The sequence below is a fragment of the Magnolia sinica genome, chromosome 16 (assembly GCF_029962835.1).
Source record: "Magnolia sinica isolate HGM2019 chromosome 16, MsV1, whole genome shotgun sequence".
Classification (NCBI taxonomy): domain Eukaryota; kingdom Viridiplantae; phylum Streptophyta; class Magnoliopsida; order Magnoliales; family Magnoliaceae; genus Magnolia; species Magnolia sinica.
The window spans coordinates 72825130-72897218 of NC_080588.1; the positions used below are offsets into that span (position 1 = coordinate 72825130).

The 72089-nt window shown below is 41.4% G+C and overlaps 3 protein-coding genes across 7 annotated transcripts in view; all 3 read left to right on the forward strand.

The window, feature by feature from the left end:
* Positions 1-12315: 12315 nt before the first annotated feature.
* LOC131229752 (SWI/SNF complex subunit SWI3D) lies at positions 12316-41081 on the forward strand. 4 transcript variants are annotated; one of them, XM_058225763.1, is made up of 8 exons: positions 12317-13133; positions 13241-13767; positions 25933-26595; positions 26688-26866; positions 26939-27417; positions 39207-39406; positions 39840-40385; positions 40737-41081. In XM_058225763.1, the coding sequence occupies exons 1-7, from the start codon at positions 12416-12418 to the stop codon at positions 40287-40289; spliced, it is 3216 nt and encodes a 1071-aa protein (XP_058081746.1). In that variant the 5' UTR covers positions 12317-12415; the 3' UTR covers positions 40290-40385; positions 40737-41081. The 4 variants fall into 4 exon arrangements, with proteins under 4 accessions (XP_058081749.1, XP_058081746.1, XP_058081747.1 ...); XM_058225764.1 differs by having other exon boundaries at positions 40755-41081; XM_058225765.1 differs by having other exon boundaries at positions 12318-13133; positions 26688-26854.
* A 2268-nt stretch (positions 41082-43349) lies between these two features.
* LOC131229036 (proline-rich receptor-like protein kinase PERK4) lies at positions 43350-57733 on the forward strand. 2 transcript variants are annotated; one of them, XM_058224893.1, is made up of 9 exons: positions 43350-43669; positions 51102-51810; positions 52282-52815; positions 53247-53333; positions 53633-53703; positions 53865-53941; positions 54144-54291; positions 54901-55062; positions 57103-57733. In XM_058224893.1, exons 2-9 carry the CDS (start codon positions 51174-51176, stop codon positions 57370-57372), a joined length of 1986 nt encoding a protein of 661 aa, XP_058080876.1. In that variant the 5' UTR covers positions 43350-43669; positions 51102-51173; the 3' UTR covers positions 57373-57733. The 2 variants fall into 2 exon arrangements, with proteins under 2 accessions (XP_058080876.1, XP_058080877.1); XM_058224894.1 differs by lacking the exon at positions 43350-43669 and having other exon boundaries at positions 51074-51810.
* Positions 57734-62290: 4557 nt separating this feature from the next.
* Positions 62291-72089, forward strand: part of LOC131229587 (U1 small nuclear ribonucleoprotein 70 kDa) — an 11302-nt gene continuing 1503 nt past the window's right edge. The window contains exons 1-8 of the mRNA XM_058225588.1: positions 62291-62502; positions 65883-65997; positions 66138-66217; positions 67616-67691; positions 67796-67860; positions 67966-68028; positions 69598-69679; positions 70003-70165. Coding sequence (XP_058081571.1) covers positions 62404-62502; positions 65883-65997; positions 66138-66217; positions 67616-67691; positions 67796-67860; positions 67966-68028; positions 69598-69679; positions 70003-70165 — 743 coding nt within the window. The 5' untranslated portion in view covers positions 62291-62403. The remainder of the gene's footprint in view (positions 62503-65882; positions 65998-66137; positions 66218-67615; positions 67692-67795; positions 67861-67965; positions 68029-69597; positions 69680-70002; positions 70166-72089) is intronic.

Here is a 72089-nt window from a genome sequence, read left to right on the forward strand (position 1 = left end):
CTTCCTCGACACGATGAACATGGCCACACACATGCATTACAATGCCTTCAGAAGGCCTGTAAGGTGAACTGTTGCCCTGGGATGTCATCATACCTGATCATTGATCAAGGATGGCTTTAATCATGAACGTTGTGATGTCGATAACCAAATATATTTGTAACTGTTATGAAAAAACATATGTCATATTCCAAATATTATGCTACTTGTACATTTTTCATTCCTTGTGTGGCTCATCATATGACTCGAAAGATTGACATCTATAACCACTGAATCAATTTACATATATGTCGCAATCCTCTCAATTGTCATATATCCTCGGAACTTTTCCCATGAAGACCACGTAAAACTTTCTCATTAGTATCTGAAACTGAAATTTGAAGATTATATTATAGATTACCCTGTGAAAAAAAAGTACCATTGGTTCATGTAGGTGTAAGATTTGCTGATAAATAATCAAAATTTAACAGAGAAAAGAAATACAATTACGTTGTCGCGGTACAATTTGACAGGTTATAAGCAATTCAGTTTAAAACAATTTCTCCATTTATGATTAAGTTATATTGATCGTTAACCTTCATAAGAATTTTACATTTACCAGGAAGTTTCATAAAATGAAATGAGACAAGAGATCAACCCCGTCCTGAAACAATCCTTTGTACATTACACCTCTAATGAGCAATAAAACTTTATTGTTCTCGTGAATATAAAGCAAAAGTATAATACAAAACATGATCTACTCATCACCATGCAATATATCATGACTACATGCTCAAAATATTATAAGCAAGATATATCAAAAATCATACTCTAGTTCGATTAGGATGACAATTCATTGTCACACACGCATAAAATGTAAACCAACGCACATAAAAAAGAAATTCAAATGAAGTTCGACTATCATTTTTCAAAGTCCACATGCTCCTTTCAGACAGTCATACTTATCTTGCACCTGTATGCAAACATATCACAACAACTACATTCTATACCCTAACACCAACAAAATAAAAAAAACATTTCAGTTTTTAATGGTATAACCATCAACCCAAAAGAACATGTATCATCAGCATCTTGTAAGGTGCACATGAAGCACACCAAGTTTCGATCCCTACAACCATATAAATCTAAAAAGAGAAAGTATAATCAGCATCCAGTGAGGAACCAAAAAGGCACTCTAGGTTCAATTGGGACCACTCTGTTCAAGGACATGTTTCTATATTCAATCCTTTCTCCTCTCGTGGCCCATGTTTTAAATTTTATTTTTAAAAAAAAAAACTGCACTAACTAGATCACTCTATAAAACCATCACTGTCCGAAGTTGGTATTCACGGCTAAGTCCTTCAACCTCTTAGAGAATCTCCAACAAACATTAATTGCACAAAACTCAGATTTTCCCCTATGACATTGTAATAGTCAGGGACTTCACCGCTTCGACCATATCACCATCTTGTCACAAACACGATTACTTGGCTTACCCTTCCTCTATTGGATCATGTCACTCGCTGTCGAGTGAATATTTGTAGACCTAAGAGGACTCTTGTTATATTGCTTTGACCGATGATTAAAGCCTTCACCCCATTGAATCCGATAACCACTTTACTCATCATCATCATCATCATCTGATAATGACCAAACAGTTTCATATCCCCATTCTTCTGAGTCCTTAGCCGAATTCAGTTCATGTCATGGGCGTCATCTTCCCGAGATGAATGATGTGAGGCCTGTATCCTAGACCGTACCGTTAGGTAGGATTCCGCAATCTTTCCGATCGAATTTCGGCAACTCGTGACTTATAATCGGCATTTGCGCGTATCCTTGAGTCGTACCCTATCAATCTAAGTCGACTCAACCCGAGACTTGTATCCTTACAACCGCACCGTCGTCGCGGTTTCGATGCCATATCTCACATGCGAATGTGATACTTAGGCTAGGAGATGTGGGCCCGCGTTCAGTTCGAGAAAAAATGACATGCAATTTCAAATCCCAAGAGAATATCCCATCAATCAATCACCTCACAAGTCAAGTACAAGCAACCCCAAAGTCAACTCTCTCTCTCTCTCGCTACCATCTCTTTTCAAGTACACTCATCACTCATTCACCCATCACTCACTCATCCCCCTCTCTCTCATTTTCCTCCTAAGCAACCATGAGAGACAATCCAAGTTCCATGAGAGAGCCTACTGTGGCCCACTTCCTACCCAAGATCCCCACCATTCAACTGTCCAATCTCCATCATCCTCCATCAAACTTGTAGATTTGGAGCTAGGGAGTCCAAGGAGCTAAAGAAGAAAAGTAATAGGTGGGTGATTTAATGACTTCCACCGTTGCTTTTATTGTGATTTGAGGTCCCACATATGGTGGGACCCATCTTGATGTATCCATTGTAAAGGGAGGGCCCATAGTGGCAAGGTCCCTCCCCTTCTCTCTCTCTCTCTTGATGTCGTGTGGCCCACCTGATGCATGTTTTAATCCATGTTATCCATCACGGTAGAACCCACTTTGGTGTATGTGAGGAATCCACACCGTCCAGCTATCTGGATGGTGAGACCCACCCCATGTACGTGTTTTATCCAGGATGTCCTTCCTAGATAGACCCTGGATGAAGGGAGAAAACAAATATCAACTTCTTCCAAGCTGGTGGGTCCCACACGTGTGGACCCACCTGCCACATGGGACCCCTCTGTGATGTATGTGCCATCTGCACCATCCATTTGCCGGTGCTGTGCAGACCACCGTAATGTAGGTGATTTGCACCGTCCATCTGGACGATGCTGTGAGGGACACCATGATGTATGTTTTCATCCCACACCGTCCATCTGGACGGGAGGTGTGGGACCACTTGATGTATGTATTTTATCCAGCCATCCATCACTGGACGCTGGACACTACTGACCTACAGAACACAAACAAAAATAATAATAATAATAATATAAATAAAATAATATATATATATATATGTATATCATGGGTGGGCCACACCATGTGGACCCACCTTGAAATATGCATTTCATCCTAGCCGTCCATCGGCTTTCAGGACGGTGGAACCATTGCACTGACGTCAGCACTGGGGTCTAATCGTCCAGACCGTCCATCTTATGGACCCCACTGTAATATGTGTATTATACATGTCGTCCATCTATTTAAGAGGGTGGATCCACCCCACACATATGACAAATGTGTGCAGGTGGGACCCACCTTGATTTATGTATTATATATCCACACCGTCCCTGACGAGGGACGTGGATACCCACCACGATGTATGTGATTTAAACACGCCATCGATCTGTTTGTGTTGTGGGCCCACCCCACACGTGTGACATGTGTGGGTAGGTGGGACCCACCCTGATTTATATGTTTTATCCACACCATCAGTCTGGACGCGTGGTGTGTAGCCGCACCTCGATGTATGTGTTTCCAGCCACGCCATCCACCCCGTTTGCTGGGCGGGTGTGGCCCACCATGATGTATGCGTTGTATTCTCACCATCCTGATGGTAGGACCCGCCTTGATGTACTTTGCAGCCACGCCGTTCACCTGTTTTGGCTGCCAACGTGAGGCCCACCTTAAGTATGTATTGTATATCTATGTCGTCCGCTTGTGTGGCCCATCGCGATGTATGTTGTACCCCCCATCTTAATGTACATAATACCCAAGTAGTGCGTCCCACTTGTTGTATAGGAGGTCCATGGGTTGAGGCCCATTGAGATGTATTTGGGGCCCATGGGTAGAGGCCCATTGCAATATAATTGAGGCCCATGGATGTGGCCCATTGTGATGTACTTGAGGCCCGGGTGTGAGGCCCATTATGATGTATTTGGCCCATTGAGATTGTATGTGGCCATTGTGATGTGCATTAGGCCCATGTAATGTGGCTCATTGTGAGGCCCATTATGTTGTATATGTGGCCCTTGTTTGAAGCCATGGGCCCATTATATGCCTGGCCCTATAAGGGCCACTCTTTGGGAGTAATGTTAGTTAAATGTCCATATTGATGAGCGGTGATGGTTAGATATCCACATTGTGACCTTCCCTTAGGCCCTTTGTTAGGCCGATTGTCGAGGCCGATTCTGATTATCGAGGTCGATTCCGATTGTTGAGGTTGATTCCGATTATCGAGGCCGATTCCGATTGTTGAGGCTGATTCCGATTATCGAGGGTGATTCCGATTGTCGAGGCCGATTATATAAGCCGATTATCGATACTGATTATGAGTATGTGACAGCATAACATCATGATACATGCTCATACACATCATCTGTACGTTTGTTATGAGATGTGGTTGACCATTGCATATGTCATTGGGCAAGTTGTTATGAGACTCCGTGATAGGTGGAAATTATCTCACATGAGCGCAAGGTATGCATAGGATTGATGAATGACTGGATTGTATGACTCATGCATCTTGCATTGTGTGTTATGATTACGTACGCCCTAGCGACATCAAGGTCGTAACCTCCATAGGCATGTCCTGGATGGCCAGATGGGACACCGAAAATCTGTTACTAGCATCAGGCCATCATAAATGTCTCTAAGTAAAAATTCCTAGACCTCTATGGCCAGGAGAGACTCCAACGTCTAGACTGAGTAGATGCATGAGTGCCCGAGTGTCGAATACCAGTAGGTCGGTCTCCCACTATGTCGTGGTCGGTTGGGAAGGAGTTGTAGCCTTACCCGCCCGAGGGTAGTGGACATAGCTAAGCTGAGTTTGACCAGCTCATAATTGGGTCCGCTATCGACGTGTCGGGTAGATATGGGCTGACTATTGGCCAGGCAGATAGTGAAGTCTCTTCCAGTTGCATGTTTACGTGTCCAGTGGGCGGCAATTGTATGTAGAGTATACTAGACCTCGGTGATGATCTCAGAGATGTACGGTACTGATATGTGGACTTATTGAGCAGTAGGTGCATACTCATTCATTCATTATCCACTCGGGCTGGTGGTGCGTAACTAACTGTTATGTGTATCTTCGCAATGGCAAAGATTTTGGTTGGGGCGCGCGACCAACTTGATGTCAGGAGTTTACCATATTGAGTCTATCTATCCAAATTTAGATATGAGACTAGTTTGGATGGAAGTCTCTTGTGATGGACCCCGTAGCCTGCGATATTACGTACTATCATGCCGACTTCACACTCCAGCTTGGTCATTTCATTCGCACCGCATATTGCATTACATCCGCGGTATATGGTATTCTGAATTGCTACATTTCTGCATTTATATGGCCTAGATGAGGTTGACGACATTCGTGGACTCGTCGGGATTTATATATTGTATTACATTATCAATATATGATATTGGCTTATTATGTTTTTGTATCACATAACCTGGATAAGGCTGATGATATTCACAGACTTGTCAGTACTTCTGCTTACTCTGATATTGTATACTTGACACTTACATTGTGCACACACTTACACTACCCTTTAAGCTTTCTTTAAGCTTATGCACGATAGATGCGTGCAGGTGGCGTTAGGTCGTAATAACGTTGAGCTTGGAGCGTGTAGCTGTCTTCTAGAGCTTTGATTTTTTATATATGTATTTTCCTTTCAGCACTGTATCCAAATGTTTATATTAGTGGATATGTGATGATGATGTTGCCTTTGTGATTTGGGTAAACTTGTGGTTATGCTTGTTATAAAACAAGTGTACGTTGAAAATCCTCCATGTAGGATCCCAGGATCGGAATCCAGCATATGGGCATCGGGAGCTGAAAATGAGGTACTACGGAGGCTGTCAGTACTAAACTCGGCGATCGAAAATTTTGTGAGCCCAATTTTTGAGTTTGGGGCGTGACAAACGATGAGTACACCATATTAGCAAATGAACCATGAGCATATTCATTGCCAATAATGAAAGTCAGGTCATCATATTTTTTAATGTACTTCTTGCGAGATCTCTCAACGTAAGGGTGAGATTGTAAAGATGGAGAAAACGTGAACCTTTTCAACATTACTAATTTCAAACCAAAATAACATAGCAAAATACTTGTAAGTCTGGGAATAAAATTTTTAAAATTTTCTTACTACAATGTAACCATCCCAAACTTGATCCAAAGTAATGACCATTTTCTCATAAGGGTCTCATCCAAAACCACTCACATTCAGTATATTTTTTATTGTCTAGCATAAGCTCTTTAAAAGTGCATAAATAGTTGGAAATGTTGCGATTTTTCAATAGTATTCCACACCTATCGTAAATCTCCATGACTGTCGCCTTATAAGATTCTAGTTTAAAACCAGCATCACTCTTGTGACCAAGGGTTGAACCAAGCCGTTTGAGAGTAAACCACACTTCAAGGGGCATGTACATGAATGAAAGATGGGAGGTGGGCACATCATACATCTCTCTCTCTCTCTCTCTCTCTCTCTCTCTCTCTTTCTCTCTCTCTGCTGTGTGGACATCCAAGACGTCTAAGAATCTCATCTTCCATCATCTCGTTCCTAAATATGATTTATATACAAGTTAGTATTTCAAGAAGCATACCATAATATGGTGCATCGCCACCCTGCAGGTTTTTGTGTATCCTACTATAAAATAAATATGTCTACTTTCTTAATCCATACGCTATAATTGTATAAAATTCTCTGCTACCCATTATCACCATCCTTAAGCAATATCTCATACCATCTAAAGATTGGATTAACAAATCTCAGTTACTATATGTTCATCAAGTGAGATTTAAAATAAATCAACAATCAAAACTCAAAGTCAACGGTTGAAAACCTATTGTTAACTAATAAAAATGCATGAAAGTGATTGCTAGCATTTTAAAACACTTGACGAATGATCTAAACCTCGAGATTAGCCCATATACTAGTGTCTCAAGCAGATCAAGTGGATCCCATGTCGAATCATGTGGACTTTGACGATCATGGTGAAATTGTCCAACCACGTACAGTTTAACTGGTCATGCAGTAGCCATGTAAAGTTAGTCAAAGCAATATCAATCAAGACATCTCAATCTACACCTCGAGCTAAGGGATTTGATGGAGTTAGTGCAACCACACTTATCTTATAGTCTGGGCATGAAGAGCCTTTTAAATTAGCTACTAACACGTGATCTTGCTAATGTAAGTTATTAAATGCTTAATCCAGGAAACCATCCATGACACACCCACACACTTATTTGAGTAGGTTGAAGGCACATTGACTGAAGTTTATCCATTTTGACATTAAGTTAGTTCTCTCACACAAGATAAACATTTTGAATGTCACAGGTGTGTCCAAGGACTTATATGGTCATAACAAGGGCACTAAAATCCATGGATCACAGCTCTCCCTTGGGCACTGATTGTTTTGTTCAATCTTAAGGTGTCTTAGGAGTGTAATCCATAAGAATACAAATGTTTTACACATATTAACTACATCAATGAATGAAAAACAAATCCAAGCATAAAATAGCTTAAGGAGTAACTAAACGTTGATTTTCTAATCATATCTCTTAACAATAAGCATATTAGGGAAGTGACTAGATCAAGATTGAGCCATGGAGATGGGATAGAGGAAATTCGTAATTGATTATATAATGGTAACGAGGCACGAGTGATTTATTTAAGGTGCTTGATCAAGCTGATGGTTGGATTTTATTGAGAATTATTTTTAAAAAATATTATTGTATCAATATTTTCAGCAAACTTTATTCAATCAAGTTCGAGAAGATAAAATCAGTTCAATTTCAAAGATAGATGTGTATCATGACCACAATATTAGGATTTATGTACATGCATATATGGAACCAAACATGCCGTATTGAGTATGATCACATCAATGACCAACAACAAGTGGTTGGAGATTAGGAAGGATTGTTTTGGGTCCACTTGTAGATTTAGTATACGAGGATTATAATTTCAGAGTGTTATACCTGTATTGCGGAATTGACGGATCGTCTATGCATCAATAATGGAGATTTAAGACCATAACCTAAAAGCGTACCTAATTGGAAAGACGTTCTACAACAAAAACCTTGATCTTCCGCACCTTACACCTCTAAGAGAACCTTCAATGGAATTAGGATTTTATCAGTTGTGTTGGTGAGGAGACCATGACCTCTATTTATAGGAAGGAGGACTAGAAGCTTATCCATCACACTTCTCCCTCTTAGGGTCTTCACACTGTAGGTTTCCATATCCGGCTTAATAACCCTGTATAGGAACCGCGGTTCAAGCGTCTCACCCTAAACCTATATATTATGATCACAACTATAGTGGGGCCCACTGAATCGTTCAATCTGAATAATCCAACGGTCAAATTTTATGATCATGTGTGACCTACCTGATAGGAGTCTTACACAAAGGTTTCACACTAAATCTATCTAATTAGAGAGTGTAGATTGAGTTACCTAATCAAGAGGGAGCTGGTAATTTTATATACCTCATTATAACTATAATTTACAAGATATTGGATATCTAATTAGGATTTATTTATAATGGAAGTCCATATATATAATTGTAAGACTTTGGTTTAAAACACTTCTATCTCTTTTCTAACCTTAGTATTAGAGAATTCTCTTCCATTTTAGGAACCTTGGTCCATTGAACATAGAGATCCCATGATTTATAGAGGATTGTATTCACTTGTAATTGAGAGTTTACATTTCTTATAACTTTCCTTTGTCTTTATGTGTATTTTTGTGTAGTAGAAAGACAACTATAAATATACATTTAAGATAATTTCATTCGAATAAATTTAAGCTTAGCACATTTTCAACGTGTTTTTTTTTTTTTTTTTTTTTTTTTTTAAATATATAAAAACCAGCTCCAACTAGTTAGTTGGTAATATTTAAACAATGAGGGTATGGAGTAGGATTGAGCTCATCTTAGTCAAGTTCATAATCCTTAATTGTGGAATGTGCATGTAGTCCATCCATATTGACTATCTATTTATTAGTGATTGATTAGAAGGTGGGAGTGACTTGAATATAGTGATTTTTGAGAAGATGGTCCCATATTGGGACTCAAATATCCAATGGCCCTAATCATGCTAATGTGATGAGACCCAACTTCCAGGGATTTCCACCAAAGCATCTGTAATAGGTTTTTCTATCATCCCAAAATAAGTGTTTTTAGTTATAATTGGCCCCACTCAAGCAATATCAGCACGATCCGTTCAATTTATTTGCCAAGCCTCACCATGATTGGTCGGCTAGATGAAAGGTTATTATAATCGGACAATCTCAACAAACATATTGGTAGTATGTAATTGTAAAAAAGCAAACAAAGAAAAGGAGAAGAAAAGGAAAAAAAAAAAAAACATAGCAGCATTCACTTCAACCACCATTAAAAGTCATCCGCTAAACAGTTAGGATCATCACGTGGAAAGCATTTCGTACTTAACGTACAGTTAGGATCATCATGTGGAAAGCATTTCATCCTTTTTCCAACCCCTCGCGGGGCATGTGACGAATGGTTTGGATCATGAAGAAATTAAGTAGTGGAGGCCAATTCACAATGCTTGTAGTTATGCATTTAAGATTTTATATTTACTATTATAAATGTTGGTAAAAAAATAATCATTTACTATATGAAATATAGCCGGTCACCCTGCAAGTTGACATTTGATAAGCTTGCCACTAATATTGAGGATAAAATTTTAAAACTTATGGGCCAAGTATGATGTATGATATGATCCATGCCATCCATCTGTTTTAACAACTCATTTCAGGCCATGAATGCACCATTGAGGTAGCTCCGAATCACAAGTGAACCATACCACGAGAAATGGGAGAGTTAATTGCCCACCATTAAAAACTTCTTGCGGGGCACAAACGTTTTGGAACAAGTTGATATTTGTGTTTTCCCTTCATCCATGCTTGTGTGACCATATGAATAGGTTGGATCATAACATCACTATTGGACCATGGATGGTTTCATCTTTTAATGGTAGAAGTCTTGATCTCCTGTTTGTAATGGTGTGGTTCACTTAAGCTTATAATCTGCATTATTTTTAGGCCCATACCATACTATAAAATGGGCTAGTAAAATTGATGGGTTGAACAGTGGGACCTACAAATTTCACTTATTCATGCTCATCCAATTTTCAAAAAGACTCTTTAAAATGGAGGTGAAAATATAAAAACTATTTAGTCTTTTTCGAATAGTAACAAATGTTACGATTCCAAATGGTGGTAAATATAAAAACAAACACTAGAGCTGTACATGAACCGGGTTAGCTTGGTTAACTCGCTTGACTTGACTCGAAAAAGCTCGATTCGTCTCGGTTCGAAACTGAGTTTGAGCTGATTTTTGAAGTCAGAAAAAATTTCGAGCCGAGTTAGAGCTTGACCAAGCTCAAATCGACTTGGATCGAACTTCAACTCGAATCGAACTAGTTTGGTGACTTGGTTATTTTGATATTGATGTTGCTCACCAAGTGTTTAATGAAATGACTTAACGAAGTGTTGTTTCGGATAGATACATTGTCTGTAGGATCGGTCAATGGTGAGTAGGATGTGGATATGAAATAAATCACTACAAAAAAAAAAACCAAACATTACAAGATAAAACTAACCTTGGATCTTAATTTTGATGCTGCCTATTGCGCGTTTGATAAAATACCTATAAATTGCTGCTATTATTTTGTAAACTATGAGAAATTAAAGGTGCACTTCATGTGTTTGAGAAAATGCCGCACAGGCGCAAACTCAGCTCGAACTAGCCCGAATTGCTGACTGAATTGAGCCGAGCTGACCAGTCAAGCTCAAGGACCAAGTCGAGCCGAGTTCGAGCTAGGGTCAACTAGTGGCCAAGCCGTGCCAAGCTCAACTCATGTACAGCTCTAACAAATACAACATAAGGAATTGTTTAGTCAATGTGATTAAATGGCATGAAATTACATTAAATAAGATTAACACTATTATTTCAAAATGATTTTATGTATAGAAATACTATATTATTTTGGCCATTCAATCTCCATATTTGGGATAAAAGTCTTATTACAGGAAAGACACTGGATTAAGCAAAACCTATTTGATGGATCATGAAATTGTAATTAGCAAACCAAATTCACAATGGTTGTCGGTCAGTTTTACATATATGTGGATGGACAACATGAATAAAATACATTCAACAATGTGGGGACATGTGCAGTGGATAACATAATCCATCGAAAATCTCACATGAGACCGAATGCAATTCCATCTCATGTCATCTCAGCCCTTCTTATCCGTCCGATACACCTAATGTAATTTGACCAAATACAATTCCATCCCACCTAATCCCATCTAAGCCCACATATCAAATAGGCCTTAAAATAATTTCATTGAAAAAGGTTTGAACTTGGCACAAATTTAATATTTTTGCTTACACTTGCTCAAATGACAAAATAAGATAATTAGTTGGATTGGATTTATATAATGACAATATGGCATAGGATTGGGTATGCAGGTGGAGGTGTGCACCCTCTATATTATTTATCTGTCGGTGATTGATTAAACGGTGGAAGCGATCCGAGTATGGTAATTTTTGAGCATAGATGATCTTACCGCAGGACTCAAATATTAAATGGTCCAAATCGTGTTGATGTGATGAGCCCCAACTAATAAGGGATTCACCATAGTATTTGTAATAGGTTTCTCCATCGTCCCAACATAAAAGTGTTTTTAACTGTGATTAGCTCCAAATATGCAATTCCATTATGATCAACCGGCAAGATCGATGGAAGGTTACTGTGATGGGTCTATCCAACAGATAATTTGATTCCTAACTGTTTAAAAAAAAATCGAAAATGAAAAATACAAAAAATGAAGAAAGAAGAGAGGTGGTGACTCATCCACAGCCAGAAATTTTACACTGAATGGTTAGGATCATTTTGTGGAAAGCATTTCATCCCGTGCCAATCCATCATGGCCCACATGACGAATGGTTCAGATCATGCGAAAATTAAACAGTGGGGGCCAAATCACAATGCCCTCACCCGCTGGATCACTGTCTTCGTCATGCCTCTCGAGGAATGATCACATGCACAGCCCGTAGCATGCCTTTCCTTCCCGCCAACCTGTTAAAGGAGCAGGACATCTTATCCGTTTGAAATGTGGGACCCACCATGAAAATCACGCGCTCGAAAGATCAACGCGAGCTTACTAATCAAGTGGGCCATACAGTCAAAATCAATGGACGGTCAACGTTCTGAACATAGATATGGTCTGCTTGATGTATGAAGCAGGGTTATTTCGCGCCAGGTAATTTCAAAGCATGGTCCACCTTTTCCGCACGGATCGGATTTCCTGCACGTGTTACGAATTGGCGGGAGAAAAAGGTGTAGAGGATACTAGCTCAGCATGCTACGGGATGTATATGATCATTCCTCTTTATATATGACTTCAGATCCTCTCTCACATCTCTCTCTCTCTCTCTCTCTCTAAACAAAACACTGTATCCATTTCTCTCCTCTCTCTCATCTGAGGCAGTTTCAGTGAAATCAGATGAAGACGAAATCATCTAAAGAGAAATCATCTAAAGAGCGCAGGGCGAAGGAAAGAGAGAAGGCGAAAGAGAGAGAAATCGAGAGACAAAATAATCTCCAGCGACGAGACATTTCTACAAACACCACCACTGCAACCGAGGCAACTGCAGTGGCCCAAGCTCCAGCCCCCGTCCCGGCCCCAGCCCCTGAAACGACGGAGTCGAAGCCTTCTGTAGCAGCGGCTTCTATAGAGGCAGCAGACACACAGGCAGCAGCTGCAGAGGCAGTACCAGCAGAGCCCGTTGAAGCTCCAAGACGCCGATCTGGCTCCCATAAAAGAAAAGCAGCAGCCAATAGCGGCAGCAGCGGTGTCTCTCCCTTGCCCCCACCTTCCAAGCGCCACGCGAAAGAGAAGTCCCATACTGCTTCCCTTCCTCTCCGCAACGGCCCTTTGACTCGTGCGCGACAGTCCCCCAACAAGGCAGCAGCAGCAGCTGCTGCCGAAGCAGCTGCAGCCACTGCTGATGCCGCCACCGCCGATGCCGCTCCACAGAAGCCGACCGATCCGTCGCCACCAACCCCTCCTGCTCTGTTATCTGTTGGAGAACCTGCTGCCCCTTCCGTGGAGCCAGTCCCTGCCATTGAGGAACCGCTGGCTCCAGATCCGGCTCTCCTTGCCGAATTTGAAGCCATTAGATCCCGTGACACCAATGTCCATGTGGTCCCAACACCTGCAGGCTAGCCCCACACTCATCCACTAATCGCCTTTTCATCTCTCATTTCATGGAAATTTATGCATTTGTTTATATATTTTGTTATTTGAATGTAAAATTTAATTTTGCAGGTTGGTTTTCATGGACAAAAGTTCATAAGCTCGAAGAAAGAGCCCTAGCTTCATTCTTCAATGGGAAGTCCGAAGAACGGACTCCTGACATATACATGGAAATTCGCAATGCGATCATGAAGAGATTTCACTCAGACCCACAGACAAAGGTTGAATTGAAAGATCTGTCAGAGATCTCAGCTGGGAATTTGGATGCGAGACAAGAAGTCATGGAGTTCTTAGACCAGTGGGGTTTAATTAATTTCCACCCATTCCCACCAAAGGAATGTGCTGCGGATGCTGTGGACGCAGACAGTGCAGCTAAAACTGCATCTTTGATAGAAAAGCTGTTCCGTTTTGAAATGGTTCCGCCCCACGATAATGTGGGTCTGGGGACGAACTCGTCTGCGCCAGCTGTGCTGCCTCGGTTGCTTCCGGAGTCTGCTATTGCTGATGAGTTGGTGCGGCCTGAGGGGCCTTCAGTCGAGTACCACTGCAATTCGTGCTCAGCCGATTGTTCCCGCAAGCGCTTCCATTGCCAGACACAGGTTGGGTTATTTTTTCCTTCTAAATCTGGACCTTTTCCATTTCTTGGTTCTGCATTTTGGACTGACATTAATAAGTTTCACTAGTATGAATTGTACCAAGGTGGAAAAATCATGGATTCACTGCAATAACTCGTCTAATATAGTGGAGATAACCAAATTGTGGTTGTGATTACTCCCTCAGCAATCACAATTAGGATAGCTCCAATTGCAGTCGTGTTACTTGCAAGTTGCATTTGAAAGGAATGTCGCCGCAGAGGGATACTTATTATGAATACTAGAAAACATCATTAACTTCTTATTATTTCCTCAATTAAAGTCATTTTTCACAAATTAGTTCATTCTTGCATCCCAATGCAGCCTGAAAGCTAAAGACACTGACAAACATGTGCAATTTGAATTTCATTCTTATAACATGAAATGTGCTCGAAGTTGAGTTATTGCTGTCTAGAGAGAGGAATTGATGGTTTGGATGTGTATGTTCTGATTTAAGAGGCTAATATATTTGAATTTTGATTGGTTCCATTTTTCTGAGCTTGTTACAAAATTTCAAGGAAGAGGAATGTGTCCTGCAGAATCTTGTGTTTAGGATTATGGGGAGGAGGCCATAGAGGTGATATTCCTGGAGGCAAGGGGAGGGAAGGGCAAGAGGGAGTCTTACCTAGTTTGACAGTGAGAGTATTTATTGCAATGCTGGTGGAGAGTCTTATAGACTGTAGGGTTGTTAAGGACTGTGATGCTCTGATCCTTCAAAAGATGGGATTACCTGACCTCGTGGGTACTTGTATAGTTGGACAAAATAAGGATAAGGGACTTCTTTTTCCTACCTGGTGCTTGAACTCCAGATCTACACTGATTTTGAACATTCAGTACCACAGCCGGCCTTTAACTAGGTCTGGGCTCAATGATTCAAATTGTGTTGAAGTGGCTGTGTTGCTGTAAGGAATCAAAGTAGTTGTGGTGTTTCAATTGTCTTCGATTGTCATTGAAGGCGATTTGTGCAATGTGATCAGCTGGGCCATTTTGGGGAGATGTCTGTGGAGAGTGGAGACTTACCAATCTGGTTGGGGAAGCATTGGATTTTTTGTGCAGTGGTATCGATGCTTTATTCTCTCAAGTGAATTGTGATCCTAATTAGGAGGTGGATCATCTTGCCAATGAGGGTGTAGTGAGTTCCTCTCTTAATATCGTTGTTAGGCGACAATGTTTTTTCCTCTCTCATTAGTTGTATGCTTGGATTTTAAGTGCCTTGCTGCGGTGATTGTTGTGGCATATGTTGTGTGTTTTTTTAATTTTTTGAAAGGTGATAAATTTTATTAGGCCAAAGCCAAAAAAAAAAAAAAAGCAAAACAAGAAAGAGAACACAATAGAAGGAAAGAAGAAAAAAGAAAGAAAAAAAGAAAAAGAAAATACAGGAGTAGAACAACTCAATCCTAGCCTTAAAAGATCAAGGGCACTATTCTCTAACACTTTGGGTAATGCAGGGGCATTTTCACACCAGGCTCGAGTGAGGTGGCCTGTGGGATGCAAGGGCACACTTGGAGTGGGCAGCCCATGTGAGGCAGGTGGCTCATGTGATGCGGGCCCTACTTGTGTGAGGTGGAGCCCGGGTGATGTAGGGCCCACGAGGGGGGTTCGGCCGAGGACCTAACCCATGGGATGTGGGGCATGGACTATAAGATAAAGGGATTGATTTGCCACGTTCTATCAGTTCGAGTTTTTAGAGTAAGTGGTTAGTTGTCCTGCATCAAAGTGGTATTAGAGCAGGAGGTCTCGTGTTCAAGACTCCTCACTGTTGTTGATTAATGCAGATGCATTTTCACATCGGGCTCGAGTGGGGTGGCTTGTGGGATGCAGGGGCACACTCAAGGTGGGCGGTCCGTGTGAGGCGGGCCCCACTCGTGTGAGGCGGAACCCATGTGATGTGGGCCCCCATCATTGGGTCACTCTACAGACACTCTCTTGATGGAACTTTTTGTTATCAAAGTAATGAGAGTTCCTTTCCAACCAAGTGAACCAAAAACCTGCAAGTAGGGCCAGTCTCCACCTCTTCTTCCCCAATTTACCCCCACCCCCAACATCCCATGTTCTAAGGTGGCCCTTGATTGAGAGCGGCACCACCCAAGAGACTTCAGCTTGTTGTAGGATCCCATGCGACACCACCGAAGAAAAGGGACAATGGAAGAGCAGATGGTTGCCACACCGCCGAAGAAAAGGGACAGTGCAAGAGCAGATGGTTGACAGATTCTGCATCAACTAAGCAAAGGAGACATGCATCGGGAAGGAAGAGTTCACACATGTTGTGTTTTGCGGTTGGCAGATTGTGGATCAACTAAGCAAAGGAAGCAGGCGTTGGGAAGGAAGAGGCCACACACGTTGTGTGTTGTATTATCTTCTTCTTTAATAAAATCTTCTAATTTAACAATCATAAAACACACACAAACGCACACACAAAAGGAGAATCTTGTCGCTGATTGTCAATTGGACTGTGGTGCTTTCTCAATTCCATGGTATATGAGAGGCGAGCTTTTAACAATTGGATAGGAGATTAGGAGTGGTAGAGAATAAAAGAGCTGATGGTTCTATTTTTATTTTTTTTCCGAAGAAAGGCTCACTTGAAGATGCCCCTCAAGTCTTTTTCCTTTATCTTCTGTTGCATCTGCTTTCGTACCTCTTCCTTTAGTTAAAAGTCGGTTTTTTCATTCAACAAAAAATGCTAGCATTAAGAAACCTAGATAGTTAACTTCTAACTCAAGTTTTTAGAAGCAGTTTTTTCTGATGTAGATAAGTTTTGGTGGACCTTTTTTTTGGTGGGGGGGGAGGGATAACACAAAAAATTAGTAAGAGCAAAATAGAACTACAAACTTAGAGCCTACAGAAAGAGGGATGGTAAGGGATACTTTTTTTTTTTCCTTTTTTAAGAGATAATCATAAGGGATCGGGAAAGATAACACAAAAAATTAGTAAGAGCAAAATAGAACTACAAACTTAGAGCCTACAGAAAGAGGGATGCTAAGGGATACTTTTTTCTTTTCTTTTTTTTTCCTTTTTTGAGAGATAATCATAAGGGATCATTCTTCCCTGACATTCTAGTATCATCATCCCACAACCCCACAAGGTCATCTCAATTACAACTAGAAAAGGCTTTTAACCACAACTCCCAAGAAATCACCCTTCCCCTCAGCCCTCTAGGAAACGACCTCTGTTGGCCTGGACTTGTTGAAGGTCTTGTTGTTGCATTTGAAGGTCCTGTCGTTGTGTTCTTTCCAAAGTGAGTAAATGACTCCAAGGATAGATTCGTAGATTCTGTCTTCTTTTGCCATGAACACCCCAATTCCATGCTTGGAAGAGATTGGCAATCAAGTTGGAAATGCCCAAGCCATCTCAAAAGAGGTTCATGAATCTCCTCAAAATAACTTCTAGTACCGGCTTGCAGTGAATAAACAGCTGATCCACCGATTCTACATCCTTTAGGCACATGATACATCCGTTTGTAATAGGCACGACACATCCTTCATGGTGGCGGACTGCTTGCACGCCCTTCCTGTTAAATCTTTTTCTTCCCTCATGACAAGATTTAGGCAACATAATGAGGCGGCAAGTACGAGACTCGTTTGACATCTTAATGTCCCTCCAAAAATAGCATCTTTCATGTGGTTGGTGGGAAGAAAGCAAGTTCTGACCAAGGACAACCTTCGGAAGAGAGGTATGGTGCTCCCAAATATCTGTATTATGTGCATGTAGGATGAGGAGACTATGGACCATCTCTTCTTGCATTGTTCTTCCCTAAGGGCAATTTGGGCTGATATGTTGGGTCGTTTCCAATTGATTTGGGTTGCCTCGGATTTGGTGGATCATCTTTTAGCCTCTTGGATCAGGGTTTGCCTAGGGAAAGATAGATAAGGGCTTTGGAGAATGGTTCTTCTTGCCTTATGGTGGGTGGTTTGGGAAGAAAGGAACGCTAGTTACTCTAACAATATGATCAAGCATATCCCTAAGGGTGAGGAAGATGGTTATCAAATGGGCTTCTTGTGTTCCTAAGTCAAAGGATTGTAGCCTGTATTTGCATGGGTAGTTTAGTCAAGGTATTCTGTATCGATAACGGTGGCCGTAATAGTCACCACTATTACTGTTACGGGTATCGGCTGATATGGGGGCGTAATGACTGTTACAACCCCCGTAATGGTTGAAATTTTCTTTTGCTTGAAAAATTCTGAAAAAATATATAGAAGATCCAGAATAATATAAATATTCTAAATATGTATTCATTTTTTGTTTTGAACATGTTTATGGTAGTGTAACAGTCCACTCTTTGGTAAGAGTGTTGTATCAGGCTATCTAGTGAAATTGTGAACACGATTATATGTATCTAATGTATACACATCACAATCAAGCATTAGAACTAGAAATTAGAAAAATGCATAAATACTACTTTTTTTAATTTTTTGAAAAAAAAAGGCCCTCGGAGCTCCTATTCACTCAAATCACTTCAATTTACGGTTTTAATGTTAAAAACTATAGTAAGAGTAGTTGAAATCTATTGTAAAATGAGAGTTTTTGGAATGAGAGAAGTGATAGAAATGGAGGGAAAATTGGATTTAAATAGAAAAAAATGAGGAGAAAAAAAGCCAATTTTTGACCGTTACGGGGGTAACGGTCGTTTTGCCCCTTAATGGCCTTTATAGCCACTGTTGGGGACAAAAGATACAGAGTTCGAAGACTCGGACTTAATGCCTCGGGTCGCCAAAGGATGTGTCAGATCCGAGGCATGGTTCACTAAACCGAGACAGAAGTTAAGTCGGTTCGGACGACACATCAGCGATCCGGGCATGCATCGGGCCGATCTTCTTATCAGATCGGCCAGCGCAAGATAAAGCCTCATCCCGAATATCTTGGGATAAGATCCCCGACCCCGAAGCTCACGGGATCGGATGAAGACTGGAGATGGGCACGATCCAATCTCCGTGATACCAGGAGAGGATCCCGCACACGATATCAGGAGAAGAATCCTCGTACGATTAAATGCTCCAGCAGCTATAAAAGAGGAACCTCCATCGTCTTGTGAGGTAGGCAAAAATTCTTTCTCAAAACCCCTCAATACATTTAGACCCAGAATCCAGGCCTGACTTTGGCATCGGAGGGTCCCCTGCTCAAGCCAGGGTCTCCTTTGTCCTCTTTCCGTGCAGGTATACGAAGGTCTAAGAGGACGAACCAGATTTTTGCATCAACAGTTTGGCACCGTCTGTGGGAACCGTACAAAAAAGCCATCTCATATTTCTATATTGAATTCCATGGTGATGACTAGAAGGACGGTCCCAGAAGAAGATTTGAACGAGATTGCGATTACAGGGCCGGCAGGCCGTTCCCCCAGCCCCGAACCCACCTAACAACCGCCAACGAGGAGCGACCAAAACACAATCAGCGGGGTCGCAACGATGGGCGGTTGGACCAGAAGGTTCAAAAATCCGCTTCGATATGAATATGATGAAGCAGATGCTTGAACGAATGTATCAGCAGCAAATGCAACCACTCCCGCATCCTCAAGGGGAGATAGCGCACGCCGACTGCGGCGGTTGATCCTCAACCTTCCGCGCCGCAGTCTTTCCGGCCGAGCCAACTCCAAGGCGAATCAGAACCATCTCCAGCTCAGTCGGCCAACGCTTCCCTGCCCCCGACCGATCTTCGACACGAGATAGAGCGAAGAAGGCGCAACCGCCCTTCCATGGAAGGCACGGCAGAGAGCAGTGAACCTTGGAAAGCCGATATTCAAAATTTTAAAAGAGAAGTGCGGGAAGAAATGGCGAAAGAGATGGCGGACATGAAGCATGGCCGGAATATGTATTCGACCAGATCCGAAGCAAAGGCGTCCCCCTTTGTGGACTCGGTAATGAAGGCTCGGTTGCCCGAGAGGTTTCGCTTGCCTCAAATCACTCCTTTCACCGGCAAGACCGACCCGACGGAGCATATCGAATGCTTTAGAACCTATATGGAGCTCCACGATGCCTCGGATGCGGTAATGTGTCGGGCCTTTTCTCTTACATTGACCGATGTAGCTCGACTGTGGTTCAAACAGTTGAAACCAAAGTCCATCAGCTCATTCGTTGAGCTGAGGGACGCCTTCCTCACCAACTTCATCGGTGGAAAAAAGAAATTAAAGCCCCCTGCACATCTGAATAACATAGTTCAAAAGCAGGGAGAGCTATTGAAAGATTATATCAAGCGTTTCAATTTCGAATCCCTTCAGGTTCGAAAACATTCAGAAGAAACGGCTCTCAATGCGCTCATGCAAGGAGTTAGAGATAAGCCATTCCTGGCATCTCTAGATAAAACTTCGCCCGATACTCTGGCAGAATTTATGGCACGATCGGATAAGTATGCAAACGCCGAAGAAATGCGAATTCTGCGTGAAACTAAAACTTTGGTCAAAGAGTCGGCCAAAAAGGAAGCCGACTCGGCCGGAGGAAGGAAACGCAAGGATGATCAAGCGCATGATGAGCGAAGGTCAGGCAAACGACCAGATCAAAGATTTTCCACATATACCCCCCTGAACAAGACTCAGGAACAGGTATTGATGGAAATCAAAAGCGAAGGCTTTGTCAACTGGCCCAGTAAGCTCAGGAGTAATCCTAATCGGCGGGACAAGGATAAATACTGCCATTATCACCGTGATCACGGGCATAACACAAGTGATTGCCGTCACCTAAAGGAAGAGATCGAACGACTCATAAAGGACGGCCGACTCAAAGAACATGTGGTTAAAGCTGGGGTAGCTGAGGGACGTCCGGCCGAGAGTCAGCCTATGGAAGAAATCCGGACAATTATCGGCGGTCCGCGAGGTGGGGGCGACTCAAACAATGCTCGAAGGAATCATGCGAGAAAACTTAGTCAGCCTAAGTCCGAGCTTATGATTATAGATCGGCCACCAAAGGAGAAGAAAAGGGAAAGATATTGCATTTCGTTCACAGAGGAAGATGCCCGAGGCACTGACGCCGATGACTGGTCCTTGACCCTTCGCACAGTGGGGTGTCGACATCATAGGTCCACTCCCTATGGGAAAAGGTCAGACCAAGTTTGCTGTGGTAGCAGTGGATTATTTCACGAAGTGGGCCGAGGCAGAGCCATTAGCTAAAATAACCGAGCAGAAGATCACCGAGTTTGTATGGAAAAACATTATCTGCCGATTCGGAGTACCCCGTACCATTATTACAGACAATGGAAGGCAATTTGATAATAGGAGCTTTCGTGAGATGTGCGACAACCTCGGAATCAGAAACGCTATTCTTCACCTCATCATCCTCAAACTAACGGACAAGTTGAGGCGGTTAACAAGATTATCAAGCAACATCTTCGGACCAAGCTTGACCGGGCCAAAGGAGCATGGGCCGAAGAGCTCCCGAAAATTCTTTGGGCTTACCGAACTACAGCTCGAACCGCCACAGGAGAAACTCCCTTTTCACTCGCGTATGGCTCGGAAGCCGTCACTCCCGTTGAAATCGGATTACCTTTGGCTCGAATCACTTCGTTCAATGCGGAAGAAAATGAAGAACTCCTTACACTCGGGCTCGACCTTCTGAACGAACAAAGGGAAGTGGCGCGGCTGCGCACGGAGGCACGGCAACGACAAGTGGCTCGGTTCTACAATACCCGAGTTAAGATCAGGAGGTTTCGAATGGGAGATATGGTTCTCCGAAAAGTATTTTCCAATACCAAGGAATTTGGATCGGGTACGTTGGGACCCAATTGGGAAGGACCCTATATCGTCTCGAGCACCATCCGACCAGGAACGTATCGGCTAGAAGATCTAAACGGACAATCATTGCCTCATCCTTGGAACGCTGAGCACCTCAAGATTTACTATCCTTAGCTCGGTACTCAATGTTTAAAGATTCTGAACTAAGAAAGATTAAAGCCAAGTCAAATGAATAAAACTAGGCGTTTTCTTTCATTCATCAACCACATGCGAGTACAACATGTGAATACATCGATTTAAAAAAAAAAAAACACAAGGGGCCCTGGTTACTGTCCTCCGGTAGGAACGGTACCCGAAGCATTCTCGCATGTACCGGCCTCATCCCCAGCAGTGACTTCAGCAGCGGCGTCCGGATTCTCGGATTCCGAGGCTCCTCCACCCTCGATTTCTGAGAGATCAAGGTCAGGAAAAGATTTCTTTATGTCTTTGACACATTCCAGAAATCCGCTTTGGAACAAGCGATCCCTCTCATCCTCGAACTCCGCTGACTCAAGGAAAGCTTGGACGGCTTGGTCCCTAGCCTTCTCAGCCTCCCGAGTCTTCTCGTTGGCCTGCTGAATATGCCCCGCCGCCTCAAGCTTAGCCCGAGCCAAGTCATCTGCACAAGAAGCATGGACTGCGAGAACTCGTCGGTTCTCTTCTTCAGCTCTGGAAAGGAGAGCCAATACCCGAGTAACCTCGGCTTGCGCTTCATCAAGGGCTCTCCTGGAGAAAACCGCCTCTGCTTTTGCGTCTTCGGCATGGGCCGCCTCGCCTATCAGAACGCCGACCCGAGTTTCGGCATCCTCGCGTCGCCCTTCGGCTTCCGACAGAAGAGTCTGCAGCCGATGAGTCGAAGATAACTCTTTGCTGGCCTTAACCAAGCAGGGAGCGAGTTCAAAAAGCACCCTTGCTGCATGGCCGATGGTTTGCGATGAAGGAGCGTTGTAGAGACTGATGAACTCTCTTTCGCTCCCATGGGCTAAGGCCTAGGGAACCATCCCCGACACCACCTTCTGCAGGACGGACGGCCCTTCTTGGTTCGTTTCCTCCCCTCTGGAGGATGCAGTCCTCGTCTCTTCTTCCCCTCTGGAAGACGCAGCCCTAGTCTCTTCCTCCTGTCTCGGAACATCCGTCGCAACGTGTCCCGAGTCGGGTGCCGCCTGAGGTTCCGAGGCTGCGGCCACCGTCACTTCCACCCTTTCTTCCGGGTCAGAAATTACGACGACAGTAGGGGCAGAAGAACTCGCAAGCACCTTCTCCTTCCGCACCACTCTTTGTCTCTTCGGCGGCCGAGACTCCGACAGAAGAACTGATCGCGGATGAACCTTTAACTTCGAAACCGCCCTAAGAGGAGGACGAGCTCCAGTCATTTCCGAGGGGGCCGATTCGGGAACAATCCTGAGATGGGGTCGAGCTTCGGGCAAATCTAAAAATAATTTAAAAAAAAATGAAGTAAGTCAGGAAAAATTCAGAAGATACATGAAGATACATTTTCAATTACCTGTGACGGCCGAGTCTAGACCTGCGAGATGAAGACGCTCCGGCTGTAAGAGCACCTTCCAGGACCTATCTGCCGGATCCAACGTCCTCAACTCTTTGATCCGAGCTGAAGCACTGGAGCCGAGCTTTTGCCGCTTCTTCGGAATATCTGCCAGACACAAGCCCGTCAGACTCAGAATATTACAAAAATAAAGAAGGGCAAGGGAGAAGACCCAAGTCACCTGCTCTCTGGAACGCCCGAGGAACACGAGCCTCGCAGGACCCGGACTCAGCCGTCTCCCAGCGACCGCAGGCCCAAAACCAACGTTCTCTCCAATGTTTGTTGGAAGTGGGAGGGTCAGTTATTAGGGAGCCGCCTCCGCCCCGCCAAGCAGCGAAGACATAAAAGCCGGGGTAGTTCGGGTTCACGCGCACTTGGTATAAGTGGAGAAATTCGTCGACTGTTAGCGGTGGCTGTTCCATCTCAGCCCACAACACCGCACACCCGAATAAGTTCCTCCACCCATTCGGAACTATTTGCCCCGGGGCAATCTGAATATGAGATAAAACTCCCCGGACAATGGCATGAAGGGGCAGACGCAAGCCGCATTGCATCGAGACTTGGTAGATCGCGACCGCCCCAGCAGGAGGATGATCCGGCAAGTCATTCGGACGGGGGAGATAAGTGATAACCGATTCAGGGATGTGATACCCGATTCGGATTCTGTCTAAATCCGCCTCAGTTAAAACCGAAGGAACTGGGCCGCTTAGATCACCCCCGATCCTTCTCCTTCAGACTCGGCGTGTGCCGACTTATCAACAGGAACCGGCCCAGAGGTTCCCTCGGCAATCAATATTTCCTCTTCCTACTCCTCTTCTTCCTCCGTGCCCCTTGGAAAATTAGGCCTTCCCGGGCGGGTTATTAAAGACGACCCACCACGAGAAGGATCAACGGAAGCAGGGCGCTCCGCCGGAGCTTCAGTGACCCTCTCAGAAAGAAAAGCAGCGTTCGCATCAACTGCTATCTCTGTCAGTAAGGAAGGCGATTCCGCAACATTCCAAAAACGTTGCGCTTCTCCTTCATCTCCGGAAACCCCCTCCTGGGGACTTCGAGAACCTCTAGCCGCCATTATTACTAAATAAAGAGGAAGGGGAGACTCACCGGAGGGAGGAAGGAAAACGGAAATGGCGAAAGGAGCCGCTGACAGTTAAGAAAAAGGAAAGGAAGAAGACGAAAGACCGAAAAAGCTCCAAAGGAAATGCAAAGCGGGAATGGCAGTAGAAGTTCGAAATGCGGTACCCCCACCATTTTATAAGATTGCCATGTGGCGGAAGCAATTAATGGGGAAATGATTCGACGCCTGCATCGACTCCCCCACTCGACACGTGGCGCACGTCGACTGACGACAATAATGCCCTTGCTACGTGTCCAACCCTCATTGGCGGGGTGAGCGATTTGACGGCTGTCGGCGCATGCGATGTCAGAAACTGAACCGTCTCCCGTCAAAGGCGACACAGAATGCATTAAATGACTACTTATTGTCTCGGACTAAGTTATGAACCGACTCAAAACTCGCTACTCCTAAGTGTCATATTAAAAACACGGAGTAAAGGGGCTTCTTGTTGGGGACAAAAGATACGAGTTCGGAGACTCGGACTTAATGCCTCAGGTCGCCAAAACATCAGCGATCCGAGGCATGGTTCACTAAACCGAGACAGAAGTTAAGTCGGTTCGGACGACACATCAGCGATCCGGGCATGCATCGGGCCGATCTTCTTATCAGATTGGCCAGCGCAAGATAAAGCCTCATCCCGAATATCTTGGGATAAGATCCCCAACCCCGAAGCTCACGGGATCGGATGAAGACTGGAGATGGGCACGATCCTATCTCCGTGATACCAGGAGAGGATCCCGCACACGATATCAGGAGAAGAATCCTCGTACGATTAAATGCTCCAGCAGCTATAAAAGAGGAACCTCCATCGTCTTGTGAGGTAGGCAAAAATTCTTTCTCAAAACCCCTCAATACATTTAGACCCAGAATCCAGGCCTGACTTTGGCATCGGAGGGTCCCCTGCTCAAGCCAGGGTCTCCTTTGTCATCTTTCCGTGCAGGTATACGAAGGTCTAAGAGGACGAACCAGATTTTTGCATCAACAGCCACCGTAACGGATGGTCCCAAAAAAAAACTGCCCCATTTCATCCCTGTATCGTGTAATGGTCATGGTCATTATCTATATGTATCGGCCTTTACGGGCGTATCGTAATGGATATGGAACACCTTGAGTTTAGGGCCGCCTTCTTGGTGTCTTCCTCTGTTTTTATTTCTTTTCCTCTTTCGTTTCTTTTAATAAAATTTTGTCATCTTTGAAAAAATAAAAATAAAAATAAAAATTACATAGGTGTTCTATGGTAATAACTGTATCTTTACCAACTAGCCACCTAAAACTACCCTCAGCATGCCTGAATAGTGCCATATGAGGCCCACCCAGCACCCATCATTGATCCAAAGGAAGTGGTTGGATGAGTTGATTGTAAAACATCCTGAGGGACAAAGGTCCCAGATACCAGTGTCACATATCCTTTTCAAGCAAGGAAGGGGTTCAGTTGTGGTCCTGCTGAGAAGTGAAGTCGACAATATGACTCAAGTAACTCTGCATCATTAAGTCACATTTTACAGAAAGCAATTGGTTAAGAATGAACATACGCACACAATTGCTTAATGTCTTTGGTGTTAGACAGTGGCAGAGCACCTGCTGAAGTGTTTTGCTTTCTCATGATTGCATCATATGCTTTTATTTATTTTTATTCTTTTTTCCTTCTTATGTGAAACCTGAAGGTATTGATTTTTATGCAACCATTCTTTGTTGTTAAAAGTATGTTCTTCTTCTGTTAAAATATCCCCAAAAGGACAGCCCGATCTTCAGTCTATGCTGATTACATTTTCTTTTCAACAGGCAGATTTTGATTTGTGTTCAGAATGCTACAATGCTGGGAAATTTGATTCTGGGATGGCACCAGCTGATTTCATACTAATGGAATCTGCTGAGGTTCCAGGTGCAAGTGGCGGGAATTGGACTGATCAGGAGACACTGCTCCTTCTTGAAGCCTTAGAGCTTTACGGGGAGAACTGGAATGAAATTGCTGAGCATGTTGCCACAAAAACAAAGGCGCAGTGTATCTTGCACTTTGTTCAAATGCCAATTGAGGATTCATTTCTGGATGGCAAGGAAGATGATAATGGTGGTGTCCAGGGATACTCTGACCCAAGTTTGACCAATAGAAATTCATCTACTCTGGATGTTGTTGAAAGAAAGGACAAGAAAACTGAAGGAAGTGAAGAGCAGCCCATGCCTTCACCTGTAGAGAAAGGTTCATCTGATTTATCTGTTACCGAAACAACAGAGGGTAAAATTGCAGCTAAGGAAGACCAGCCTGTGCCTAAACAAGAGGGCATGCCTAAGCCAGGAGATTCAGAGGCAGCAGTAGAGGCTGGTCAGGAAATGAGTGCCAGCTTTGCAGTCCGTGCTCTGAAGGATGCATTTCAGGCCATTGGTTCTCTGCCCGACCCTGGGGGGTTGCTTTCATTTGCGGATGCGGGGAACCCTGTCATGGCACTGGTAAGTTGGGTAAATCCTTCCAATTGGATAGATTTCCATTGATGTTCTAGCATGCTTGCACGTGTTATATGGCTCATGTCTTTTTTCCACAGGTGGCATTCTTAGCAGGCCTGGAAGAGCCTGGCATGGCTGCTGCTTCAGCCCGGAGTTCACTTAAAGCTATGGCTGAGGATTCTCCTGGAATTCAGCTGGCTGCAAGGCATTGCTTTCTGCTTGAAGATCCACCAAGTCACTGGAAGGATCCCCCTGCCTGCGAGAGGTTTTTGACTCGGTTAATATCTTCATTGTTTAATTTACCTGACAGTTTGGAGCACTAGCCTGATACATGATATTTGAATTGCAGTTCCGTGGTCACGGTGGTTGATGGGTTACCTCAGGAAAAGGACAAGCAGGTGTCGGTTTCAGGGGGCGGTGATTTGTCGAAGAATTGCATGGACAAGAACAATGAGAATACAGTTGCTGCAGGAAAGAAGTCGATGGTTCCTTTTCAAGATTGTGCAGGAAAATCGCATATTGCTGGAGTGGATGATTTAGCCTCAGCAGAAAAGGTCATACCAAGTACTTCGAAGGTATCAGGCAAGTCAGCTTCCCCTGGGGTAGATACACCAAGTACTGCAAAGAAATCTAATGATGTAGCTTCGGTGGGGGAGGCACCACCAAACACTGGGAAGGAATCGGGTGATTTTTCTTTGCGGGCAGAGGACAGGCAAAATACGGAGTTGACAAAGGATGTGGATGCGTCAGATACAGTTTCTTCAGAAGTGAAAGGGCCTCAGCAAGCAGTTGATTCTAATCCAACAGCTGCAACTGGAGAGAATAGAGGTATGCTACTCTCTGCCCTCTCCTTCAAACATGATGAATCACATTAGACTACTATTCATAAAAGAAAAAAAAAAGTGAATTACATTCGACTCCATTTGGACAATATGTTTGAAAAAATGCCCTTCACATAATCAAGATTTGGATGGACCTGGCTCCCACCACAGCACCATTTTTATTTTTATTTTGCAGAGAAAGGCCTGCCAAATCAAGAAAAGGGAATGGTCATGTTTTGAGGTATTTCCCCTTTCTGCAAAAAGACAAGCTGAAGGTGTTAGCCCAAGTGTGGGGCCTGCCACAATCAAAGATTATGTTAAAAACTTAAAAGTAGATATTTGTAGAGATTTTTGTCCAAACATATCTGATGCAGGACAATTAACCACTTACTCTAAAAACTCGAACTATTAGAGCATGACGAATTAATCCCTTTATCTCATAGCCCAGGCCCCACATCTCATGGGTTAGGACCTCAGCCGAACCTCCCTCGTGGTTTCATGGGCCCCAAATCACACGAGCAGCCCACCCCGAGTGTGTGCCTGCATCCCACGGGCTACCCCACTCGAGCCCGGTGTGAAATGCGCATTAATCACCCCCGGTGAGGAGTCTCAAACACGAGACCTCCCCCGTGGGCCCTGTCCACCCCGAGTGTGCCCCTGCATTAATATTCCTGTAAGAACTCCTATTTTCAGGGATTGAATGCATTAGCTTAGTGTTATGGACACCACTTTGCAAGCATAATGGCATAGTATACATGCGCACACATTCACATGGGATGCACTTTTCGGTAGTCATGTTTACTTGATGTTTTTATGTATTTGACTTAGGTTGAGGAGAAAAGTTTATGATAGCTTACTAAATGCGGACATGCTATATTGAGCCATTATATGCATTTGCCTTGAGTTGCAGTTCACGGACATGCTATATTGAGCCATTATATGCATTTGTCTTAAGTTGCAGTTCACGCTGATTTTACCCCTCTTCTATATCTGATTATTAATCATTGTATTATTTCTTATAGCTTTAATTGAGATCCCCAAACATTCTTAGGCGCTCCAATGAGTGTCTGATCACAACTTTTCAGAGGTTCAGCACTGGGAATATTGGATACTGATCTCATATTTGCTTAGGAATTGTGCTTCAATGCATCCTTCTTTTGCGTATTGGAGACCAGTCATGATGAATTCATAGGGCTAGAACACTTGGGGTCTTACTGTGTGCGTACTGTGTGCGTGTTTTTCCAGAGGCTGGGCACTGTGCACATGGATCGATATAGTAGGCACACTGGCAAGAAATCCACATTGCTTTTTAGACTAGGGCTGCATTTTGATGCACTAGTAAATTCATATTCAGTTAATCAAGTGGAAACAGCAAAATCAATAATGCCTTTTAGCATTTATAATGAGAAGTAGCCCTTAAATTGTAGTTACGTAATCAAGTCCAGTTTGAATGCGCCGTAATCAAAATTTAAATGCTAAGCAGATGATAATTTGGCTGTTGTCACTTCTTTAGACTAATAATTGCAATTCAATCTGATAGTGCATCAAAATGCTCCTTTTTTCAATAGCAGAAAATGCACCCTAGTTGACTTGTAAAATTAGACAATAATGTGCACACGACACGTTCTTTTTGGACCCGTGTCTAGTCACCTGCTTGTTTTTTAAGTTTCTTGTTTGTCAAAAGGGTGACATTTGGATCTAAAGCACTAGCTGTGGAAATTTGGAGGTCACCAGTTTTGAAGCCCAAGAAACCACCACAGATCCAAGCAACAGTAAGAGAAAATTGATGATGGAAACAAAGATGCCTCTCTTCCCTTCTTTTTACTACTACTGTAGGAAAATATACATGATGAAAACCATAGGATAGTTCCCCCCCATCTCAACACTTAACAGAAAAGAACATAATTCTTTATTCAATTCAAGATTACATGAGAAGAGGGTGCCTATGTTTTTGTACGTAAAGCCAAATATATAATGCTGAATACAGAGTTTCCTTTTTGGATTTAACAACTATTCCTAGCTATTAGAAAACCTGGACTTCTGAGGAAAACAGAGAATAAAAGACTAACTTCATTGCACTTTTGGGATTAGCAACCACATGGAAGTATCACTGCGTGCACACCTGTGTTGTTGGGTATACATGCGTATACACTTGAGGACACTCATATGACTGTCTATGCTGCTGTTTATACATACTCATATGGTCGTTTCAACTTTCGAGTACAGTCATGTGTGTAATCTCAGAATATAACTGATTGAAGCCACATGTGATCAGTTGGGGTCACCTTGGGCTGGGTTGGCTGCATCGATACTTACTAGTTTCAAAAAACTTGTCTAAAACCACGAGTTTGAAACTGACATCATTCTCTGAATCTGGGGCATCACTGTAGCACGTTTTCAATTGCTGTGATGGGATCTGATGTTGAAGACCTCCAATTGGCCTTTGGTGTTGCATTTACCAAATCAGATGCCCTCTTCCTTCTATGTGCTTGCGTGCATACTGCATACAATGTCTGGAAACTCTTTCCTTCTCCTCTTTAATGACCTTGTCGCTTGTCTTGCTTGTCATATCATGTTCAGCACGCTTGCCTCTATCACAGTCTTAATGCCTTGTCATAAGTCTATGTTGGCCTCTGGCACAGCTACAACTTTCCTGCTCACAGGATGATCATACATCCATAGTATGTTTTTAAATAGCCATCACTGTACTGTTGTACTGTACCTGTATCATGCTGCCAGGGGATGGGGTGTATTGGTTAGACATGGGTCTGTATCATATCAGTGATACAGGGGTGGATACTGATATTTAAAACCATGAACCATGGACATCCCGGTAACAAGTGGAAAACATTCACCGGAGCAATATCACACCAAACAGACGATACGTAGTGTGGCCCCAACAAATAAGTCACCAAACATTGGCTGGTGATAAACATCAATTGCCCACTCAATCCTGCAACCTCTGAAGGTTGTGACATGAATGTTTTTCCGTTTGAAGCTTCTGTTGATTGACCATCGTTTAACCATCCTTTGTCACACTATGTACACGCTTCTGCTATTTTCAGTGATAACCTTGATGTTTCTTTCCTTCACATGATGTTTGTGTAAGGAAAACACTGGTGCTTACAAGTTTTATCCCTCTCTTCCTTAGGAACTGTCCCAATCTGTCTACTACGAGCACCTTTGGTTCTTCACCCAATTCTGCTAACACATTCTCATTATCATGAATACATCTTCATTATCATGTAGTTCTTCTTTGGTGGTCTGATCAAAATAGTTGAAGAATTTAGGCGTACATAGGGAACAAGTAATGAAACCATAATCTCTTTCCGATGTCTCTGCCGTCTCTCAAGTTTCTTTGGGCTAGGAGTCAATGTGGTCTTTTGGTTCTCTCCCTGTTGGTGATCACAAGGGCCCATGAGCAATCCTCAACACGGTACAATCACATGAGGTGGAGCTCTACTAGTATATGATGGCTGATACCCCCTGACTTTGGCTATTAACTTCTCGTTTTGCTCCTGTACTCTCTGTGCCATCTGATGGGCTTTATCCACGCTGCTCAGTTCATATGTCCCCTGTTCCCTCCAAATAACCATCCTCAACCCCTAATAGTAGCATGCCACTTTCTACGAGCCATCTCAAACAACTCACAGCCAAGTTATAGTGCTTCCATGTGCTCTTCAATGGTTAAATTCTCCAGCTACAGTCACATGCACCATGCCTGGATGTGTGGAGCCCTGTCTAAGATAGCTGCCTTCTCTTGGCTTGTGGGAAAGAACAGAATTTTGAGTGTCAACAACTTGTGAAAAGGGGGCATGATCCTCCCCAACATGCCCCTACTTTGCAAAAGCGACACTGAATTGGTAAATCACCTGTCCTATGCTCATTTTCTAGAGGAATGTGAGACGGTCTTTTGAATTTCTTCAGCATTCCTTGGGTGATGCCGTGTTCAGTGGAAGGGTTGCTTATTTCATGGCACGACGGAATGCTAATCAGATTCGGAAGAGACAAGTGGAGGAAGGCCTTGCTTGCTAATCAGATTCCGGCAGCAATTTCTTAGGTTTTCTTGCTAATCAGGGATTGGGCCCCTAATTAGGTGTCTTGTGCTGTGTTTCTTTTTTCCCTTGGCCTCTATTCTTTTGTTCATCTTTTAATAAAATTCTTTGCCTTAAAAAAAATTAAAAAATCCCCAGCTGGTGGTTAAGGAGGTCTTGGAATAAGATAACCTCATACTCTAATTGTAGGAACTGCCCTTTCACCCTGGCCTTCGTCTCTTCCTACTGGTTATAGAGGGAAGGGCACAATGCTGCAAATCCATTTCAATTGAGTACCGCCATGTCTGGGTTGATCCCCTCAATTTTAAAGCCAAAAGCAACTTGACGTCCTCCATCATTGGTACCATCAAAAGTAGTTTTCCACCGCTTTGAGCAACTTGTGGAAACATAAAACTAAGATTGTCATCATAATTTGGGATCTTGATCTTTTCTTACTTTGGTAGGATCAACCATCTGTGGAGGCTGCACCTGCTTCTAGATTATTTGGATGATCATGATGAGGGGTCATGAGGGGCTGTGGTCTTACTGAGGGCTAGGGTTGCTGATACTCAGTGTAAGTCTCATGCTAATGCCTAAATGTATCATCATCCCTGCCTACTGTGTGGATCTTAAGGATGCCCATGGTTGGCATTGCCCGATTCCGTATACGCTTGCTGATTTGGTTGCTCTTAAGAAACTCTATTAACTCATGGATCGTGGTTATCATTCATGTGGCTTTTTGTGTTATCATCACATATGGTATTCGATCACTGAGGATTTGCAACTGTTGCAAGATCATGTTCAGCACATCATCTTGGTTTGCTGCCATCTTAGGACTATAGGAACTCATGCTTCTAGTAGGAATTAAGCCGTTGGTACTAATTTGTGCAGGGAAGTGCAGATACAAAGGCAGATTTATAGGGCTTGTTTATTGGGCTATTTGGGGGCCATGAGGCTATCTATGGAATGATTTGGGACATCATTCCGAAAAAGAAAAAAAAAAGGAAAAGAAAGAGAAGGGAATACGATGATTTGGGTTAAGGTTTTAGGTTTTTTGAGGTGCTGATTTGAGGCTTTGGGGTGAGGACAGACTCATGGGACATTCTTGGAATGGTTTGTGATGCAGATAGACTTGGTTTAGGAATGTTGCTGCTGGATAGATTGTGGCTGGATTTGGGTCAAATCCATGTTGAACTTGGAGCTAAAAGAAAGTTCAATATAAGCTTTTTTCTAGAGAGTTTTGAGGGAGGGAGGGAGGGAGGGATATTAATGAGCTCTCTTTGAATTGTATTTTGTTAAGAAAACCCTAAAACATAAGAAAGAATTGGTGTCTTGATGGAGCATCATAGCATAAACACATCCACCCACAATAAAAGGATCTATGATTCATCACATGAGCTACAAATCACAAAAGAAAAATACACAATCTCCAACATTACCCTTCAAGCTGGAGCATAAGCATCATACATGCCCAACTTGCACACAATCTCAGGAAGATGAGAAGATTGCACTGACTTGGGAAATATGTTGGCATGGCAATAGGTGGGCTTGTGGTTGGTTCAGGCCTGAATTTTGAAGTGGTTGGGCCTGGTCAACCAGGCTGGGGCCTATTCAAAATATTGATTTTGCCTATCCTGGTTCATTGCTAGCCTTAATAAGTATTTTTGCTAATTGATCCTTGGAATGAACATGAGTAGACAACAACTCTGACGAGGCTTTTCCACAAACGAAGTGAAAATCCACCTCAGTGCGCCTCGTCCTCTCATGGAAGACAGGATTATAAGCAGTATGTGTATTATTCTGATTGTTGCAATATAATGGGATGGGATTAGGCACTGCAATTCCCAAATCTTGGAAAAGAGACGATAGCTAGAGAACTTGATGTGTAGAGTGACCCATGGATCAGTATTCAGCTTCTGCGGATGAGAGAGCAACTACCTTTTGCTTCTTGCTCTTCCAAAAAAGAAGATTACCACCCACAAAGGAACAATATCTTGTAGTGTACCTATGACCATTGGCAGTGCCAGCCTTGTTAGCATCACAATATACACTAACACTAAGATGACATTGATCAACATAAAGTAGACCTTTCCGGGGTGCTGACTTGACATAGGGAAGACTGCAACAATGTCGAGACAGGGAGTACAGCTGTACCCTAAAGAGAAGAAATGGAAAAAAAAAAAAAAAAAGGAAGAAAGAGGGGACAAAAGAAGAGGGAGGGAAGAGAGAGTTTGGGGAACAAGGTATTCCATAATGGTAGCTGTTACCATTACAATACAGGCTGTTACGGCCTTTAAAAAAAAAAAACATGTTTTGGTGCTGTGGCCGACTGTTACACACTAATTTTTTTATTTTTTTTTTCCGTTATAGCCCCGTAACGTGTAATGATTACACCGTTACCATTATGTAACTGTTTTGGAATACCTTGTTGGGGAAGGAGGAAGAGAGATTAGTGTTCTCTCTCTCTCTCTCTCTCTCTCTCTCTCTCTCTCTCTAATTGATGTGAGAAAGAATAGGGGTGGCAATGGTTTGGATTTGGGTTAGGTGCAAAGGTACCGATACCCATACCGGGCTTGAATGAGCAAGGTGTTGGGCACCCATTCATGATTTTATTTATTTATTCAAATCTAAACATTAACTCAAGATGTCATTCATATATATATATATATATATATATATATATATATATATATATGATTAAAATAATTTATTGGTTTTTTTCTTTTCAAAAATAAAACTTGCTATTTTTTATTGACAAACTCAAAAACATCTTTTATGATGGGGTTTGCCACTTTCAGGGTGGGGCAAACTTGTTGGAGGGTTTTAAGGTCATGATAAAAGAGAGAGAGATGGGGCAAGAGAGAATAAAGAGGAAAGAAGAAGAATAGAAAAGAGAAGAGAAGTTCAGGTGTTGGATGTCCCCACCCTCTTGCTTTTATTGACGTAAGTCATAAAACCAAAATACCAAAAATACACCTCACTTGATACAATTTACAATGTAAGCCCCTGAGAATATAAACATATGCACCAGGAATGGAACTAAAGGATAGAAAAGGAGGATTAGGTGGGTTGTATGATCATATGGCCCATATTAATCAGCTTTAATAGACCAGAAGGAAGGCATATACACTACACACACCACTTGCTAGGTGGATGGCATGCACACTGCACACCACTTGCTCCCCACATGAGAAATATTGTAGCATGAGCTTATCTTACAATGTTGTAGTTGAGTTGGCCTTTTGTGAATTAAAAAAGTGCTAATCATTATTAATAATAAAAAATTTTGAGTATTGAGCATATCTGAGGCCTATTTGGATTGTGAATTACAACCATAATGTATTGTAACAGTGTAACGATTACAGATGACAATACTTGCCTCTTGGAAAACGACAATTCTCATGTTTAGATAGGCATGGTAAAATCGTGATGATGATACTTTTACATTACTAAAATGTCAAATCAACGGGCAAAATGCACTGATGTGCATGTTTGGATAGGAGATTTCCCGTGTTTAGATAGGCATGGTAAAATCGTAATGATGACTTTTACATTACTGAAATGTCAAATCAACAGGCCAAATACACTGATGTGCATGTTTGGACCGGAGATTTCTACTGCAATTCAATATAAATTATAATAATTGCAAATTCTTTTACTTGCCTCCTATTACATCTTCATTTGACAGCTGAAATACGTGCCAAATTATGTGTCTAAACAAATGTTGTAAAAATAATGATGATGGCGCTTTTACATTACATTACAGCCGTAATTCGCCATCCAAACAGGCCCCATAATATATATTATAACAAAATTGGTTTCTGAGTGAGTTGGGGTGTGATTAGGGATATAATCACACCCGGACCAATTGTTAATTGGGCTTAAATTAATACCCAAATCTGCACACATACTCATTTAGCTATACCCATACCTAGCACATATTGGGCCAGGCTCAGGTACCCGTTGGGCCTAACTGGCCCATTGCCAGCTTAAGAAAGAACCGGTGTCGTGGAGCACCATAACATAAACACGCACGCCCCCACAATAAAAGGACAAAAAATACGTCACACCGAACTATAAAACAAAAATACACAATCTCCAACAAAACAGTTTTTGGAAACAAATTATAGATTTTAATTTGTGCTGGGATTAAAAACAGGTTCAATGTTTAACTGAATATTGGTTTGAATCTAACTGGGACTCTATATATGGCTGTTTCTCGGTACTTGGGTGAAACAGTTTCTGATTTGGGTAAAGGCTGGGACTGGATTTAGTGAGGTTAGGATATGCTGGATTCTTGAATTCTGAGGGCTGGATTATGGGCATGAACTATGAAGAAATGTGGTTACAGATTGTGGTCAAAGGTGTCCAGTTGGTTCTCTCTCTCTCTCTCTCTCTCTCTCTCTCTCTCTCTCTCTCTCTCTCAATCAATCGATCAATGATTAAAAAAAAGGAATAAAATAGGTGTCTGGTGGTTTTTTAGCATAAGGAATTGTGACAGGGATAAGATTCAGGGGCTGTGGGTCTTTGGTGCCTGTTTGATGAGTAAGTTTGGGCTGGACAAGAGTTAGGCTGGAATTGATTGGGTAAAAGGAGAATTGGAGGACATTTTTGTTGCACACATTTACTTATATAAATTCCAATTTAAGTATGCAAACCTAGTTTGCACAAATTTGTTTGCGCTAAATTTCCTTTGTATTTTGGCATTTTCACTCATTTGTTTGCAACAACACTGTTAGATGTATATAGAAAAGAAAGAAAAGTGGACTGGAATTGACTGAATGCCAGATTATTTGATAATTGAATATGCTTTTAGTCAATGTGGAGCTTATGTCTGAAACCTTCATTAGACAGGGCGTGTTTCAATATTTTTTGGTCTCGTGATCGAGCCCATCATACGTATAAAAAAGTATGAGAGTATTTGATCAATTGGCAGGTAGCACAGTGAATCAATGATACTTGTACCCATCCCTTCACTATGGTAGCATCAACAGATGTGCGTTCTAGGGTCTTAAATCAAAGGTTGTTCTTTTGGTTCTGGATTTGATTGGAATTCACATATACTGAAGTGTGGATTTGATGAGTTAAGGCAGCAATGGTAGACTTTCAACATTTCCTTAGGGGATTTTTTCCAACTAGAGATACCATTTTGTTTAACCTCAGACTGTACTAAAAATTTTTGAAACTCCCTTTGTCATGTAGAAGTGATAATCTATTCCATTTGTAAGGATGGATTTGTTAATCTCAACAATTATTGATTTAAGGTACTTCAAAAATTTGCTTACCCCCATCATTTGGTGTGCAAATGCAACTTCCATTTGATTAAAAATTTCAACCCACTAGGGACCAAGAACTGCACTGGTCAGGAGTGAGTTGGTTCAAGTTGAATGCTGTAAAGGGCAAGGGCAAGGCAAGGGCCAAATGGACATGGGTGGAGTAATAAGAAAAGGTTTAATGACCAATGGTTTAACTGAGGATATGGTCCTGGATAGAGTGGAATGGCAGCAAAATATTTGTGTAGCTGACCCCAATTAGTTGGGATAAGGTGTAGATGAACAAAATATGGGTTGGATGAAAACCAGTGGGATGTTAATGAAGCCTCTAAGAGTAAAGGGTCCAATATTTGTGGCCTGGTCTTGCGGGTGAAGGCTTTTATTATAAGCTATTTTATGTTGATGTTCCTCTTGCCGAAACTTTTGAAAACCTGTACGCTATAGCGGAGAATAGGGGGGATTGGTTACACAGTTTAAAGAGAAGCAGAATGGTAGCAGAATTTGGGGTCCAATGTTCCACCGTAACCTCAGGGAAGATGAAATACAGTCTTGCTAAGCTGTTGGAGATCCTCAATCAGGTGTTTACACCAAACCGGTGCAGTGGCCTGAATTGAATGGGGTTTTCTCAGTAAAGTTTGCAGCTAATGTGATTGATCCTGGTTAAACCCCTTCAGCCCTGGGCCCGTCTTGACAGGGTTTTTTGGAGTATGGTAGCTCATGCGACCATGTGGTCTCTATAATATGACAGGATGATCCAATTTCAGAATACAAGTAATGGACCACATGCCTGATTGGCCCACCTTGGTCCATCCAATGTTCAAAGTATCGGTATTGCTACAAGTTTTGCTGGCCAGGGATATGGAAACAATATTGATATTGCCGATAATATTGCTGGTAACCGGAAATGTGGGGAAACAGTGGAATTTTTCAGTGGAACTTAAGGAGTTGCCAAAATACACATATTTGCATATTTTGGAATAAAAAAATTGCAAAAAAAATGCATACATAATAGGTTTCCATATAATGGGGCCTAAAAGCATATGCTGTCGTAAGAAATCAGTCCAACCATCTCATCAATCCCATCTATCCATCCAACCAACCATCCAACCTTTCATCCAAACATCCATCGATATTTCAGAATATTGACAACACGATATTTCACAGAGAAATCGTCAATAAATGGAAAGGAAGTGAAAGACTTTGGTCTCGATATTGCACATGTTGTGATATTATCGGTTGATAATATGAACATTGCATCCAACCATGCACATATAAAAAATTTGAAATGGAAATTTTTTAATAAGCAGATTTTTGGCGATACTGCTACATAATCGAAATATCACCAATATGGTGGTGATACAAGCGACACCTAGAATTTATACAGTAAAAAATATTGGCGATATCAATACACTGGCGATACAAGTGACACTTGGAATTTACACAATTGAAGATATTGATAAATTGGCGATACTTAGCGATACGTCGCTGATACATGGAATTTCTGATACTACCAGTGTCATCAGTATCGCTGCCACTGTTATTGGTATCGCCGAGCTGGAGATACAGATAATATCGGGGATACTCCAAACAATGGGTCCATCCCACATCTATGGGCTGGTTTGGCTGCATCATGACATTCATCTGATGGGCAGATTGTCAAGTGGGCAAAGTCCTCTACTGTCTTTTCTCATCTGCCTGGGGGAACTTTTGAGGGTTCTTGGGGAGTGGTGAATGGATGCTTTCTCATAACCAACTCAGCTTCTGCTGGTGCTGGCGGGTTTTTTTTTTTTTTTTTTTTTTTAACCATTAAAAAAAAATAGGGAAGACATTCACCGGAAGGGTATCAGCTGTTGTATTGGTATGGGGTTTTTTTTAGAGAGAAGTCATTGAAGTTCACTTGGAGAAGGTTCTAGGAGAAAACAACAACATGATATTTCTTTCCTTCTATTTCTGACACTAATGCCATTTCATTTTCTACACTTGAAATGTCAACATCTGTTCATTCTAAGCCTAGGCTGGTTATAAGTGAAGGCAATCAGTTACCAAGAGAAATATTAGGTCATTTGCACCATGAAATATTGAAGAGGTGAATTGGGACATGTGCGGTGTGCCTCGGAAGATGCCCACAGTTGGTGCTAATGATCAGGTGGGGCTGACTGTGAACATGCTCTTACCATAAATGGGTCAATCTACTCATCAAGTGGGCGGCAATCATACGAGGAAGATGGATTTTTAAAAAGAAAATATGAACAGCCTTTACTGAACGTATACCTGTGGTCCTCATGATTAGTGGACCAGCCTGGCCTTGGCCACTGTCTGCATAGAATCCCACTGGGTACATGGGAAGGTGTCTCACACATGTTCTGTGATTCATCTCATTCTCTTTCATGAATTGCTTTAGCATGTCTCGATGATCAATCTAAACATTTGCACAGTATATAGGCTCGTCTTCTCTAATAGTGCTTCTCTTCTTGGATACTATCTTGCAGGTGAAAATGATACAGCTGCAACCCACACTAAAAGCGAGAAGAATCACAGCCCAACAGAAAGCACTGATGATCACAATGCAACTAGGATAAAACGTGCAGCACTCACTGCACTTTCAGCTGCTGCTGTTAAGGCTAAGCTTCTTGCAAACCAGGAGGAAGATGAAATTCGAGAACTTGTCTCTTTGTTGATTGAGAAGCAGGTAAGGGCTAATACATGGCACTGAGGAGATTTCTGAGTACACAAGCACCTTTACATGTGGCCATACATGCCAATATTGCAAACTTGTGGGACATCTGATCCATGCATCGGGTGGGTCTCACCACATGTATGACCTGATCTGAAAATCAGGCTGGTCAACTCATCTGGTGGGGGATACTTGTATGAAACATGGATGGTCTGAAGAAATTACTGATGATCTGCATTCAGTGTACACATATGGCCTACTTAATGAGTGAGCCAGCTGAATTTTTGGGCCAGGTCTGGCAGGACCTGTATATGGCATGGGTTGGACAGCACGCACGTGTGCAAAGTTGGCATTGGCCTTGTGTATACATGACTGTGGGCTTTAGCAGGGCTTGGTGTTTAGTTGCTCCCGTGAAGAGCTCATTTTTATGGTTTGTTTGTTCCTGCAGTTGCTTAAGTTGGAGACCAAGCTATCCCTCTTCACGGAGATGGAAAGTGTGATTATGAGAGTAAGGGAACAATTACACTGGGCGAGGCAAAAGCTTTACCACGAGCGGGCCCAAATAATTGCAGCCCGCCTAGGTTACTCTGCACCAACGTCTAGACCAATTGCGCCAATGGCGCCATCAGTACCCATGGGCAAAGTTCCAATGAATTATGTAAACCCAGGTCCAAGGCCACCGATCATGACCTCTCAACCGACCTTGACCCCTCAACCAACCTTGAACCCTCAACCAACCTTGGCCCCTCAAAGGCCACCAGTTAAGCGGCCCACGAGGACATTGACTCCTTCAAACTTACCTTTCCCTGGCACCACCACAGGAAGTTCAACTCATACAACTCATACATTTGGCCAAGAAACACTTCCTTTGGCGAGAACAAAGCCAGAACAAAGTTAGGATCCTGAGTCCATGGGATTTTTGTACTTCTATTCATGTTTATTCCTTTTCCCCAGCTGTGGCTGGCCGGCCAATGTCCACGGTCAATCATGCCAAGTGAGCAGTCTTCTCCTTTGCAGATTTCTTATCTTTCAGGAATGCTGATTGGTACATGTGATCACACTGGGAAACATGGAAGATGTGTACGAACATTGCCTGTGGGTATCTCACCACATACGGGCCACGGCCTGAAAATCAGTCTTGTGCAATGATCCTAACCATTTAACTTGATGTGAAGAAATGATCACTGCCCATTGGGTCCCTGTCCCGATTGAATGGCAAGGATTGTCCAGCATGGCAGTGAGCACCCCCATATGTTCCCATGGGAGCTCATGTGAGATTCGTGTTTGTTTTGTTTAAGAAGACGTGTTTGTTTTTTTTGCTTCTCTAATGACTTGGGAATTTCAGGTTTTGGCTTGTCAGCAGGTGTGGCCGAATGGGTTCTCATATCGGAGGAGCGCTGGTTGTACTCAGACATGATGTGGATGGTTTTCATTATTGTAAGTTTGTAACACGTTGGGGCTGTAAACTTGCTCTTGTTGTGGTGCTTCCTCGCTGTACGATCCTTTTGAAGCCCTCCCATCCCATTCCTAGCTTCCTCCTGTGAAGAAGTGTTCCATAACATCCAGTAGTATGTATTGTTTTTAGAAACCTTCTGTGAAGAAAATTGTGACAGTTCTTATTGTCAAACAAACAGTCCAGGTTTTTCCTGGTTTTTTGTTTTTTTAAGTGGGATGCAGTGATCAGAAGCTACCATGATGGCCACTCAAGTATTCTCTTAGAATGCTCAACCAGGGATATAACCCAGTCATTTTTCGTCTATGTGAAGTTATGTTTCCTAGTTAGCTTATTTATTGTTAACAGTTAGGGGTGGGAATGTGATCGCGTCGGCTGCCTCCCGCCTCCGTCCCTGCTTTTGCTTTTGAGTTGGGTTGGGGCCAAGCTAAATGGGTAGTTGGTTGGGCTCAGCCTATTGCCCATTTAAGTGAATTGGCTGGCTAGGCTTGGGTTTTACCCTACTCAACCTGATCCACCCATATAGGTTATCAATGGGTTGCGCCAGATGACCTAACAAAATAAAGAAAGTAGAGATCTTTTTTTTTTCCTAAAATGTCTGTATGTCCATTGTTTGGGCTAGACTTTGTGTCATATTCCAGTCTTTAGCCCAAGTAGGGTCATGGCAGGTTGGGTTGGGCAGTCGAGTCTGACCCATTTACAATTACATGGGTTGGGTTGTGCTGGCCTTGATGAATTTTACGTCAGGGGGTAATGGGTTCTTGGTGAGTTTGGGCAAGAATTCTTGGCCCATTTGAGTAAAGGGTCACATTTGGGCGGACCCAAGCCCTGTCAGAATCTGACCCATTGGCACCTCAACCTAGCCTGAACCGTCCCATTGCTACACATTGTAGCAGGGGCGAAAGTCCTGCGTTTGGTAAGTTGCATCATCATTACTGCGTTGAAATTAAGAGTGATGATCTAGTAAGAATTTCTCCTACTTTATCTAGGTGCAAATTTAGGATGTGGCCATCATTGGTGTGTCAACTGCATGAACGGTCTTGATCATGCCACTTTTGCATGAGCTGGTCCCGCCATGTGTCTCTTTTCTTTCTTTTCTTAAATTTTTCTTAAAGAACAAAACATCGATATTGAAGGGACCTTGTGTGGATGGCCATTGCTAAAAAAATCTCACCGATCAATTGCTCAAATAGTCCTTGTTTTGGTAGATGGCCCATCAATAGATGGTTGAAAAATAAAAACTGAGCGGTGGTCCACACGAAGAAAGCAAAAGGCAAGGCCTTGTGATCGTAACAGTTAGGATCGACCCATCCAAAATGATCTTTGGCGATGTAGGCTTGTGGATATCTCTCTGACACTTGTATTGTTTGGATCATCGCATATCTACATTAGTGGGCAATCATGTCTATCATACTCATTCTTATAGAAAAGTAGGCTTGTGGATATCTCTCTGACACTTGTATTCGACAACCGTTCCAGCTCAAGATTACAAGTTCTTCCTGACGAGGAGCTATTTGATAGGCTGGTCGAGTGGGACTCGGATTCGGGGGTGTGACCCATCTAGTACCTACGTCGGTGCGGGAAAAGCTCTATATGGGCCCCAACATGATGTATATATTTTATCCAGTCCGTCCATCTATTTTTCCAACTCATTTAAGAGCATGACTCCAAAAATGAGGCAGATCCGAATCTCAGGTGGACCATACCACAGGAAACAGTGCTGATTGAATGCCTACAATTAAAAACTTCTCGGGGGCTACAAAACAATTGGATGAAGCTTATATTTGTGTTTTCTGTTCATCCAGGTCTGTCTGACCTAATCAACAGGTTGGATGGAAAATAAACATTACAGTAGGCCCTGGGAAGTTTTTAATTGTGGGTGTTAAATCACCACTGTTTCCTGTGGTGTGGTCCATCTGAGACTTAAATCTGCATCATTTTTGACATTATGCATTAAAATGGGCTGAAAAAATGGATGGACGGCGTGGATAAAACACATACATCATGGTGGGGTCCACAGGGATTTTCCAGCACCGACGTCCGTACTGAAGGGATAACTACCGAGACCGAGTCCAACGGGATATTTCATATGCACGCAGGTCAGCCATGTAAGCATGAAGTATATGCAAATGTAATTAAGAAATCCAAATGATGGGGCCCACTGTAGATGGTTCATAAATCATAACAAAAAAGAAGATAGAGAGAGAATTGAATTAATGATCCTAAGCGCTGATCAATGACCATTTGTTTCTTTGATCTGGGCCACTTCCTATCTCCATCTAACCGTTCATTACAACTGAACCACTTGATTGGTTGGAGTACTAGTTCTAGATGAGTGGGACAACCATTTGGACGGTTGATCTTGAGGTGAACAAAACTGGAGAGTGCGAGTGTAGGTAAGTAGCACAGTGGGGAGGTGTATGGAAGTTATAAAAAAAAAAGAAAAAAAAGAAAAAAAAAAAAAAGAAAAAAAAAAGAAAAAGGTAAAGGCAAGATAAGCGGTGGGAAGGAGAATTGGCGCGAAGAAAAGGTAAAAACCGAAAATAACGAACCGGAAAGTAAGGAAAGGTGTAAGGAAGCAAAAGCAAAGGCTGGTAGAGCATTTGAATTGTCAATCGCAGGTTTTGAGGGCAGAGGAGTATGACTGAGCAAGCATTCCAATTGAAAAATAGTAAAAGAAAAAACCATTCCAAGGTAGGCGAGACAAAGGAGAAAAGAGGAGAGACTGAGAGAAGTTTGATTGGAGAAGGACGGGATCTAATGCAATGCACCATCTCTAGTCCTCGCCCTTCTCTCACAAACTTTCTCCTTTCCTAATACAACAGGTCCTGTCTCTCTCTCAACGCTATTGTATTTCATCCAATCCGTTATTCATTTTATTTTTTTCCCACTAGTATTAATCTGACATCCAACCCGTACATCTGATGCGTTGCCTCAGGTTACTCTTAAGATTTGAAAATCAGTGCTATCCAAAACTGTTTTGTGTCACGAAATAGGGAACAATGTGGGAGGGGATGCCGGCCCTTGATTCTCAACGAGGCTCCTGTGAGCTTGAGTTTCAGAATAGCCTTATTTTTGTCCTAACAGTTAATCCACCGCTGATTAAGGGTCTGGACGGCCTAGATTCTTTGTACACGGCATTCTAATCAAGGATGGGCGTTCTCTCTCAAATTGTCCCTTGTTGTGTGGCCTTGGGTTCTATTTGGGCTTATTTTTTATTTTTTAATGTATGGTATGGACATGCATCTGATGGACGGACTGGATGTCATGAATACATCACGTGGACCCCATTTCTTCTCGGTATTGGTACCACCATAGCCCGGATTCCATGTATATTCCATATAATCTATTGGATCGGCGTTGCGCTGTTTTTTTTTAATCTTCTTCATTTTATTTGAACTTTTACTTCCAAAATAACACATGTAAGGATACATTTTAATGGCTCTTTTTTTTTTTTTTTTTTTTGGCTCTTCAATTCTCATTACTTTCCTTCCACAAAACTGATTAAGTTCTCTTGAATTTTGAATTCTTTTGTCTATGCTGCGATTCAAGACGTCTCACCAAATGGGATCCGCATGCAGAGATTTGTCCGATGATCTGAATCGTCCATATATTCGGTGTGCTTAGATGAGCAATGGTGCAATAGTGATGCTTCAAGTATATATATATATATATATATATATATATATATATATATATATTGATGTTTGATTTTTGGAGTTGAATGTTGAGGCCTTGAAAGAATATGCTACATTCATGTTCACGTATCGATGGTCAGAATCATCGGTTCAATGTCAGTTTCTTATGCTGGTTCATGTCTCATATATAGCATCCACAACATGGATGGTTCTGATCACCAGTTCATCTCAGCATGTGGGCCCCAATAAGCTGATACGCGTAGGCAATCCTGAATTGAGACATAGGCTAATCAAATTCTTGGATTTTTATCTGGGGACTCCATGTTTTAAGATTTCTGACCATTTATCATGGAACGTCTAGTTGAGCCCTTGTTTTCCCATCTTTACCTTCTCTTACATTCAATGCTACAAAGTTCAGATTCGAGAATACTTCAGGGTGCGTTTGGTTGCACCAAATATCATGAAATTCTTTAATATTTGATGCAATCAAACATGAAATTTGGAAATTTAGTCTGAGGCAAAATAATAATAATAATAATAATAACATAGTTGAATTCCACCTGAGGTTATTATTTTGTGATATTCTTGTTATAGATGTTTTCAATTTGTTTATAACTGGGTCTGTTGATGGCATTGATAGACTATTCAATTTCATCGATAAAATTTCATTTTTTTGGCTTTTTGCTCGTTGGACGGTTTTTGGGTCCAAATCGATCTAATCAAAGATGACTTCGATCTCATCGATGGGTCGTCAATGGTAATCAATTTGATTGAAGCTCCCATTGACCGACTTGTGCAGTTTTATAAATTTGCATATTTTGTTTCATAATTTGATTTTAACTCTATTTAAGGGTTTGTAATTGGGGATTAAAGTATTAAAAATGTGCTTAGTGCTTTTGTAAGTGAATGGAGATCAAGGTTAGGGTTTTTATATAGTTTTCAGAGTTTATTCTACAGATCAGTAAGTTCTTTCATCTCTAGTAACATTATTTATCATAGTGGATTCGCTATCGCTTGTGCTATAGTTTTTTCCTACGAGGGTTTTTTTAATACGTAAAACCTTATGTTCTTTGTATGCTTGGTTTATTTGATATCTTATTGTCTGATTCTAACTTAAGATTGCTTCAACGCGTCCCCCAACAAGTGGTATCAGAGTAAACGTTGGTGTTTTTTTTATAAAGCTTTTTTAATGTAAAAACATGTCTAAGATTTAATATTAAGTATGAAATTGAGAAGTTCACTAGAAGAAATAACTTTGAACTATAGAAGGTTAAGATGAGAGGCCTCCTAGTTCAACACAAATTGCAAGCTTTCCTTAATACGTTGAAGCATCCTGCATTTAACTGATGAATAGTGGGATGAACTAAACGAGATGGCTACAATCTCGATACAATTGTGTATAGTAGACAATGTCTTGAATCAAAAGATCGTCGCATGAGTATGGATGAAACTAGATAGTTTGTACATGAAGAAATTCTTGGGTAGCCTTTTGTATCTTAAGAAGCAATTGTATAATCTTAAGATGACAGAGAGGTTTGTCATTAATGATTACATGAGCACTTTCAACGAATTCCTACATAAAATTATGAATGTAGAGGTTAAAATTGAAAAGAAAGATTAAACCTTAATTCTTTTGTATTCATTTCTATCATCTTTTGAGAATTTGGTAGACACGTTCATCCAAAGCAGGGGTACCATCGCTATAGAGATTGTCATCTCTACCATTCAGGGGAAGCAATTGAGAAAGAGTTACCTCTACGAATGTATTGGTTGCTAGGGGAAGGAATACTGAAATGAAGAAGGGCAATTCTTGATCGCGATCCAAATTTAAAGGAAATGACAAGATAAAGTGTTAGACTTGTGGGATGATATGGCATATGAAGAAAGACTAAAGGAACCCTAAGGCTCAAAATGGAGAAAAATCAGAGAATGCGTGAAAAGAGGCCAACACAACATAATCATGCGAGGAGGTGGATGGTGATTATGTCTTGACCACATCCAAATTTGGTTACCTTAGTAATAATTGAATTTTAGATTCGGGGGCCTCATACCACATGACTTCTTATAGGGATTGGTTCACTACATAAAATGAGTACAACGGTGGATAGGTTTTTTTATGGACAATGATATTGCCTGTAAAGTTGTTCGAATTAATTCATTGCACATCGGAATGTTTGATGGGGTGGAGCTGATAGATGTTTGATACGTTCCGAACCTCATGAAGAATTTGATATCTCTAGAGGCTCTTGAAACACTTGGTTATAAGTTCACTCGTTATGACAGGGTCCTTAAAGTTTTGAAAAGGGCTGACACTTATTGTGATGAAAGTGCAGTGGAGTAGTAATCTATACAAGTCGATCGAAAACATTGAAATGGATGGAGCTGCAGTGTTTGTAGCGGAATCCACGTCATCACGATTATGGCATGTATGTTTAGGCCATATGAGTGACCACAGTATGAAGGTACTTTTTTATCGTTGTTTGATTCCTTTAAAAAGTATTGCATTTAGTATATGCGAGCATTGTATATATGGTAAATAGTTAAGGCTAACTTTTAAAACTGAAAAGCATGTTTGTAAATATATGCTTGAGTATGTGCATTCAGATGTATGGGGTCCATCGCCCCTTGTTTTTGCTGGGGGTCATCGTATTTTTTCTCATTCATCGATGACTACTCCAGGAAAGTGTGAGTTTATTTATTCAAAAATAAATTCAATATTTTTGTCACATTTAAAGTGTGGAAGATAATGTTGAAAGACAGACAGACAGAAACTGAAGGTATTAAGGACTAATAATGGAAGTGAATTTACTTCAAAGGAATTCAACCAGTTTTAGAAAGATGAGAGGATCATTAGACATAATACGACGAGGCACACTCTTGAGTAGAATGGAGTAACAGAATGGATGAATTAGTTTCTTTTAAAGAGAGCCCGAAGCATGTTAACTAATGCTAGATTGGACAAGGAGTTGTGGACGGAGATCGTTAACATGGCTTATTACCTAGTTAATCGGTTCTCGTTTACACCGATAGACTGTAAGATTCCTGAAGAAGTGTGGAGTAGCCATGAGGTAGACTACTCACAGTTGCGTGTATTTGGTTTTGATGCTTACTCTCATGTACCGTCAGTTGAGAGAGATAAGTTTAATCAAATGGCTAAGAAATACACTTTTGTGGGTTATAGTGATGGTGTGAAATGGTACAGGCTGTACGACTGAGTTGCACGGAAGATCATAATTAGCTGAGATGACAGGTTTGATGAAGATTTCTTAATATGCAAGGATGAATGCAAGGAATCCGAGAAATCGATGGTCATTGATGTCAAGATTGAAAAAGTTGATATATAGGTAGATCTTGAGCCGCGGGCAGAGGTACAAGAGTAGGTGAAGGAGCCACTTCCAAGAAGAAACATGCCGAGAGATCTCAAATTGTCAGTCAGATATAAGGATGAATCGAATATTGCATTTACCCTTATTGTGGATGAAGGGGATTTGTCTACCTTTCAAGAAGCATTAGATGGTTATTATGTTGAGAAGTGGATAGCAAACACGCATAACAAGATGGATTCCCTGCATAGGAATAGACATGAGAGTTAGTTAAGCTTCCAATGGGGTGTAAAATGATCAACTGTAAGTGTATTTATAAGAAGAAGCGGGATAAATACATGACAAGATTGGTTACGAAAGGATATGCGCAGAAGGGGGGTGTCGATTTTAGCAAGATTATCGTGCCTGTAATTAAGTATGTGTCTATCGAATTTGTATTGGCACTAGTTATCCAATACAACCTGAAATTGAATCGGATAGATGTGAAGATTGCTTTCCTTCATGGGGAGTTGGAGGAGCATAATTACATGAAACAACCAGAATAGTTCAAAGTGAAATAGACTATGAATATATTTTGCATGTTGAGAAGATCATTATATGGCTTAAAATAGTCACTTAGGCAGTGGTACAAAAGGTATACTTTCATTTTGGGTAAGCGATTTACCAGAAGTAGATATGATCATTTTGTCTATTATAAGACACTGAATGATGGACATTTCATTGTATTGGTATTGTATGTAAATGACATGTTTATTACCAGACATAGCATGTCTGAGATCGATATGTTGAGGATTCAGTTGTCAAAGACATTTGAAATGAAAGATCTGAGGATTGTAAGGAAGATTCTCAGCATAAATATTTACAGATACGGACAGAGAAATAGACTACAGATATCACATGCAGAATACCTTGAGTAGGTATTGATAAAGTTTGGTATGGACAAAACGAAACCGGTTAGCACACCCCATGCTCCTCACTTTAGGACTTGCTTTTCTTCATATGAAGAAAAGCAAGTGATGTCTCGTGTGCTCTATATGATCACTGTTGGTAGTTTGATGTATGTCATGGTCTCTAAGAGATTCAATATTTCACATGCAGTGAGTGTTGTAAGCAAATACATGGCTAACCCCGGTAAGCAACATTGGGAAGTAGTGAAATGGTTACTTCGATATATTCGAGGTAAAGTAGATTACGTCTCGACGTTTGAAAAGTCTGAGGATAAGTTGGTAGACTATGTGGATGCCGATTATGTAGGTAATATGGATAATAGGATATCGACTTCCAGCTACTCATTCGTGCTAACGGGTGGGGCGATTAGTTGGATGTCAAAGTTTCAGTCTGTGGTGGCTTTTCCACAATAGAAACAGAGTATATGGCGGTGATGAAAGTATTCAAAGAAGGTGTTTGGTTGATATAGATAATAAATCAGCTTGAGCTTCATCAGGAAGCCGTGTTAATAAATTGAAACAGCGAAAATGCAATTAATTTGGTGAAGAAGCGGTTTACTATTGTCGTACTAAACATATTGATGTTCATCATAATTTTATTGAGGAAGACGGAGTGACTCTTGAGAAGATCCACATAAGTGTGAATTTGGTGAACATTCTTATGAAGGTGGTTCTTATAAAGAAGTTCAAGTTCTATGTGACTTCTCTAGGTTTGACGAAGACTTGACAAAGATAGATGTGCACGAGAAGCAACGACAATGATATAGCTATGATGGAGGCAATTAGAGATGTAGCTTGAAGCTATGGTTTGTGATAACTGAAGACATGGAGATTATTGTCAACTGTCCATCGATAAAATCTCATTTTTTAGCCTTTGCTCGCTTGCTGAACAATTTTTAGGTCCAAATCGATTTGATCGAGGATGGTTTTGCTCCAATAAATGGATCACCGATAGCACTTGTGCTGATCGAAGTTCTCATCGATCGACTTGCGGAGTTTTTCGGAATTACAGGTTTTGTTTCCTGATTTGATTTTAACTCTATTTAAAGATTTGTAACAAAGAGTTAGGCTATTGAAAACATACATAGGGCTTTTGTGAGCAAAGGTAGATTAAAACTATCGTTTTTATATGGTTTTCAGGGTTTATTTTATGGATCGGTAAGTTCTTCCATATCTTGTAACATTGCTTATCATAGTGGATTCGTTGTTGCTTTATACCATGATTTTTTTCCATAAAAGATTTTTTTTTAAATGTAAAACCTTGTGTTTTTTGTGTACTTGGTTTATTTGATTCTAACTTATATAAGTTGCTTTCGCACATTACTCCACAAATCTGACTATTATAAAATTTAATGATATTTGGTGCAACTAAATACACCTTTTTTGTTTCTTTTTCAACCAAACACACTCTTAAAGGAAGAAAATTTTCCTTTAAAAAAAATTTTCAAACTAAAATAACTTTGCTTGATTTTTTTTAAAAAAAATTGGATTTTATTCAAAATACTGATTTGGGCAGAGTTTTGCCGGCATTGGAATCAGGATCCCTGATGTATGCTGCTCACTAGGCTAGAAATAAAGGTGTTCGGATGGTTAGAAGTGTTCATCTTTTGGATGAGAATGATTCTGACCATTGATTTGTGTAGGCATATATAGTTGTTGAAACTAAACTCACTAAAACAATGGCCAGTATTCATTTTTAGAATATATATTTTTGGATCATAATCCATTAAAGATAACTTTGAGCCAATGGACCTTTCAATTATCCAATCAACATTGTGTGTGGACCCCATGTGTGGACACATGCCGGTGATCAAGGATACCGACGCAAAGACGACCTCATTCTGACATCATTACCATACAAAGTTACAAATCATGAATAGTTGATGAATCAGTCAATAATTCACGAATTATTCTGAAAATTTCTTTTCCAAAATAAATGGGATGGCGCGTTTGGTTGCACCAAATATCATGAAATTTTGCATTGAATTAGACTCATTAGTCATCAAACATCATGACATTTTATTATATTTTGGCACAATCAAATCCACCCAAATAATCCATGATTTTTCAAAAACTTAGATAATCTTATAACCAAGAGACCATTGCTGCAAAATTATTCATTCTGAGACTTAGTAAATTATTTATACAAATAATTCGATAATCAGATAGAACAAAAAATCACAAGGAATCTTGATTACTTGAAAAGTTAACACATATTCCGAATCGAAAAAAAAAATCTAGATTTTCTCGAATGTAAAGTTCATAGTATGTCTATTCTTTTGGTCTATTTCTATTTAATATTTTCTGTTTTTTTTTTTTTTTGTCATCTACAGTGGTCCATAATTTAAGGCTTCTCCTCTTAGGCGAGCAGTTACAGGTGGCAAGTTTTTCGGTGTGTTCCAGCTTTAATTAGTTCCGGAAATGGCATCACCTCCTGTGACTGCTCCGTCGCCGGAATCCGAATCTCCACCCTCCCCTCCGACATCATCATCGCCGCCTCCATCATCATCCTCATCATCTCCACCACCACAGTCAGCACCGTCGCCGCCGCCACCTAAGTCAAACCCTTCAACACCCCCTCCAACGACCACCCCCTCTCCCCCACCCCCAGATGCAAAGTCACCGCCTCCGGATGAAAAGTCGCCAGCCCCACCGAAAAATTCCTCTCCCCCAACACCCTTATCTTCTCCGCCTCCATCGTCATCAGATGATGAAGGCACTCCTAACCGTTCGCCACCCAATTCATCTCCGCCATCCGTGGTCCCACCACCACCACCGCAAAAAACAACACCTTCTTCTCCCCCCAAGGCCTTGTCGCCTCCAACGCATTCGAAGAGCCCGACCCCATCCAACCACAGTTCTAGCAAATCTCCACCGTCACACAATCGTGATTCCTCTGATGATCTGAATGTATCTCTTATTGTTGGACTTTCAGTGGCCGCCTTAATTCTCGCTGCATTGATCATCTCTCTCGTATGCTGTATGAGGAAGAAGAAGAAGAAGAGACCCCAAAATCACATGCAGTACTATCCAGATCCTTCCCGTGGTGGGCCTAAAGGTTTTAAACCCTAACTCTAATTCTCATTTCAACTTTCATATTAAGCAATGATCTAATAACGAATGCATACAACAAAAGTTTGTTGTAGGCCATCTGATCGCATGAGGTGTGTTGCTAGCACTTCATCACCTTATCACTAAATTCATCTGAGCCATTGGAGATGGAATGAACCCTGTCCACCTACTGATTTTTGAGCTATGGTGCATAGCAAGTGGGGCCCTAATGAATTATTTCTATATCTCAGATACATGCCCCACAGAGAAGTGGTTGGCGCGATTCTATAAAGCATTTCAAGATTAGATATTCAAATACCCATTTTCAAATGCCTGTTGAGATGAGTATATGGAAAGAAATATGTTAAACAGGTTTCTAATATTCTCAAATTCATTTCATGATATTCAGTGCAACCAAACGTGAGCTAGTATAATACAAGTAGTTGATGTTTTACTAATCGATTAATCTTGGTTGCAGGTAGTAACTATTATAACAGCGGTCCAAATTGGTACAATTCACCGCAATCGATGGACCATGTGATTAAGGTCCCTCCTCCTCCTGGGGCAATGGGCCCACAGGGCGGCATGTGGCCATCACCCCCACCGCCACCACCCACGCACAGCAGCGACATGAGCTCCAACTATTCGGGTCCACACCATCCCCCTCTACCTCCACCTTCCCCGAGCCTTGCACTGGGGTTCAATAAGAGTACTTTCACATACGATGAGCTAGCTTCTGCTACAGGCGGGTTCTCTCAGGCTAACCTCTTAGGCCAGGGCGGGTTCGGGTATGTTTACAAGGGGCTGCTACCCAATGGAACGAAGATCGCAGTGAAGCAGCTCAAGTCGGGCAGTGGGCAGGGAGAACGCGAGTTCCAGGCAGAGGTCGAGATCATCAGTCGGGTCCACCACCGCCACCTCGTGTCGCTTGTCGGATACTGTATTGCAGGCGGGCAGCGGATGCTGGTCTATGAGTTCGTTCCTAATAATACCCTTGAGCACCACCTACATGGTATGCTTCCCTCGCGTAGAAATGTTGCTTTTTGGTCATTATTACAGTTAATAGTGCATTTCACTTGAGGGTATTTTGGTCATTCACCTTACAATACAATGCAACTCATCAATCTAGACCGTCCAACTCGTAGACCTCACTTTGGATGGAGCACAGAGGACACTTTTAATCATATGATGTTGCCCCTGAACTTGGACTCCTTTTAATTTTACTTTTTAACCGTCCATTTTGATGGCCAACGATCGGATGGTTAGGACTGCCTGATCATTGTTGTTTTTGGTCTGTGTTCCGAAGACGGCGGAGATTATGACTCGCACTGTCCAGTGGACATATGTTTAGCCACATGTATGGTGGATGATTTGGGGAGTTGCAACGAATGGACATGAGTTCATCCCGTTGGACACTGATACTGGTGTAATTCGTGATTACAGGAAGGGGCAGTCTCACCATGGATTTTCCTACCAGACTTAAGATTGCATTAGGATCGGCCAAAGGACTTGCATATCTTCATGAAGATTGTAAGTAATTCACATTTCTTTGTGTATGTGCGTCTGTGTACATGCATCATAATATTTCCATACACCTCAATGGACCGTAACCCCACCCTCCACCTTCCCACACATACACACATGCAACATTTGTATGACATCTAAGCCATCCAATTGGTAGGCCCCACAACTCAACATGTAAATCATGTCAGGTCACTCGAAGATTATCGAACTAGATAGGACGAGTTAGCAATACATGATGTTGATATTCTCTAATTTCATTTTAAAATTTTTTTATTTTTTTTAATATGTTTCTACTTACTTGCCAGGTCACCCGAAGATTATCCATCGTGATATTAAAACTGCTAACATTCTCTTGGACAACAATTTTGAAGCCATGGTGAGTGCACAAATCTCACACATACCATATGCATGCATGATCATACACCATGCACATGAATGAATGCACATTTATTCAACCATCTCTACATGTACATGTGCATTCACACATGCACATATACGTAAGCTGGTTGGGTTGACATGGTGGACATATCTTTCCAGGTGGCGGATTTTGGACTGGCCAAGCTGTCGTCGGACAACCACACTCATGTTTCGACACGTGTCATGGGGACATTTGGGTGAGTACTGTTATGATATGATGATTACTGGATTAGTTGATAATCAATCGAAAGTTACTTGTACATTTGGTTGCACTTAAATCACCCTCATTGAGAGGCACGCTCCGATACCATTGATGTCCGATAGCTTTGATAGTAATGGCTAGATCTACTACTAACTCGTCCATATGGAATTATATCGACTGAATCTTATGTGATGTAGGTATTTGGCTCCCGAGTACGCATCGAGTGGCAAGCTAACTGAGAAATCTGACGTCTTCTCGTATGGTGTCATGCTCCTGGAGCTGATCACCGGACGGCGGCCTGTTGATACTACTAACACCTACATGGATGATAGCTTAGTAGATTGGGTTTGTATTTTCTTTCCATTACTTAATTTTGATAAAGGAATTGTCATTTACACACTTACGTATATTGTTTGATTTTTATTTTCATATACAGTATGCATGGATTGTCTGTCGACAGCTCTTCTTAGAGTTCATTTTGCCTACCTTGCTACTTAGGATCAACAATATATGTCACCCCATTGGGAACCACATGCTGAAATAATCTGATAATCAGAACTGTCCACGTTTGAGGCAATATGCTATATATGAGCTCCTCCGCCTTAAGACAGTAAAGATGGATAGGTGATTTTGATCATCATCTGTATGTGAATGTAATCGAAAAGAAAACTTTCAAAAATTAGAGTTAAAGGGTCATTCTTAAAGCATGATCATTGGGCCGGAGTTAATTTATGATGACATCTAGAAGATGGACGGTTCCAATATGGTCATGCCATCTCTGCATGGGCCCCAATGGGGCCTCGTGTAGGCAAAACCAACTCGTTGGTTTGTTTTAATTCACAGAGGATAATTGAACAAATGTACTTTCACGATTCGATCAAATTATATCGAGGCCCACCACATGGACAGTTTTGATTTGTCCATGTATTGAATAATTGTGATTTGTGTGTGCAGGCAAGGCCGTTGCTAACCCGAGCATTGGAGGAAGGGAACTTCGATGAGCTAGTTGACCCGCACCTACAGAATAACTTCGACCCCAATGAGATGGTGCGCATGGTAGCTAGCGCTGCTGCATCTGTTCGCCACTCGGCAAGGAGGCGCCCGAAAATGAGCCAGGTCAGAACCTCTCCCAAACACAGCCATTATGAGGTTTGCAACATGTGCAAAAGTCGCACACGTGCTGTACATCTGAAATGATCATCTGGTGGGCCCCACAATGTTGATTCCCGGGTATTGGAAACAGGTCGTTCCGTTCATCAAGTTTGAGTAATTCATTTTGTTTGGCCTACCTGATGAATAATTTGGCCTCACTTTAAGTCGGTACTCATCTCAGCGTAGAGGGGCCCGCTGATCAGTAGGTCAAAATTTTAGAGAAGTAAAACGTAGATTTATGGCAAGGTTATTTGATAGATAGTCATGAACAATTTCACATGTTCATGGCCTGTCAACCTTCTTCCATACAAAAATTAATACTTTGGGTAAATGGCTATGAATGCCTGAAAATTAAACATTGGGCGTTTGTGATAGAGAAGTAAAACCTCACAACTATTTGACTTTTGGTGAAATTGTGTCTTGATACTTTCTTCCAACGTATACACAGTTGGGCAACCTTCCATTGCTGCGGCTGGCCATTCCCTGTTAGCAGTTTCAACAACCACCTTTTATCTCAAAACAAAACAGTAACTATCCCCTCCCTCCAGGGAGATAGAAAGAACCCACCCGATCCATACTTTGTTTGAGAATGATGTTGGGAGAAAGGTGACTCTTGTGATCCTTCGACATTATTGAAGGGATGGTGGCTCGACCTAAAGCGAAATAGAGTCCCATCCGCCTCCTCGGCTCCACACGTCGACCTCCCATTGGGAGAAGTAGAAATGGATGAGTGAACGATCGGGCTTCTAGCCCTTCAATGATCGATGATCGGGCTTCTAGCCCTTCAATGATTGATCTGTCTGAAAACCCTGACCTCGGTACAAAACGAATGGCTAACCCCTCTAGTCTGTCTGTGAATGCATGACAATTATAGATTGGAAGTAAAACTACAGAACTGTCTGAATTTTGGTGAAGTTGTGTCGTGTTTAAATCTGCATGCTTATCATTAACTTTATATGCACGTGAGCCAATGCACATTTGGACAAGTAGTCGTGATATAGGATTGTTAGAGCATCGATTGAGTATCTATGGTTGAGAGGTTATTTTTGAATTTTGGTGAGGTTGTATCATGTCTAAATTTGTGTGCTTATCATTAACTTTATATGCATGTGAACCAATGCACTTTTGGACAAGTAGTCATCAATATAGGTTTAGTGGAGCATGGATTGAGTATCTCTAGTTAAGAGGTGATGATTTTGGTGCATAATACCATTATAGCTACATATGCATATGCATGCCATTTTCTACATAACATATGTTCGAACATTAAGTTCAAGTATCTTATATATGAATATGTGCCACTATCAATTTTTAAGCACTAAAAAATATATTATATGCATAAGTGTGCCACCATTCATTATTTAATCTCCTCATACAATCTATAATTTATCCTATCATAGGGTTGTTTTAAAAAACTAATCAACAATAGCATGCTCATGAATTGTTAATTGTGACACAACTAATTTATCTAAATCCAAACGAGATTTTATGCCAATGACAATTTACTTTTAAAAAAAAAAAAAAATTTATACATGAGGATCATATTTATCTATGCATTTTATAACATGTTTTAAAGTGCCATGTGTTCGACCATCAACGGTCAAGCATCACATGTGCATATGCATTTCCATTAATCTTCACGTGTATAAAATATGCAAAAGCGCGTGAGTGAGTCATTGACTGATATTTAATTTCTCTGTATATGCCACAATCTATCTGTCCATGAACCAAGGTGTTTGACGAAAAAAAAAATACAATAGAAGTAATTAATTAGCAACAGTATGCCATGACCAGTTAGTCTTGACTGTTATGGATTGCCAGTTATGATACAACTTCACCCAGATCCAACCAGCCTTTAGTCCTTAAATTGATAAGACTTGCTAAATTAAATCGTGTTGTGATTCATATTGGTGTGAAATAATTTCTTGGACAATCAAATAATATGGTTATCACTAGCATTATTTTTGGAACTGAAAAGGAAAAAACTACAATATTACTGAGCAGATAGTACGAGCGCTAGAAGGCGATGTCTCGCTCCAAGACTTGAATGAAGGGGTGAAACCTGGGCAAAGTTCGGCATTTGGGTCGGCCGGGAGTGTGGACTATGACACTGGCTCATACAATGCAGACATGAAACAGTTCCGGAAAGTGGCGTTGGCGAGTCAAGGGTTTATGAGCAGCGAGTACAGCGGGCATTCCAGCGATTTGGGCCGCGATGTCTCGAGTAGCGATGGCACAAACTCACGTGAAATGAACCAAAGGCGCAGCCCTTAAGCAACTGAACCACGTCAGATTATCGATATTTATTTTCTCTTCCTCTTTCTTCTTCTTTTTTTTGTCCCAAATCAATACAAAAGAAAAAAAAGAAAAGAAAAGAAAATAGATCATCTTCGCTGTATTATTCTGTTTTTAGGATTGATGAGCGGAATGATACTTTGGGTTTATGCGTGTGGCTGTGTGCATCTCTTATCTGTGGAGGCAGAAAATTTCCTATTTTCTAATCTAGTTTTATTTTTTAAAAATTCTTTTTTTATGGGATTGTTTTCTTTTCTTCTCACCGTCCATTAAACACGGGCAGGAATCCCAACGCAATTTGCATGGGATCCCCACCCATTACAAATGGATGTTGACGCTAGATACGAAGGGCGTGCCTATAACAAACTGAGTTCCAGGTGCTCCAGAATATAAATCAGATGTACCCCATTCATCAGTTGGGTGTCGATACATTTTCTCCGTGGATCCTAATATTCAGACCAATCCAGGACACAAGTGTACAGTGTAACGTCATCGCAAAAAACTCTAATTTCTCATGTTATGGCTCACATGAGTCTCGAAATCACCTGAATTTATGGTAATCTATTCATCCTAGTGCAGCGTGTCAGATGAGTGGACTAGATGGAATATACTCCAACGGTGAACCCCACACACAACTACTTCCCGTGGTGTGGCCCAACTAAGTTCGAATGGGCATATTTTTTGTACCTAGGTCCCAGCACAGGGTGATGCGTGTGATGGACAGAGTGATCTACTACCCATGAAGTCATATACTCCTAAATGTTAATGAATGAATAATTGCAATTCAATCAAATATGAGGGCACTCATGTTAATAAGGGCTTATATTTGGTTTACGTGTGCTGGAGGCGTGTTAAAATTGTACTTAACTCCATGTTTGATTGAACATTACTGGTCCATGCTAGACCGATTAATACCAAGTTCTAGAGCTCAGGTGCCCTCATCAACCACCGATTTACAAATGAATAGGGACTAGTACTTTCCAATGGAATCTTTTTGCCTTGTGTCTAAAAGACTTGTTTTTTTATTAATAAATAACCGCAACCAAAGTATATTTCTTAAAGGAATAAAGATGAATATATTAAAATAGAATATGTTAATAATAACACCAATTTTTATTAATTTGTGAATCGATGCTCATTACAATTGAGAGAGTAACAAACAAAACTAGAGATAAATAAATAGATAAATACTTGAACCGTCTATATAGACAAACAAGGTGATTAGTCAGCAATATTTGACCATGATATTTGATATTCCAAATAAGAACTCGGTTGAGCGGGATTCAACAATAAAACATTGTAGATATTTACCATATTCCTACGGTATTGTAACGGTAGCGCTGGATAATAGAGATCTAATGTAAGGCTAGGCTAGACTATATATGCTAAGATAAATGTAAAGACTATAAAGATAAATTGTGTTTGACTTGGCTTTGAAGTTTTTCAGTGCGTTCTCCTTTTATAGCTTCTGGATGCCATAAAACCCTCATTGAGTTTTGTTATTGGTCCAGGATCATTTGCACCCACTGCTTTTATATGCTCTTTCCACAAGAGATCTCCATAAATTTAAAATTATTTTTAAATCTCTTGCCAATGTGGTTGTAATAATTTTTGTATATCAAAAATTGTTTTCAATGCTCTGTCTCATCAGATTCAATTTGATCACACACCATTTCAGAGATTCCTTATTATGATCATGAATATTCGTCGAACTGTTAGAACCGATCCTGCTGGATTTAGATCGTAACCCAATCTATTGGTTCCTATATATATGCTTAAATGTTGGTTTGATCTTCGGAATTTTCGTAATTACCATAAGAGCTCCAAACATCTCTCGTAAGATTTCTCATTTTGAAAAAATTGTGAGAGACGAGCTTATTGAGCATATCTAGATTTGTGATAGAATCCTTGCCTTGGTGGGTCTTTTATAGATGTGATGGGTACACTTCATCAGTCACGTGCCACACGAATGAGGGCTACGTGTCATCTGTCGCTTCGTTTTCTCTAAATGCATGTGTTGTTCTATACCACCGCATTTATGATGAGAGACGTATAACTATAAAGGAAAATGATAAAATATATCCTTGTGCGCGAGTATGATTCTGTCATCATTAAGTGTGTAGTGACGACATATGGTGGCATCTCATTGAACCACGTAAGTGTGTTAAAATGGGTGTAAACAACGAGACCATGTGCAGAGTCACGTAAGCATTGTCGGTGCACAATAACCTCATGCGTATGTGAGATTTGTTATTATCGGATTTCGGGTTCGAGAGTGATGATGAGGTCTGAGTATAAAATGGGTCGGGATCTGGTCGAGGTTTTTATTGAATTCGGCCCTCATGCGTATGTGAGATTTGCTGTTATCGGATTTCGAGTTCGAGAGTGATGATGAGGTCTGCGTATAAAATGGGTCGGGATCTGGTCTAGGTTTTTATTGAATTCGGCCCCTTCATCTGGTGGGGTCTATCAAGAATAAGTCGTGACCTAAATGCAGGATCTTCCGATCATCAACTGGGCAGCACGCACCTAAGGAAGTGAAGCGGATGATCAGAAACAACAGCCAAAGTGAATATTCCACCTACACCTGCGACTCACTAGGCTAGCCTGAATTTTTGCGAGGGCATTAGGGCTGCTGATGGCTACCCACCACCCAGACCTTAGTGTGATTTTAGAGACTGAGTTCGATGGATCCATGATAAGTGGCCCCCACTGTGATGTATGTGTTTTATATCCACTCACTTGATCCATTTTTTCCTGACTCATTTTAAGGCATGGGCCAAAAAATAAAGCAGATATAAATCTCAAGTGGACCACGCCACAGGAAACAGTGGTGATTGAATGCCCACCATTAAAAACTTTCTAAGGTCCACCATAATGTTTATTTGACATGTTGACCATAATGTTTATTTGCCATCTAACATGTCGATAAAGTCGCAAAGATCATCTTGATCCAAAACTTTAATAGCCCCCAAGAAGTTTCAAACGGTGGGCATTCAATTACCACTCATTTTGTGGTGTGGTGCATTTTTGGACTCATGCCATAATATAAGCTGAAAGTAGTTCCTTGGATCCATATAGTCTCTATACATATTAAGAGCCATAAATTGGATGCTCCAGATACCTGTACATTGCTGCCACAAATGAGCCGATTGAGTTACCACACGGCCCTTTTTCAACTGGTGTGCAATTAACAAAGGAGTATTAGACTTTTGTGACCTGCCTTTCCTCATTCATAACTTGGGTGGGAGCTTAGCGTGGCACGTCCACTTCAATCACATGTCACATAGCATCAATATAAGCTTCACCAAGTTTGGTATTTTGCAAGCTCGTGTAACAGGTTGCCATATTCTATAAGATGGCAAAAAAGTCCTGACGGGGAACAAGTCCTGCAGTGTAAAAGGCACATGGGCGTGGGATGTGGGTTAGGCGGTGTTGCCCACAGTACTGTCACATGTTGCCAACGTTTTCACGAGCAATGTTGTGGGATGCATTGGGCACTCTGGAGCTCACTCAAGTGGACTGCATCATAAAAAAACAGTGGGGATAATGAATACCATTGTTGCAACCTCCTTAAGGTCTACAAGGATTTTTATTTGCCATCCAGCTTGTTGATATGGTCACGTGGACTGCAACGAAGGGGAGACGTAAATATCAGCCTAGTCCAAAACTTTTGCAGCCCCCAAGAGAATTTTAATGTTTTCTGTGATGTGGTTTACTTGAACTTCAGATATCATCTGCTTTATATTTTTATTCATGTCATAAAATGAGTTAGCATAAAATGAGTTGGCATAGTGAATGGACAGTATGGATATAAAAATATACATTATGGTAGGCCACACAATGCCAAAGTCATCACCCCACCGTTGTTAGGGTGGATCCAAAACACCAAACTTGAGATTGACACCAAATGCAATCATCACTCAAGGGACAACCTTCAAATATGTGTAGCCCAACTTTACGTGTCTCAATTAAATCTCATCTGACACGGACTAGCTACAGACAAGTTGAATAGCAAGACTGGGTAGACATCACCAAGTTCTGTAAGTTCAACCATCATGTTTATATTATACCTACACTCTCATCTATTTGGAGAGATTATTTTAAGGATGAGTCAAAAAAAATGAGTCAGATAAAAAGCTTAAGTTGACCCACACTAGAAAAGGGTGGCGATTGAATGCCTATCACTAAAAAATGCTAAGGGTCACAGAAGTTTTTGATCAAGCTGATATTTGTGTTTTTGGTTAGCTCATCTCTATGCTAATTTATGACCAAGTTAGATCTCAAATAAACATCTTGGCGGACTTTAGAAACGTTTCAGCATTGAGCGTTACTCTCCTCACACTGTTTTCTGTGGTAGGCCCAGTTAAGCCTTAGATCTGTCTCTTTTTTTGGCTCATGCTTTAAAATGATCCCTTCGAAGGGATGGATGGTGTGCATATAACACATAGATAACACATACATTATAGTGGGGCTACATAACTTGAAAACGTCACTTCAATAGCGGGTTTCCTACTCAACTTGTCAGTTGCTAATCCGCGTCCCGGGTCCACGGGGATACCCAGGTGATACCCAGGTGATTCGGTCAGGCAATCCGCTTCCCACACGCTTGAACTCCAGTTAAGCTATCACACGTGTGTTCCAAGCCACTCCTCACCAAAGTTCCCTCGTCAGGTGACGTTGATCATTGCTCATGGTCTATTTCTTTCGACACGTGACCCACATGTTCACCTGACCAGCCTGATTCTTGAGCCACAACATCTAAAGAGTAAGGCCAACATGATAAACGGCTAGGATCTCGCACACGCCTGTTACATTCCCACGTGTTAGCGGCCAGACTAAAAACAAGCTCGCTCTCGCGCGAGTGCATTTGGCACTCGGCGTGCCTATAAAAGACCAGATCGAAAAAAACCCTCCTTTCTTTCCTCCGCCGACTGGGAAATCGTCTTCTTCTCATCGCGAAAATCGGAAAGAAGAAAAAGGAGGAGGAAATCCTAGGATTTGATCAAGATGGGAGATTACAACGATGCTTTCATGCGCAACAGAGATGCAGCCGTTCAAGCTCGCACCAAAGCCCAGAACCGAGCCAACGTTCTTCAATTGAAGCTGGTATTCCTCTTCCCTTTCCGTACAAATTCCATTCGATTATCTCGAAACCCTAGCCTCCTTTTATCTCGATCATCCCCCCCTCCCCCTTTGTGATGGTTGATCCGTTTTAGTTCTCGATCCGGATGGGTCTGATTTTCTGCTGCGTAGTGATTTGATCTCGGTAGTTTCGTAAACCTATATTCTCTTGATCCGGTTATCTGGATTTATGTTTTCCATTTTTGTTTGGCTTGATCAAGGATGAAATATAGATTTGGTATATATATTTAGTGTATTTGATCCCGAATACCTTGGGGTTTGAGTTTTACCCGTGAGACCCATTCGATTGGTGATTCAGACTGTAGATTTGATGGTCCCCGTAGTGGAGAGGCGATGCCCCAAAGAATCTCTCAGGGGTTGGCGTCTCATCGGCTTATCTGATGATCAATCAGGCTGTTTTTCCGGGGCCATAGGAGATCATCAAGGGACTAACATGATGGACAGATTGGATGTATTGTACACATCGCGGTGGGCCCCACAAAGCATGACTGTGTATTAGCCATCATGTTTTACTATGTTTAATATATTTCTAGTTGTAAAGACTTTACCTATAATCTGAAACATTTCTTTTTGCCTGGAAAAAAGTGCAGGTTTACCTGTTAGGTGTTTACAACTTGTAAACACTTTATCAGGAAAAATTTTCCATCCAAAAACCTGCCTGTAAAGTGTTTTTTAATCCCTTTGAGTGGAGCCCATTAGATTGGCAGTCTGGATCACTGAACCATTGCCCCACTTATACAGACTCAAGCACAACCATAAACCTGAGCATACCATGCATATCCTTGGGTTAAATATCGTATTATTCTTATATGAGTAATGCTACAATGAGTCGCATGGGGGGCAATTCACCCTATTATGTCAACACATGTCCTTTACTCTGCATTTAATTGAAGGAGGCATCAGGGATGACATAAATACATATGGGGGCATCATGATGTTTTGGTGAAATCCACTTCGTTCATTATTCACAACAGATCATTGTAAGATTTGATCCCAAAAATCAGGTCCATCCAAAACTCAAGTGAGCCACGCCACAAGTAACAGCGGGATAGGACACACACCATTGAACTCATCATGGGACACACCAAAGTCTTGAATAAAGCATATATTTGGTTTTGCCCTTCATCCTCCATGTACTCACATTGTGAAGGGGTTGGATGCCATATTAACATCGCATTGGGCCCCCATAAGATTTCAATGGCGGACATCTCTATTCCCACAGTTGCCTATGGTGTGGCCTACTTGAGTTTTGGATCAGCATGATTTTCAGGCTTACCTCCTAAAATGGTCTGGCCCATGTGATGGATAGATTGGGTTTCACATATACATCATGTGGGGCCCACATTGCCTACACAGAGAGGGTGAAGCCATGTGTTGCTGTACTATGGTGAATTGCTCGGCGAATTGCCCGAGTGAATCACCGTAGCGTTACTCTTGTTGTATCTCTTTTTATGGGCAATTCAAGGAGGTGATTAGGATTTACAATCATTCCATTAGAACTAGTTCCATTGTTGGCTTGGACTGTCTTCGGAAGAAGAACGAGTCAACGTCAAGTAGAGGGACTGCATCGAGAGCTCTCCTTTCTTAGAGAAACTCCAGAACATCAAATCTTTCTCTCCAACGGCAGACACCTTATCCTGCAACAAGGACAACAGTGAGACTAAGTCTGCCAATTCATAATCATTAAGGTCCCTTTACATGGGGGAATCCAAATACCCCCATTAGGACCTGAAGAGAAGCAAGACGCCATTGAAATGTTGGCTGAAGGATTTAGGTTTATTAAGGCAGGGAATAAGTCTTTAAGAGGGATGTTTACACACTGAACATCTGCCCAAAAGCAGACTCTCATCCCATTTCCCATCACGAAACAAGTCCCCGCCGAGGGACGTTTCCACACCGAACATCTGCCCAAAAGCAGACTCTCATCCCATTTCCCATCACAAAACAAGTCCCCGCCTCGTTAATTGGTAACATTTTCTACACCAGCTTCCAAATAAAGGAAGCTTTGTACAAAGACACCAACCATTGGCAGAGGTGCCATACTTAGCGGCAATTACCCTTCTCCAGGGATTGGATTCTTCTGACCCAAACCTCCACACCCATTTATCTAGGTGGGATGAATTGACCATATCCCAGCACTTGATACCCGCACCACCTTCAGACACAGGTTTACAGACCGCATTCCAATTGGGAAGGTGGAATTTCTTATACTCTGCACCTCCTTGCCATGAAAAGTCCCTCAGCTTATCAATGCGATCCAAAATTGAGTCCGGGCATTTAAAGAGGGACTAAAAATAAATGGGAAGGTTTGACAAAGAGGCCTTGATGAGGTTAATTCTACTTCCAAGAGAGAGGAATTTGCTTTTCCAAGGAGAGTTTCTTTTCCAACCGTTTCAAAATCCTATCCCAAAGATGTAAAGCTGGCTTACCTAAACATGGTGGGAGCCCTAGGTAAGTTGAAGGAAAGGATCCGGGGCAGCGTCCAAAAATGCCACCGAATTCCTCTACCTCAGCCTGGGAAATATTGATACCCAACAGCTCACTCTTAGCAAGGTTAATGCTAAGACCAAAGACTACCTCAAACCATCTAACTGCAATCCTTAAGAGTAGCCACTTGAGAATTAGAAGCCTCATAGAACAATTTAGTATCATCTGCAAACTGAAGGTGGTTGATAGATTGAGGAAAGTTAACAATCTCGAAACCTTGAAAGAGATTTTCCGAATGACCTTTAGAAAGCATACGACTAAGAGCCTCAGCAACAATCAGAAACAGACACATATTTAATGATGACAAATCTCCTGTGGCGAAGATTTGGCAGAAAATTAAAGCAAATGTTTGCATTTGGGTGCTCAACAACAAAGCTTTCAAGGATTATAAGCATCAGCCATTCTCTATAACCAGGAGTAGATGTGATGTTCCCTCTGTATTTCAGGAGATTTGTGCTGTGGCTGCTGGTTTTCGTTTAACCTGGTTGATAACAGCACCAATCAGCTTGTTCATGAGCTCTCTCTCTCTAGTGCCTCGCAGTCTTTCTGTATTCTGGGAATTTCATTCCCTTCCTGATCTTATTGCAATAATCTTTGGCAGGCTGTACAGCCAACTTATTTATTTGTTTATTTTCATTATGATAAGCTGGGAGTATAACTTCTCGTTTGTGATTCTGGAGTTTACTCACTAAGCATTTTGAGTATTTATTTGGTTCACATTTTTCTTTATCCATATTATTGCTGATTTATATATTTCACCTTTTTACTTCACTCCATCCTCATATGGTGAAGGATCCATCTACTGCTTAGAAATTTTATTCATCTCCTTATCCACTTTTTGTGGTAATTTTGTGCAGATTGGGCAGAGCCATCCTACTGGACTGACCTCTAACCTTTTGAAGCTTTTTGAACCCCGGCCTCCATTGGAATATAAACCTCCTCCTGAGAAAAGGAAATGCCTACCATATACAGGTATACGGAATTTTTCAAGGATGCATTTCATTGTGATATTGAGGCATTTTACTTGAGCTGAAATTTCTTTCAATATATATATATATATATATTTTTTTTTTTTCACTTGAGCTGAAATTCATTTTTCTGTTTCTTTGTAGGCATGGCACAGTTTGTGAGTAATTTTGCTGAACCAGGAGATCCTGAGTATGCTCCTCCGGTCCAAAAGGGTGAAACTCCAGTAAGAAACCCTACTGCGTGGGATATTCCCCTTCACATGCTTGGTTGTATGGATGCTACTTGTAGATATTTTTCTTGATGGAATCCCAAGTATCCTGTGGATAGTGCAAGTTGTGCAGATTTGTTCCGCTTTTTGGACAAATAATTGTTTCCTTGAAATGATTTCATTATGCTTGTATAGTGTTTTCGATTGGTGCACATTTATTCGCATAAATCTTTTGCCATTTAAAAAATGCATATATTTGTTTCTTTTGCCTTGAAATATTGACATCAGGTAAACTAGTCCATTTATTTCTGTGGGAGGTCATAATTCTTGCTCCCCAAGGCAAACAACTTCCATGTAATGAATTCTCTGAAGTATTTATTCTAGAGAGTCCTGAGTTTGACACTTTTTTTCCTTTTCATTTTTTTTTAAATTTAAACTTCATATAACATGCCCCAAATGGACACCTCACATGGTGAAACCTTAGTTGCAGGATCCTTCTAACTAGGTGCTGCTCCCTCTTTGAACTGCGCTTTGGACTCTGGCTCCCAGTTCTGCTTCCTACCTATTTCTACCTGTTTACATTTGAAATAGATGCTTCCCCACTCCCGCACCTGAATTTTTTGCTGCTTCACTTGACGCTTTGTGCAACTATAGGTGAAGCATGCAATGGCATTTTTTAAACATGTGCCAATGGACAGCACCAAATCAGAAGTTTACAGTGATTCCTTTGACAATTTCACCATTGACAAACATCTTTTTTCTATGCTGCAAATGTACTAGTTACTCAAAGTTACCAGTAAAAAAGGAGTCACTCAGAGTTGCACCTCTTTTTTATTGGCCCTTTTCTGACTCGTCTCTCCTTGTGCCCGACACCTTGTTTTCGTGTCTGACACTAACATATTCCTTGTGCAAGTGACACATGCGTAAAACAGAAGGAATAAATATTTAATAGAACTTTGTTCAGTGCTTAATAGGATACAACATGATGCCAAGATCTAGGTAATACGCGGCCTTCTATTTTAGCTTCCATTCTCTTCTAACTCATCAGACCAATTTAGAGCATGCAGAAATATCTGCTGTTCTTTTTTCTTGAGATGATTGGACCTAAAACTACAGAAACCTGTGACAATAGCTGATATGGCTGCATAGGCCTGCCACATTAACTATCCCTAACCATTTACACCTTATTAGATTAGCTGTTTGGGGGTGATTCTTTTCACCACAACACCTTATTAGATTGCTGAGTGGAAGGAACCATTGGAGGGAGGGAGGTAGCAAGGGAGGCCGGGACTCATGAATGCCTATTTTGTTTTTCACGTGTTCAGAGGTTATGTGCAATGTATCTTGCTTCCATTGTTTGTGGAATGATCTATGTCTATTCCTGTTTTTGGCTTATAAAATTGGTTTGTACAGACACAAAGAAGAGCTAGAATTCACAGTCTTCGGCTGGAAAAGGGTGCCATAAAGGCTGCTGAAGAGCTTCAGAAATGTAACTATGCCCCTCTTTTCTACTAAAAAGTTGCTGGCTTTGATGTTTAGTTTCTGATGATATTATGGAGGCTTTGTTCTTACAATTCTATGCCTTCTATGCAGATGATCCCTCCAATGATCCAAACATATCAGGAGATCCCTACAAGACACTGTTTGTGGCGAGGCTTGTGAGTATTTGTTGTTTGCCTGTTGATAATTCTCGAATTCTGGTGATTCGTAATTTTATCTTGCAATTTGAGTTAATGTCAATTCTATTGCCTGACTCTTGCCAGAACTATGAGACCACGGAACATAGAATCAAAAGGGAGTTTGAAGCTTATGGGCCAATCAAGCGGGTAGGTATCTTAGAGCATCCCCAGAGGGGGCTCAGGTTATTGCTCTTGACTTCGGTAAGAGTGTCAATGAACATATTGCACTAACATGGTCTTTTCCCTTCTGGAAGTTCTAAAACCTTTTCCGCTATTCTTCCCTTCTAGAAGTTCTAAAACTTTTCTGCTATTTTCAACCTTTTGAAAAGCAATTACTACCCTCCGTGTTCTTAAATTTATCTTTTTTTAACAAATCAGGAGTTACATAGCAGGTTTTTGACCACTAAAAGCAATACTTGGTATGTTTTTATTTGTCTCCACATGCATTCTTGAAATGCCAATAGCAAATCTCTAAGTCTGATGACCACCTGGTATCCCTAGCTTCTTTATTCTTCCTGGTTTTTGTTTTGTTAATTATAGTGAGATCCCTGGTAAGGGGGTGGTTAAAGGGTTTGCCAATTGGTAAGTCGGTCATGAATGCCTATTGTTTTGCCAACTCAATTCCAATGGCGGTTTGTGGTGAAGCTGTAAACCTTGAAAGTGAGTACACCTAGAGATGATTAGTGCTTCAATTTGATAGCTTTCACATTCAAGTTAATAATGGGGATGACTCACATCTCCCTGTTCTCAAGCTTCTAAGGCGCTGGGCAAATGCAAATAGGGAGTAATAAAGGTATCTTTGTCACCACGGAAATGTGGGTCTGTTGCATCTATGTTTCCTCTGGTAAGTTTTGCTTTGATTTTGATGGCCACCAGAAATTCTTCTAGGGATTATTCTAAAAAGAGAAGTTATTCTAGGGATTCCAAAGAGACTAGATTCTAGAAATTGGTTTTTCATTTGCTACTTGAAGCAACATCCCTGGTGGTAAGGGGGTGCTATTTAATCTGTTTCGTGATTGGGACACGTACCTTGTTCTTTTTTCCTGCCAACTAAATTCCACCGGGTGGTGCTGCATCCTTCATGGAAAAGCTCTAAAACCTTAAAGGTAAGCAGGGTAGTGATGCAGTGTCTTATTATCCTTTACTCTCAAGCTATGAAAGGAGATCATCAACCTCTCCCTCCTTGATATCCGGGTGCTGGTAAACATAAGTCGCGGGTACTAGCAGGTTTTTGTCATTATTTGATTTCTGGGTATTTTGGATTTATGTTGCTACTGAAAATTTTTATTTTTGACTTTTAAGGCCAAAATCTGTCCGAGATTCAGAAGATAAGCTGGTATTTTCTATATTTTTCCATAGTGCCTAGTTTGCTACCTTTTAAAATTTCCCTGGTAAGGGGGTTGGTACTGTTTCACACACTTAAGTCGGCCAAGTACATCAGTTTTCTCCCAACTCAATTGCAACGGTGGTGATGCGTCCTGCATGGCGAAGCTGTACACCTTAAAAGGTGAGCACGGCTAGTGAGGCATAGTGCCTGTCTACCGTGCCGTTTAGGATTTAGTGTCTCTGAAAAATATTTTTTTAACTGTAAGCTCTTGGTCATTTCCAAGTTGCCAGAACTCTTTGGCTTTAATTTATGTTTTTATTTTCTTTCTCATTTAGCTATGATCACTGTTCTGATTGTAGTCTATCTTTTTTACCCTGTGATCATCTCAGGTTCGTTTGATTACCGATAAAGAGACAAATAAGCCTAGAGGCTACGCATTTGTTGAATACACGCATACACGGGACATGAAGAGTATGTTCTCAAAGGACTTTTGAAGAAGTGATTAGTTAGTCTTTTAGGTCCTATTTGGGCGTTTAACTCATTTTAGATGATCATATTTATCTATTAGAGATCATTTATTTTGGTTATTGAGTTTATTTTAAACCTTACCAAGAAGAAATATGTTCTATAATACTTAATTATGGTTAACTAAAATGAGATGAACTCATTTTTAAGTGGCACCCAAAATAGGCCCTTAGCATCTATGAGTGCAACTTTGTGATCAGCGCTTGTGATCATTCCATGAACTTGCTTTTGGATGCTGCTCCTCGATGCTGATGCTCTGCTTATTACAGCTGCATACAAGCAAGCTGATGGACGGAAGCTGGATAACAGAAGAGTACTTGTGGATGTTGAACGTGGGAGGACTGTTCCAAATTGGAGACCCCGCAGATTGGGTGGTGGACTTGGGTCAACCAGGGTAGGCGGTGAAGATCTTAATCAGAAGTACTCTGGAAGGTACTTGCCTTTTCCTTTTGTCCGATCTTGGATGTGTAATTGCTATAATTCCTATATAAATTTGCAATGCATATGCACACACCTTTATCCATCTGTACTTGCACAACCCAGGAGTCCTATGCTAGCAAGTTGCATGGATCCTTGTATTTATACTTATATTTACCATGGCATGGTGAGTACCTACGTATTACATTACATGACTCCAGTGCAAATGGTAATATGATGGTTGTTGAAAAAATTATAGAACTCCTATGTATTTCCATATATAAAAAAACCAGCTTCTATTGTTCCTACTATGATTTTTATTCTGCAATTGGTTGAATCATTATTTTATGACTGGAATTAATCATATAGCATATGTTCATAATATTTCTTGATAGCGAGAAGCCAACCTGGTTGCTTTTTGTTAGATTATATGCTGATTAAAGGGAAGTTTTACATAGCATATAATGTGGACACATGTACAAGGCAGCTCATGTACATGCAACAATATATGCCAGCATGGCACATATGAGCTCCAGTCCATGCATTGGGTTGGGGAGATTATATAGATGCCCTGGCATAAGAGAGTTTGGTCCATTGATCAGGGGGCCACAGTTTGTCAAACAAGTGTACAGCTGAAGAAAACTTGGCTGATGTTTTCTAAGCTGTTCCATTTATTTTTTAGATCGCGGTCCACCAGATCAGTGGACCGGCCTTATTTTTTGCTGATATCATCTTCAGTGTCGGCCCACCTGGTTGCCCATGTGGATGTTGTACCTTTTTGCCATGCTGGCAAATTTGGTGGTGTGGACATGGTATTACTTGCATATGCATGTGAGCTTAGCAGATGGCATATTATCCTTCTTAAGCATCAGTACTCTATTCATCCTAGCCATGAATTTGTTGTACCAGTAATTCATAGTTTGAACTGGATGGTGCCCCAGCTTCAGAATATCACCAATCTTAGTCTCTTAGTTGCTTTTGGATCCTAGAAAGGCTCAGTCTATACTTTCCATCATCATCATTTAATGTTTCAGTTGCATCCGATAAGTTGATTAGATAGAATCATCATTTTATGTTAGTTAAAATTTTAACGGTTGCCTGCTCTGGTTCAATTATTCCAACCTCTGAGGTCTACCAATCAAATCAGGGACAACCTTAAACCCTTGATCTCATTATAAAGTGTAACAAGATCATAGGAAAAAATTTCCTAAATGTTTTGATTAGGTAGCCTGTGCTTTTTCCGACTCAAGTGTTGTGTAATTGCTATTGACCTATCGTTTGGTTAGTTTATTTCTTTCGTTCCTTATCTTTTATGAGCAACATGATTTTATTAAAAGAAGAAAAGGGAACAAATATCCATCAACAAATTGGATATAGTGTTTCATGTAATAAATGATTCTCGACTCTCCCTCCTTTGCAAGCATTTCTGCTCTCCCATTTGCTTCCTTGAAACATGGTGGAACACCACATTTATAGTTCAATGCTAAATTCCCAATCCAGAGGATAATCTTCCATGGTTTTGCATTGAGATCTAGACCCACCTTGGTCACTTCTTGACTGCTTCAATGATTCCTTGGTTGGAGAGGGAACCTTTGAAAAACTCAATTCCTCTTGTGTGGCTCAGATTTCCATTTGGTTGGAACCTCAGTGTCCAGTGGCCCTGGGAAGTCCAATTTCATCTCTCCTTCATCAAATATCTAATTTATTGGTTTACACACACACACACACACACACACACACAGAGGAATGCTCACCCGCGCACCTTACACGAGCACACATGTCATGAGAACAGAATCTGAATGGTCCACGTGATGCGGCACCCCTTGAAACTCTATGGGCCCAATTTGAGTCTGGTGGTGCTGCTCCATTTGAGTTGTAAGACTGAGTTCCAATCAGTTCATGTTTTTGTACTTAACCTGGTTTGAATGACATGCATATA

Coding starts and splice junctions, on each gene's coding strand:
- LOC131229752 (XM_058225763.1), top strand. CDS start 12,416: ATGAAGACGAAATCATCTAAAGAGAAATCATCTAAAGAGCGCAGGGCG. Junction 13,134..13,240: donor TGTGGTCCCAACACCTGCAG/GCTAGCCCCACA, acceptor TTAATTTTGCAG/GTTGGTTTTCATGGACAAAA. Junction 39,407..39,839: donor CTTTGTTGATTGAGAAGCAG/GTAAGGGCTAAT, acceptor TTGTTCCTGCAG/TTGCTTAAGTTGGAGACCAA.
- LOC131229036 (XM_058224893.1), top strand. CDS start 51,174: ATGGCATCACCTCCTGTGACTGCTCCGTCGCCGGAATCCGAATCTCCA. Junction 52,816..53,246: donor CCTTGAGCACCACCTACATG/GTATGCTTCCCT, acceptor TCGTGATTACAG/GAAGGGGCAGTCTCACCATG. Junction 53,334..53,632: donor TGCATATCTTCATGAAGATT/GTAAGTAATTCA, acceptor CTTACTTGCCAG/GTCACCCGAAGATTATCCAT.